Source organism: Arachis hypogaea, chromosome 10 (genome assembly GCF_003086295.3).
Source record: "Arachis hypogaea cultivar Tifrunner chromosome 10, arahy.Tifrunner.gnm2.J5K5, whole genome shotgun sequence".
Taxonomy (NCBI): Eukaryota; Viridiplantae; Streptophyta; class Magnoliopsida; order Fabales; family Fabaceae; genus Arachis; species Arachis hypogaea.
This window is the reverse complement of record NC_092045.1, coordinates 31547815-31619903: the sequence shown is the minus strand read 5'-3', so window position 1 is coordinate 31619903 and position 72089 is coordinate 31547815. Positions and strand designations below refer to the sequence as shown.

General features: G+C 33.4%; 1 long non-coding RNA gene across 1 annotated transcript; it reads right to left on the bottom strand.

Moving 5' to 3' along the window:
- Positions 1 to 55423: 55423 nt before the first annotated feature.
- Positions 55424 to 58228, bottom strand: LOC112715526 (uncharacterized). The gene is made up of 3 exons (XR_003159767.3): positions 57892 to 58228; positions 55700 to 57537; positions 55424 to 55613 (listed from the first exon to the last, which is right to left on the bottom strand). It is a non-coding gene; the product is annotated as an uncharacterized lncRNA (long non-coding RNA).
- Between the last annotated feature and the right edge of the window lie 13861 nt (positions 58229 to 72089).

Here is a 72089-nt window from a genome sequence, read left to right as displayed (position 1 = left end):
GCTTTCAAGAAACCACCATTTTACAACAAAACCTCATATTCGAAAAATCCAAAGGTTTTCAAAAATTCTGGTGAAATGCTTTTGCAAAGAAGAATAATTATAACAAAAATCAGTTTGTCAAAAGAAATGCACCTCTTCCAAAAATCAGAAAATTTCAATCATTTCATCATTTCCAACATGGTAGCTCATCTAAATTTCAGCGACACACATCAGAAAATCATTGTGTTAATTACAAGAAATTTGGTCACTCATATGCACAATGTTTCATTGAAAAAAGAGTTGTAGGAAACAAAGTTTACAATGTTGTTTGTGATTTCAATGCACTTGGGCAACCAAGATGGATTAACTTCAAAGTATCCAAATTAGTTTGGATACCTAAGACTACTTGAAACTCTTCATGCAGATTTGCCTAGCATCCAAGAACAAAAAGAACATGTGGTACATGGATAATGGATGTTCAAGGCACATGACTGGAAGGTCAACTTACTTCATCAAACTAAATGAGTATGATGGAGGTTTTGTGACCTTTGGAGATGATGGTAAAGGTAAAATTATTTCTGTTAGAAAAGTAGGTAATGAGCAATCTACTTTCATTGATGATGTACTTTTGGTATGTAGTTTGAAGCACAATCTTTTGAGTATTAGTCAGCTGTGTGATTTAGGATATTTAGTGACTTTCAAAAGACTTGAATGCTGTGTTGTTAATGAAAAGACAAATAAAGGGATGTTTGTTGCCAAGCATTTTAATAATATGTATGGGCTTACTCTTAATGAACTAAAGGATCAAAATGTAGCTTGTCTTCACTCTAAAGAATCTGAAATGTGGTTATGGCACAAGAGATTGGGCCATGCAAGTATGTTTCAAATAAACAAACTTGTAAAGAAAGAATTAGTAAGAGGTCTTCCTTTGATAAAGTTTGACAAAGACATCACTTATGATGCTTGCCAAATGGGAAAACAAACAAAAAGTTCTTTTAAACCAAAGGAAGACATCTCTACTAAAAGACCACTTGAGTTGCTACACATTGATTTATTTGGTCCAACAAGAACTCAAAGCCTAGGTGGTAAACACTATGGTTTAGTAATTGTGGATGACTATACTAGGTTTGGTTGGATTTTATTTCTTGCACACAAAAATGAAGCTTTTTTGGCCTTTGAACCTTTTTGCAAGAAAATTCAAAATGAAAAGGATTTAAAAATCTCTTCTATAAGAAGTGATCATGGAACTGAATTTGAAAACAATTTATTTGAATTCTTTTGTGAAGAATTTGGAATATCTCACAACTTCTCTTGTCCAAGGATACCACAACAAAATGGTGTTGTGGAAAAAAGAAATAGAAGCATACAAGAGATGACAAGAGCTATGCTTTGTGAGAGTAATGTTCCAAAATTCCTTTGGGCTGAAGTAGTTAACACGGCTTGCCACATTTTGAATAGAACAATTATAACGAAATTTTTGAAGAAAACCCCTTATGATCTTTGGAAAGGCTACCCACCAAACTTAGACTACTTATACATCTTTGGAAGCAAATGTTTTGTTTTAAACAACAAGGATAATTTGGGTAAATTTGATCCAAAGGCTTATGAGTATTTTTTTGTAGGATATTTCACAACTAGTAAAGCATATAGGGTTTATCATCAAGATGCTAGGATTATTGAGGAGTCTGGTGCACGAAATTGCAATCACACTTTTGCAATCCGCACAACTAACCAGCAAGTGCACTGGGTCATCCAAGTAATACCTTACGTGAGTAAGGGTCGATCCCACGGAGATTATTGGTTTGAAGCAAGCTATGTTTATTTTATTATTCTTAGTCAGGATTTCAATTAAAATTATCAGTTTAAATTATTAGAAAAATAAAAGAGCGTGAATTAATTACTTGTAATGCAGTAATGGAGAATATGTTGGAGTTTTTGAGATACTTTGTCTTCTGAATTCGTGTAATGTAATATTCAACTCAATTCCAAAGTGCAAAGTTCCTTCCATGGCAAGCTGTATGTAGGGTGTCACCATTGTCAGTGGCTACCTCCCATCCTCTCAGTGAAAACGGTCCAGATGCTCTGTCACAGCACGGCTAATCAGCTGTTGGTTCTCGATCATGTTGGAATAGGATCCATTGATCCTTTTGCGTTTGTCATCACGCCCAGCAATCGCGAGTTTGAAGCTCGTCACAGCCATTCAATCCTTGAATTCTACTCGGAATACCACAGACAAGGTTTAGACTTTCCGGATCCTCAAGAGTGGCTGCCATCAATTCTAGCTTATACCACGAAGATTCTGATTAAGGAATCTAAGAGAAGCTCATTCAATCTGATGTAGAACGGAGGTGGTTGTCAGGCACACGTTCATGGATTGAGGAAAGTGATGAGTGTCACGGATCATCACCTTCTTCATAATTAAGCGCGAATGAACATCTTAGATAGGAACACACACGTTTGAATGGAGAAATAGAAACAATTGCATTAATTCATCGAGACGCTGCAGAGCTCCTCACCCCCAACAATGGAGTTTAGAGACTCATGCCGTCAAAGTGTATAAAATTCAGATCTGAAAATGTCATGAGATACAAAATAAGTCTCTAAAAGTTGTTTAAATAGTAAACTAGTAACCTAGGTTTACAGAATATGAGTAAACTAAGATAATTGGTGCAGAAATTCACTTCTGGGGCCCACTTGGTGTGTGCTGGGGCTGAGACTTAAGCCTCTCACGTGCTTGGGCTATTTTTGGAGTTGAACGCCAGGTTGTAACGTGTTTTGGGCGTTGAACTCCAACTTGTAACCTGTTTCTGGCGCTGGACGCCAGACTGCAATATGGAACTGGCGTTGAACACCAGTTTACGTCGTCTATCTTTGCGAAAAGTATGGAGTATTATATATTGCTGGAAAGCCCTGGATGTCTACTTTCCAACCCAATTGAGAGCGCATCAATTAGACTCATGTAGCTCCAGAAAATCTATTCCGAGTGCAGGGAGGTCAGGATCCAACAGCATCAGCAGTCCTTTTTCAGCCTAAATCAGATTTTTGCTCAACTCCCTCAATTTCAATCAGAAAATACCTGAAATCACAGAAAAACACACAAACTCATAGTAAAGTCTAGAAATATGATTTTTGTCTAAAAACTAATGATATTCTACTAAAAACTAATTAAAACATACTAAAATCTACATGAAATTACCCCCAAAAAGCGTATAAAATATCCGCTCATCACAACACCAAACTTAAACTGTTACTTGTCCTCAAGCAACTAGATAAATAAAATAGGATGAAAAGAAATTAAGAAGCAATAATATCTCAGAGTTTTAAGTGAAGCTCAGATTCTTATTAGATGAGCGGGGCTGGTAGCTTTTTGGCTTCCGAATAGTTTTGGCATCTCACTTTATCCTTTGAAATTCAGAATGATTGGCATCCATAGGAACTTAGAATTCAGATGGTATTATTGATTCTCCTAGTGTAGCATGCTGATTTTTGAACACAGTTACTTTATGAGTCTTGGCCGTGGCCCTAAGCACTTTGTTTTCCAGTATTACCACCGGATACATAAATGCCACAGACACATAACTGGGTGAACCTTTTCAGATTGTGACTTAGCTTTGCTAAAGTCCCCAGTTAGAGGTGTCCAGAGCTCTTAAGCACACTCTTTTTGGATCACGACTTTAACCACTCAGTCTCAAGCTTTTCACTTGGACCTGCATGCCACAAGCACATGGTTAGGGACAGCTTGATTTAGCCGCTTAGGCCTAGATTTATTTCCTTGGGCCCTCCTATCCATTGATGCTCAAAGCCTTGGATCCTTTTTACCCCTGCTTTTTAGTTTTAAGGGCTATTGGCTTTTTCTTCTTGCTTTTTCTTTTTCTTTCTATTTTTTTTTTGCACAAGCTTTTGCTTTTTCACTGCTTTTTCTTACTTCAAGAATCAATTTTTTTGATTTTTCAGATCATCAATAACATTTCTCTTTTTCATCATTCTTTCAAGAGTCAACAATTTTAACATTCATAAACAACAAGATCAAAAATATGCACTGTTCAAGCATTCATTCAGAAGACAAAAAGTATTGCCACCACATATAAATAATTAGAATTTTTCTTATTAAGAACTCAGAAAAAATATTGCCTCTTTATTCTAAAAATCTACTATCTTATTCATGTTTGATGATGATGAGAAAAATAAATTATAACTTAATTGGAATTAAAATCAAAGTAGAGATACTAATTACTACTACTAATATATAACTTCTAAGGTAAATTCCTAATAAGAACAGTTATCACAGAGTTAAGGCAAAGATTAGAACTCAACGACCTTTATTTTGGGAAGTGGATGTTCCTCTAGTCTGTGGGGTTCTTGGTCCTTCAAGAGATAATTTCTAACGCTTTAGTTCCTTTAAGTCACATCCTTGCTCTTCCTGTTCCCTTAGGTGCCATGATCTTGATGAGTTTTAGCTCAGTGATCATGGCGAATCACACCAAACTTAGAGGTTTGCTTGTCCTCAAGCAAAAGAAAGGAAATGAGAGGAATAGTAGGAGAGGCAAATTCGAAATTCAAAAGATATGATGAGTTGAAAAAGATATGAGAAGAAATTAAAAAAATTTGAAAAGAGTTCAAAAAGATAGATGAGTTTTGAAAAACTTAAAAAAAAAGTTGGATTGGATTGGAAAACAATTTGTCTTTATGGATTAAGATGCATTTAATATTTTTGAAAAAGGATTTTAGAAATTAGGATAAAAATTTTTGGAATTGAAGGATGATATTTTGAAACATGTTTATGCAAGAAATCATGAATTGAAATATAAAAATTAGAAAATTTGTGAAGAAAAACGAATTTTACCTCCTCCCCACCATTCTGGCGTTAAACGCCCAAACGCTGCATGTTTTGGGCGTTTAACGCCCAATTGCTGCTTCTCCTGGGCGTTCAACGCCCAGCTGTTGCTTCTTTCTGGTGTTGAACGCCAGGAAATCCTTTGTCACTGGGCGTTTTTCTAAACGCCCAGAAGGTGCTCTTTTCTGGCGTTCAACGCCCAGAAGATGCTCCTTTCTGGCGTTTAACGCCCAGATGGCAACCCTTACTGGCGTTGAACGCCCAGTGGGTGCTTCTTTTGGGCATTCAACGCCCAAACTGTTTCTTACTGGCTTTTTCACGCCAGTGAGCTTCCAAATTCCCTTGTTACTTTGTGAATTCAAGCAATTGCTATTTTACCTTGAAGATACTTTGACATATATCTGTAAAAATCAATTAATTAACAAATAAACTTTGTAAATGGCTGGGTTGCCTCCCAACAAGCGCTTCTTTATTGTCTTTAGCTGGACTATTACTGAGTTTTAATCAAGTCTCAGTTTTGAGCATTCTTGCTCAAAATTTCTTTCAAGATAATGTTTGACTCTCTATCCATTAACAATGAATTTTTTGTTAGAGTCATTATCCTGAAGCTCTACGTATCCATATGGTGATACACTTGTAATCACATATGGACCTCTCCACCGGGATTTTAATTTCCCGGGGAATAATTTGAGCCTAGAATTGAATAGCAGAAATTTCTACCCTGGCTCAAAGACTCTGGATGACAATTTCTTATCATGCCATCTTTTTGCTTTCTCTTTGTATATTTTTGCATTCTCGAAAGCATTGAGTCTAAATTCCTCTAGCTCATTTAACTGGAGCAATCGTTTTTCTCCAGCTAACTTGGCATCAAGGTTCAGGAATCTGGTTGCCCAGTAGGCCTTATGTTCCAATTCCACTGGCAAGTGACATGCCTTTCCATATACAAGCTGGTATGGAGAGGTCCCTATAGGGGTCTTGAATGCTGTTCTATATGCCCACAGAGCATCATCCAAGATTCTTGCCCAATCCCTTCTACGGTTAATTACAGTCCATTCCAAGATTCTTTTGAGTTCTCTATTTGAGACTTCAGCTTGCCCATTAGTCTGTGGGTGATATGGAGTGGCCACCCTGTGGCTAACTCCATAACGAACCAAAGCAGAATAGAGCTGTTTATTGCATAAATGAGTGCCCCCATCACTGATTAGTACTCTAAGGGTGCCAAATCTGCTGAAGATGTGTTTCAAGAGGAATTTTAACACTGTCTTAGTGTCATTAGTGGGTGTAGCAATAGCTTCTACCCATTTGGATACATAATCCACCGCCACCAGAATATAAGTGTTTGAGTATGATGGTGGAAAAGGTCCCATGAAGTCAATACCCCATACATCAAACAACTCAATCTCCAAGATCCCTTGTTGAGGCATGGCATAACTGTGAGGCAGATTGCCAGATCTTTGGCAACTGTCGCAATTAAGCACAAACACTCGGGAATCTTTATAGAGAGTAGGCCAGTAGAAACCACATTGGAGGACTCTTGTGGCTGTTCGCTCATTTCCAAAATGTCCTCCATACTGTGATCCATGGCAGTGCCATAGGATCCTCTGCACTTCTTCTTTAGGCACACATCTACGGATTACTCCGTCTGCACATCTCTTGAAGAGATATGGTTTATCCCAAAGATAGTATTTTGCATCCGTGATCAACTTCTTTGATTGCTGCCTACTGTACTCTTTGGGTATGAACCTTACTGCCTTGTAGTTTGCAATGTCTGCAAACCATGGCACTTCCTGGATGGCAAAGAGTTGCTCATCCGGAAAGGTTTCAGAGATCTCAGTAAGAGGGAGGGACGCCCTTTCTACTGGTTCTATTCGGGACAGGTGATCTGCTACTTGGTTTTCTGTCCCTTTTCTGTCTCTTATTTCTATATCAAACTCTTGCAGAAGCAACACTCATCTGATAAGTCTGGGTTTTGAATCCTACTTTGTGAGTAGATATTTAAGAGCATCATGATCAGTGTACACAATCACTTTTGATCCTACTAAATAGGATCTAAACTTGTCAATAGCGTAAACCACTGCAAGCAGCTCTTTTTCTGTGGTTGTGTAATTCTTCTGTGCATCATTTAAAACATGACTGGCATAGTAAATGACGTGCAGAAGCTTGTCATGTCTCTGTCCCAACACTGCACCACTGGCATGGTCATTGGCATCACACATTAATTCAAATGGTAATGTCCAGTCTGGTGCAGAGATGACTGGTGCCGTGACCAGCTTAGCTTTCAGAGTCTCAAACGCCCGCAGACACTCCTTATCAAAGATAAATGGCGTGTCAGCAGCTAGCAGATTACTTAGAGGTTTGGCAATTTTTGAAAAATCCTTTATAAACCTCCTATAGAATCCTGCATGCCCCAGAAAGCTTCTGATTGCCTTAACATTGGCTGGTGGTGGTAATTTTTCAATTACCTCTACCTTAGCTTGATCCACCTCTATTCCTCTGTTCGAGATTTTGCGCCCAAGGACAATTCCTTCAATCACCATAAAGTGACATTTCTCCCAGTTTAAAACTAGGTTGGTCTCTTGGCATCTCTTTAGAACAAGTGCTAGATGGTCAAGACAGGAGCTGAATGAGTCTCCAAATAATGAAAAGTCATCCATGAAGACTTCCAGAAATTTTTCCACCATATCAGAGAAAATTGAGAGCATGCACCTTTGAAAGGTTGCAGGTGCATTGCACAACCCAAATGGAATCCTTCTGTATGCAAATACTCCGGATGGACATGTGAATGCCGTTTTCTTTTGATCTTTTGCATCTACTGCAATTTGATTATAACCTGAATATCCATCCAGGAAGCAGTAGTATTCATGACCTGCTAGTCTTTCTAGCATCTGGTCTATGAATGGTAAAGGAAAATGATCCTTTCTGGTAGCTGTATTGAGCCTTCTATAATCAATACACATACGCCACCCTGTAACTGTTCTTGTAGGAACTAGTTCATTTTTTTCATTATGAACCACTGTCATGCCACCTTTCTTAGGGACGACCTGGACAGGGCTTACCCAGGGGCTATCAGAAATAGGATAAATAATCCCAGCCTCTAGTAACTTAGTGACCTCTTTCTGCACCACCTCCTTCATGGCTGGATTCAGCCGCCTTTGTGGTTGAACCACTGGCTTGGTGTCACCCTCCAGTAAGATCTTGTGCATGCATCTGGCCGGGCTAATGCCCTTGAGATCACTGATGGACCATCCAAGAGCTGTCTTGTGTGTCCTTAGCACTTGAATTAGTGCTTCCTCTTCCTGTGGCTTTAAGGTAGAGCTTATGATTATAGGAAAGGTATCACATTCTCCCAGAAATGCATATTTCAGGGATGGTGGTAATGGTTTGAGCTCAAGTTTGGGAGGTTTCTCCTCTTCCTGAGGGATTTTCAGAGGTTCTACTATTCTCTCTGGTTCCTCCAGATCAGGCTGAACATCTTTAAAGATATCCTCTAGCTCTGATTCGAGACTCAGCCATATTGACCTCTTTTACCAGAGAGTCAATAATATCAATGCTCATGCAGTCATTTTGGGTGTCTAGATGCTGCATGGCTTTGACAACATTCAACTTGAACTCATCCTCATTGACTCTCAGGGTTACTTCCCCTTTTTGAACATCAATGAGGGTTCGGCCAGTTGCTAGGAAAGGTCTTCCCAGAATGAGAGTTGCACTCTTGTGCTCTTCCATTTCCAGCACCACAAAGTCAGTGGGAAAGGCAAATGGCCCAACCTTGACAATCATGTCTTCAATCACGCCTGATGGGTATTTAATGGAGCCATCAGCAAGTTGGAGACATATCCGAGTTGGTTTAACTTCATCAGTCAACCCAAGCTTTCTGATAGTAGCTGCAAGTATTAGATTAATACTTGCCCCAAGATCACATAGAGCTTGCTTGGTACAAGTACCTTCTAATGTGCATGGTATCATAAAGCTTCTCGGATCTTTAAGCTTCTCAGGTAAGCTTTTCAGAATGACTGCACTACATTCTTCAGTGAGGTAAACTTTCTCAGTTTCCCTCCAATCCTTCTTATGACTTAAGATCTCTTTCATGAACTTTGCATAAGAGGGTATTTGCTCAAGTGCCCCTGCAAACGGAATCTTTATTTCAAGAGTCCTGAGATAGTCTGCAAAGCGGGCAAATTGCTTATCCTGTTCCACTTGGCGGAGTTTTTGAGGATAAGGCATTTTGGCTTTGTATTCCTCAACCTTAGTTGCTGCAGGTTTATTACCCACAGAAGTGAGTTGGGAAGCATTTTTAGAAGGGTTGTTATCAGCACTTGTATGTGTCTGATCCCCCACTGGCATTTGAATGCCAGGGGTGGAAGCTGGAGTGGCATTAGATGCCAGCTCCTTGCCTATTTCTGGCGTCTGAACGCCAGAACTGTGCTCTCTTTGGGCGTTCAACGCCAAATCCTTGCTTGTTTCTGGCGTTGAACGCCAGGAATGAACATGGTTTGGGCGCTCAGCGCCAGTATTATTCCTCTCTGGGCTCTGATTGTCCTCAGAGGGATTTTGGGTAGCCATTTGTTCATCTCTTGGCTTCCTGCTGCCTTGAAGTGAGGTATTTAGTGTTTTCCCACTTCTTAATTGAACTGCTTGGCATTCTTCTGTTATTTATTTTGACAGTTGCTTTTCTGTTTGCTTCAACTGTACTTCCATATTCATATTAGCCATTCTTGTTTCTTGTAATATCTCCTTGAACTCGGCTAGCTATTTTGTTAGAAAGTCTAATTGCTGATTGAATTCATTAGCCTGATCTACAGGACTGAGTTCAGCAGTTACTGTTTTAGCTTCTTCTTTCATGGAAGATTCACTGCTTAGGTATAGATGCTGATTTCTGGCCACTGTATCAATAAGCTCTTGAGCTTCTTCAATTGTTTTTCTCATATGTATAGATCCACCAGCTGAGTGATCTAGAGAGATCTGAACTTTTTTTGTAAGCCCATCGTAGAAGATGTCTAATTGCACCCACTCTGAAAACATTTCAGAGGGGCATTTTCTCAGCATCTCTCTATATCTCTCCCAAGCATCATAAAGATATTCATTGTCTCCTTGTTTGAAGCCTTGGATGCTCAGCCTTAGTTGTGTCATCCATTTTGGAGGAAAATAGTGATTCAGGAATTTTTCTGACAGCTGTTTCCATGTTCTTATGCTGTTCTTAGGTTGGTTATTTAACCACCTCTTAGCTTGATCTTGTACAGCAAATGGAAACAGTAATAATCTGTAGACATCCTGATCTACTTCTTTATCATGTACTGTGTCAGCAATTTGTAAAAATTATGCCAGAAACTCTATAGGTTCTTCATGTGGAAGACCAGAATACTGGCAGCTTTGCTGCACCATGATAATGAGCTGAGGATTCAACTCAAAGCTATTAACTCCAATGGAAGGTATACAGATACTACTCCCATATGAAGCAGTAGTGGGGTTAGCATATGACCCCAGAGTCCTCCTGGACTGTTCATTTCCACTTAGTTCCATGATGGAGCAGGGGAGATGGTATGGATGTTGATATTGTTTATTTTATTTAATTTATTATATAAAGAAAATTGATTTTCGAAATAATAAAATAAAATAAAATAAAAACCGAAATAAAAATAAAATAAATAAAGAAAGAAAATTAACAATTAAAATTAATAAATATTTGAAAAAAAGTTATGACGATTTTCGAAAAAGTAAGGAGGGAGAAAGTGGTTAGGATATTTTTGAAAAAGATATAAATTTTTTTTAAAAGGGATAAGATTTGAAAAAACTTGAAATTGAAATCTGAATTTTTTTTATAAAAAAAAATTTCGAAAATATAATTTAAAATTAGTTAGAAAAGATATATTTTTTTTTGAATTTTGAATTTTATGATGAAAGAGAAAAACACATAAAAGACACATGACTTAAAATTTTTAGATCTAATGCTCCTTATTTTCGAAAATTTTGGAGGAAAAACACCAAGGAACACCAAACTTAAAAATTTTAAGATCAAAACACAAGAAAGACTCAAGAACACCTTGAAGATTCACAAGAACACCAAGAACAAAAGAAAGAACACCAACTTAAAATTTTTAGAAAACCAGGATAAATTTTCGAAAATTAAAGAAAGATTAACAAGAAAATACCAAACTTAAAGTTTGACACAAGATTAAATCAAAGAAAAATTATTTTTGAAAAAGTTTTAAAAAGAAGATACCCAATTGCCAAGAACATAGACCAACGCTCTAGCCAACTGAGTTATAAATTTAATGTGTTTTTAAAGATGTATTATATTTATGGATAAAAATAAAAATTTTTTTGAAAACTAATATTTTGAAAAAGTACAAGGAAAACACGAAAACACACAGAACAAGAAAAACTAAAGATCAAACAAGAAAAATAAACAAGAACAACTTGAAGATCAAGGAAGAACAAAGAACACTAATACGAAAATTTTAAAGGAAAATATAAAATATGCAATTAACACCAAACTTATAACAAGACACTAGACTCAAAGAAAAATTAAAAATTAATAAAAAAATAATATTTTTGAAAAGAAAATAAAAGACTCTGACCCAATTGCCAAAATCTTCATAATCTAAGAAACAAAATAAACCTTTAGTTGTTCAAACTCGAACAATACCCGGCAACGGCACCAAAAATTTGGTGCACGAAATTGCAATCACAGTTTTGCAATCCGCACAACTAACCAGCAAGTGCACTGGGTCGTCCAAGTAATACCTTACGTGAGTAAGGGTCGATCCCACGGAGATTATTGGCTTGAAGCAAGCTACGTTTATTTGATTATTCTTAGTCAGGATTTCAATTAAAATTATCAGTTCGAATTATTAGAAAAATAAAAGAGCATGAATTAATTACTTGTAATGTAGTAGTGGAGAATATGTTGGAGTTTTGGAGATGCTTTGTCTTCTGAATTCCTGTAATGTAATATTCAACTCAATTCCAAAGTGCAAAGTTCCTTCCATGGCAAGCTGTATGTAGGGTGTCACCATTGTCAGTGGCTACCTCCCATCCTCTCAGTGAAAACGGTCCAGATGCTCTGTCACAGCACGGCTAATCAGCTGTTGGTTCTCGATCATGTTGGAATAGGATCCATTGATCCTTTTGCGTTTGTCATCACGCCCAGCAATCGCGAGTTTGAAGCTCGTCACAGCCATTCAATCCTTGAATTCTACTCGGAATACCACAGACAAGGTTTAGACTTTCCGGATCCTCAAGAGTGGCTGCCATCAATTCTAGCTTATACCACGAAGATTCTGATTAAGGAATCTAAGAGAAGCTCATTCAATCTGATGTAGAACGGAGGTGGTTGTCAGGCACACGTTCATGGATTGAGGAAAGTGATGAGTGTCACGGATCATCACCTTCTTCATAATTAAGCGCGAATGAACATCTTAGATAGGAACACACACGTTTGAATGGAGAAATAGAAACAATTGCATTAATTCATCGAGACGCTGCAGAGCTCCTCACCCCCAACAATGGAGTTTAGAGACTCATGCCGTCAAAGTGTATAAAATTCAGATCTGAAAATGTCATGAGATACAAAATAAGTCTCTAAAAGTTGTTTAAATAGTAAACTAGTAACCTAGGTTTACAGAATATGAGTAAACTAAGATAATTGGTGCAGAAATTCACTTCTGGGGCCCACTTGGTGTGTGCTGGGGCTGAGACTTAAGCCTCTCACGTGCTTGGGCTATTTTTGGAGTTGAACGCCAGGTTGTAACGTGTTTTGGGCGTTGAACTCCAACTTGTAACCTGTTTCTGGCGCTGGACGCCAGACTGCAATATGGAACTGGCGTTGAACACCAGTTTACGTCGTCTATCTTTATGCAAAGTATGAACTATTATATATTGCTGGAAAGCCCTGGATGTCTACTTTCCAACCCAATTGAGAGCGCGTCAATTGGACTCTTGTAGCTCCAGAAAATCTATTCCGAGTGAAGGGAGGTCAGGATCCAACAGCATCAGCAGTCCTTTTTCAGCCTAAATCAGATTTTTGCTCAGCTCCCTCAATTTCAGTCAAAAAATACCTGAAATCACAGAAAAACACACAAACTCATAGTAAAGTCCAGAAATATGATTTTTTCCTAAAAACTAATGATATTCTACTAAAAACTAATTAAAACATACTAAAATCTACATGAAATTACCCCCAAAAAGCGTATAAAATATCCGCTCATCAGAGTCCATACATGTTACATTTTGTGATACTAAATTGGTGCAAAGGATTTTGGATTATTATGATGCAGGAAATCAAGCTCAAAAGGAAGTTGAAACTATGCAAAATCAAGAAAATGGAAGTTCTGTTCAAGCTGAACCAAAAACTGCTGTTGCTGAAAATTTAAGAGTCAATTCCATTTTGTCTCACAAATCTGAAGGAAATCCTGAAACCAACAGTACCCAGAATCCCTTGGTAACTGAATCTACCTCCATGTCCACCAGACCTCGTGAATAGAGATTCTTGAAGAATTATCCAGAGGAATTTGTCATTGGGGACGTCTCTTAAGGGGTTAGAACTCGGTCATCCACTAGAAAAGCAAATGAAGGATCAAACATTGCTCTTCTCTCACAAATAGAGCCTCAAAATGTCAAGGAAGCCCTTAGTGACCCTTCTTGGGTTAAAGAAATGGAGGATGCGCTTCTTGAGTTTGAGAAGAACCAAGTATGGACTTCGGTTCCAAGGCCAAGTAGAAAGAAAGTGAACGGTACCAAGTGGATATTTCAGAACAAGTTAGGAGAAGATGGCAGCATTGCAAGAAACAAGGCAAGGCTTGTGGCACAAGGATATGACCAAAAAGAAGGAATAGAGTTTGATGAATCCTTTGTCCTTGTTGCCCGAATGGAAGCCATAAGACTTCTCTTAGCCTATGTTGCATTTTGTGGTTTTAAATTATATCAAATAGATGTGAAATGTGCATTTTTGAATGGTGTGATAGATAGAGAAGTGTATGTGGAGTATCCACCTGATTTTGAAAATAAAGAGCATTCAAATCTTGTTTTCAAATTATCTAAAGCTCTCTATGGCTTAAGACAAGCTCCTAGAGCTTGGTATGAGAGACTTAGCTCTTTTCTTTTGAAAAATGGTTTTCAAAGAGGCACCACAAACACAACTCTATTTATCAAGAATTCTAATGATTCTTTTATTCTAGTCCAAATATATATTGATGACATTATTATTGGATCAGCAAATGAATCCCTTTGTTCTGAATTTGGAAAACTCATGACAAGTGAATTTGACATGAGTACGATGGGTGAACTTAATTTTTTCCTTGGGCTGCAAATTAAACAAACTAAAAATGGTATTTTCATTCATCAAGAGAAGTATGCCAATGAATTAGTTAAGAAATTTGGTATGAAAAATGCCAAACCCATGGGAACTCCCATGCACCCTAATTCTAAATTAGATAAGGGAGAAACTGAGAAAGATGTAGATGAGACTAGGTATAGAGGAATGATTGGTTCTCTTATGTACTTAACTTTCTCTAGACCCGACATTGTGCAAAGTGTTGGATTGTGTTCAAGGTTCCAATCCAAACCTAAAGAGTCACATCTTTCAGCAATTAAAAGAATCATTAGATATGTTCATGGCACATCCAATTTTTGTCTTTGGTATCCTAAAATTGATGGTTTTTCTGCAGTTGGTTATTGTGATGCAGATTTTGCTGGTGATAGAGTTTATAGAAGGAGCACTTAAGGCCTATGTTGTTTCCTTGGAAAGTCCTTAAATGTTTGGTCAAGTAAGAAGCAACCAGCAGTGGCCTTATCCACTACAGAGGCTGAGTATATAGCTGCTTCTTCTTGTTGTTCTCAGCTTTTATGGTTAAAAATACAGCTTTTTATTACAAATTAAATGCTGAAAATATTCCCTTGATGTGTGACAATATGAGTGCCATCAATATTTCTAAAATTCCAGTTTTGCACTCTAGGACTAATCATATTGAAGTGAAATTTCACTCAATAAGAGAACATGTCCAAAAAGGGGATATTAGTATTCAATTTGTTAAATCAGAAGAGCAATTAGCAGATATTTTCACAAAACCATTAGCTAAGGATAGATTCTGCATGCTTAGGACTTGTATAGGAATTTTGAGTTATGATTCTTTATTTGAAAAATGCTGATGTATTTGCTAGAGCTTTTTGTCTCATAAACAGGTATGAGACAATTCTGGGCAGGTGATAAATGTTTTCTTCAAATCAGCATATTCTGGGCTTGTTTCAAGTGAAAGTTACTCTGGGCTAACCTCAAAATCAGATCTAGAGTGGTCCAATGTGTTTCCTTAAATCCAACCATCTCAGGGCCCATATATGAATGTTACAATTTTTGTTTGGTTGATATGTTTGTTGGGCTGTGTGCTTAATTTTTTTTTGAAAGAATTTTCATTTAATGTTCTTGATCCAAAAAAAAGGGGATTTTCAGTTTGATTTAATTTTTTAAAAGTTTTTCAAAATTTAAAACTAATTTCCTATTTTAATTTTTAAATCAAATAAAATCTTTCTCTTATGAGGTCAGGTCTTTTCATGTCATTTCAAAAGGTGATGCAGTTGCATGGCTTTGGAAATCTACTTTTGGGTACGGTTACCAACACTCTCTCTCCTCCCTCCATAATTTCTCCTCAAACCCTTTGGTTTCTTCCCACTCACTCTACTGCTTCTCTTCCCTCAAAAGCCTAAATCTAACCAAATGGGAAAGAAAGTTATTGCTAAAAGAGCACCGCGTGAAAAGATCCATAAGCTTCCAGGATATCCTAGACCATCAACTCGCTCTCAAGACCCTACTTTCACTTCCTCACCTTCTCCTCCTACCTCTCCTCCTCGCACTGCTCCCATAGCGCGGACCAAGACCACGCCACGATTCCCAGCCCCTGCCAAGCCGATGCCACTACCTAAGGCAACGCCATCCAAACCAAGCTCCTCGATACTTAGTTCATCCAAGGGTAAGCGTCCTGCTGTTGAAGAACCTACTCCTGAGACAACAAAACCTAAGCCAAGGTCTGTTCCTATGCGTTCACAAAGAGGTAACCCTCATCTCCCTCTCAAATCTGTTAGAGAATTAGACATTAATCCTTTTGCTCACAAATCACACTTCATGACATCTCACTCAGACTATAACCCCCATCATTTCAAATCTGCCGTGAACCACAATTTTTATGAGGGAGTTATTCAGTATCGTACTCTGTGTCCCTCTTTTCTTGTGGATTTACCTACTTTGAAAAAGAAAGGTTTTTCTTTTGTTGAAAATTTGAAATTTTTTGACTAGAATCACCTTTTCAAAATAAAAAAACCTGTGTATCCTCTGTTAGTCAAAAAATTTTAGGCAAACATGACTTACCATGAAGGAAGTGTGCACTCTTATGTTAAGGGCAAAGACATTATTTTAAATAATAAAACTATCAGTGATTCTTTGAAGTATACTGATGTTGGACCGTGTGCTTATACGTCTGTAAAGTAGGATGAAGGAGTTGGTATCTCTTATCATGATGCTTTGGCTCACATTTGTGAACATGTTTCCTTAATTGATGGCATCACACCCACTCACAAAGCCCTAGGATATGAACGTGCTCAGTTACACCGAATTGTCAACCACATCTTACTTCCTCAAAGTGGTTCATATCAAAGGATTTCTTACACAGACACACTTGTTTTGTATGCCCTAATCACTAAAACAGAAATCTCTTTTGCCTATTTGATGGCTAGATACATGTTTGATCCTGTGAGAAGTGAGAAAGATAAAGCACTACCTTATGGCATATTTTTAACTTGCATATTTGAGCATTTTGGTGTTGACCTGTCAAATGAGGACTATGAAAATAGACATTCATACATAAAAGGGGGTGGTTCAGTGAAACAGTAAAAAGTACCAACTCGATCTGAGAGAGTGGTTCTAGATGATGATGATGATGAAGAGTTCATTCTGGATGACTCTCCTCCTCTTTCCACCGAGGGTACTTCCATCTCTACTGGGAAACAATCCGCTCTGCTGAATGTTGTCAAGGATGTCGTCCAGGAGTTTGTCTCCCAATCCAATCATATGATTGCCATGAGCAAGGAACAAAGGAAGCTAGCTAGCAAGCATGAGAATTTTCTCCGAAAATCAAGGGATATAGTGGCTGTATTTATGAAGTTCATTGATAATCTGAACCAGGATGAAGATCAGGCCACTGAGGATGAAGAAGAAGCTGTTTCGGAGGGAAATGGTTCTGATGCCTGAGTTTTGTCTCATGAAAACTACTGCTGCTGCTCTCATTTTGTCTCATGAATTCTGTTTAGTTTACTACTATTGAACTGTTTTATCTTGGATGACTGTAATAACTCTAAATACTGCTGCCCTTTTGTTAATTTAGTTAGAACTTTGGACTGTGACCTAACCTTTTCTTGCAGGGTTTGTATTCATGTTTTTGTTGATCGTGCTTATTATCCGCCCTTGATGACAAAAGGGGGAGTAATAGCACTAGGGTAATAGGATGATAAATGTGTCCTAGGAATTTTTTGTCATTTGCTACAGCTACTAGTATTTTTTGGGATTGTTGTCTGATTGCTGCATTAAAATTTGATTTCACATGCTGAATCCTTTTACTACTGATATTAGCTTGATGTTGGGATGATTATGTGGTGTTGCTTATTTGATACCCTTTAGATAAGATAAATGTATATAGCCCTTTATTATGCTCTCTTTTAAGTACAATGTAAAACAGGAACAAAGAAGAAAGTATAAATCCAGGGGGAGCTAATCTTGAAAAGGAAAGGGGGAGCAACACAAAAGCAAATGACAAAAATCAAAGGGAGTTTCTAAACCTTACTTAAACTCATTCCTTTTGCTTATTGCTTAAATCATGTTTGTCATCAAGGGGGAGATTGTTGAGTTAAGAAATTAACTAAATTAATTAGTGATGAAAAATATTATTTTTGGGCAAAATAAATAATTAGTGTTGATTAATTATATTTGCATATTACTAATTATTTATTGTTACAGGCCAAATCCAATTCCATAGCCCAAATGGAATGAAAAGCAAATAGAAAAGAATGGTGGGCTGAAAACAAAATAGAAATCCAAGGAAAAGAAAAGAAAGAAGTCAGATGGGATGCTCAAATGAATACCCGAACCAAACCCAGCTTAATTTCAATTCCCTCCATCTTGCTCCAACCAAAGCAACGTTCCCTCTCTTTTGTCATAGTCAAATCAGAGCTTCAGAAAAGTAAGAAAGAGAAAGAGAGAGAGCTTCCTCCCTAAGCAAATACCAAAGAAGCAAGAAAGAGAAATTAAGCTTGAAAGGCAGATGTCATTTCAACAAGTTTAAACCAAATCTAGCTTAAGAAAAGGTTAAAGGTAACCCATTTCCTCTTGCATGCATCAAAGTTTCTTCTCTTCCGCCCAACTCTCTGCTCGGTCCGAAATGGGATACAAAGGAAAGTTGATCTCTGTTTTTCACTGCTACAAATCCACGGTCACAAGAGATTCTTAGGGACCAAGTTGCATCTCTATGGTTCAGATTTGGTTGACCATTGGAAGACAATTTCGGTTACTCCTTCATGGCTTTCGGTCAAGTTGGAGAAGTCAGAAGCCAAGGTCCTACTCTGATGTTTAAGGAGAAAAAGTGAATTTGTAGGTTGGTGAAGCTCAAGGCTCAAGGTGTTGACCTTGGAAGAAGAACCCAATAACATGCAAGGAGTTAAAAGAAGACTTCCTGCTCATTTAGAAGCAAGGAGAGATAACTAGAGTTTTGAGGTTTGGTTCTGAGAAGTGTTCTTTGAAAAAGTTCAACTAACTGGACAGTGTAACCTAATCAAAAGGTGCATTCCGCCAGTATGAAGAATTGAATCAGAGGCTTGCTAATCTGGTTTTTCGCATAGCACAAAGGCTGTTGATGAAGTCAATCTCCTTCATGTTTTACTGATTGTAATGTGATTTTCTATGTTTATCTTTCTGTAATTTCTTGTGAGAAAAGGCATTGTGAGAAAGCTCAAGTAAAAGCCATGAGTGGAAAAAGGCTAAGTGATACACTTGAGTGAAAAGCCTAGAGTTATTTTCTTATTTCTTTAGGTTGGTTAAGTGTCTTGTATCTTGTACCTGTTAGGTATTCCTTTCTTAGTTGGGTTAGCACTAAGAGTGAATAATTAGGTGTTAGCATAGCCAATATCAAGTTAGGTTAGAACTTGAGTGTGAAATTGGTATATGTAATACTTTTAACTATAGTGAAAATTCCTCCATTGTTGTGGAGGAGACTGGACGTAGGTTGCATAGCACAAGGCAACCGAACTAGGATATATGCTGGTGTTAGCTTTTCTCTTCTCTGCTGTGTTCTGTTTTCTGATATTCATGAGACAAAAATAAATTGTCTCCAAGTTCTATTGAGGATTTCATGCCAACTACAATTTATAGGTGTTGTATTTGGCACATTTAAAAAAAATGTACAAAAATTAAATGGTTACAAGAGTTATGTTAAAATTCAGTAAGAGATGAATCATATTGTTTGAAATTCTCTTTTAAAATAATCATTTAAACCCAGTTGATATGATTTTGTTATCAAGTATGATGTGGATAAAAATAAGTGACTCTTAGATAATATTTTTGTGCTATGTCACTATAATTTTGTATTTTGAACACGTTATTTCTGTACTATGCTTAGATATTTTTGTGTTGATTTAATTGCTTTTTTTTTTATAGAACTTTATGAAGATTGTGATCTATAGATTCTAATATATTTTAATTGTCACTTTTGGGTTGGAATGAAAAGTATACAAAGAATTGAGAATATGCATTTTTTTAATAAGTTTATTACATGGAGGAGTTTATTGATTTAGTTTGTGAAACAATATGATAATTATCTTCACAGTAAAAAATATGGCTAACCCAATTCTTTTCAGTCAGGTTTTCAACATCTAAAATGTGGACTAATGATATTTTGGAGCTGTTATTGAGCATAAAAAGTTCTTATGAATAAACGAAATAAATACTCTTTTAAATTTTATTCTGTTATCTTTAATATCAACAGTAGTTTAAAAAATCATATCTCTCAAATTCAATAGACACATATTTTGAAATGGCCTTATTAATTATATTCCTAATCTTTTTACTGAGTTTAGATTCTTTTATTTTTGTAGGTAAAATATCACCTACAAAATAAATAATTTAAAAAAATTTATACAAAAAAATACTTTTTAGCTTTTTTCTCTTTCTCATATTTTTTTTGTATAGTTATTTTTTTTAAGTGATTTTCTCATCCCTGCAAACATTCAAATTATGAAATCATAAAAATATTTGTTGATAAGAACGAAATAACAACGATAACAACACACAAACAACGGAGCAAAGCAAATAATTAATGAACTTTAGCACACAAATAATGAATTTTAGCACACAAATAATGAACCACAACAATAAACAATGAATCTCAGGGCAGAAATAATCAGCAAAAAAAAAAAAGAAATTTAACAGACAAACAATGAAGTTCAACATACAAATATTGAATTATAGCACATAAACGATAAAAATTAATACAAACAATAAACCATAGCACACAAACAAAAAATTTAGGACAAAAATAATCAACCCAAACAAAAAATGAAGTTAAGCACACAAAAAGTAAATCACAGCACACAAATAATGAACATTTTAGCACAGAAACATTAGGTCACATGCACTCAAATTTAGTATTCTCAAAAAACCTACACGTAAATGGTTCTACTTCATGATTATTTCATTTATATTTTTCATAAGTAATTTTTCTTGAAAAAAATAAAACGTGATAAAAGAAACAAGAATCAAGTACCTTGAATGAGTGATGAGTATCTTATTATACAAGAAAAAAAAAAGTAAACATAAAAAAGTGGCAATGTCAGTGATTGCATCCATATATACTTATTAATGATAGTTTTTCTATGCTCGTTAGGGATTAAATATTTGATAGTGATAAAATGAGGTAGAATCGAAATCATTATTTTCAATAATCTTCAATTTCTTTACTTCTTAGGTTTTGTTGGAGCTTTTGTACTATAATTTAAAAGTTTTTTTTTATTGTAAACCGTTTTGGATTTTGAAATATTTATAAATCGAAAGATAGATGAAATGATTTTGCAATTTGGAATGAGAGTAGAAGAAAGTGTTTTGGTTTGGAGAAAAAGAAAATTGTAATGCACACTTTTTGAATTATAGATTAGTGGAGCACGTATGCACGCGTTTAATTTTATTCCAAAATTGTTTTTAGTTGTAGTTTGGCCAACTTAATTAAAATTAATTATAAAAGAACTTATACATATAACATTATTGTTCTAATAATATTATTTGAATTCTATATAATAATAATAATAATAATAATAATAATAATAATAATAATAATAATAATGCAAGTCGGACGGGAAGTGGTGTTTCCAGTGGCGGACGGGTGAGTAACGCGTAAGAACCTGCTCTTGGGAGGGGAACAACAGCTGAAAACGGCTGCTAATACCCCGTAGGCTGAGGAGCAAAAGGAGGAATCTGCCCGAGGAGGGGCTCGCGTCTGATTAACTAGTTGGTGAGGCAATAGCTTACCAAGGCGATGATCAGTAGCTGGTCCGAGAGGATGATCAGCCACACTGGGACTGAGACACGGCCCAGACTCCTACGGGAGGCAGCAGTGGGGATATTATTATTATTATTATTATTATTATTATTATTATTATTATTATTATTATTATTATTATTATTATCTTAAACATGTAGCTTGAATCAGTGACGAAATTTGAAAAAATTTTTTTGAAGAAGCTAAAAATCTTAATAAAAAATTATATAATAGTATTTATATTAAAATAAAATTTATAAATATAATTATTTTATTTTTAAATTTATTATTAATAGATAGGATTATATTTGGTTAAGATTAACAAAAAAGTAATTTTGATTTTGATTTAAAAAAATTTGTTTAAGTTAATAAACCAATTTGATTTTAAATAAAAAATCAGTTTTTACATGAAAAATAATTAGTTTTACACATAAAAATCTATTTTTATTTAGAAAACTAATTTTTTATCTAAAAACTGGTTTTTTTAAAAAAATTATTTTTTTATTTAAATTATATAAAATCGATTATAATTTATAAATTATTTTTTAATATTTTAAAAAATTAATTTTATTTTTGATAATATTTATCTCTCAAAAGTCTCAAGATTAATTATTTTTATTATTATTGTTATTATAAATTAAATAATATAATACAACAAAACAAAGTCTTAAATTTCTAATAAAATAAAAATATTAAAATTTATTAATTTAAACAATGTTATACTATAATGGTATTAAATTTATAAAGTTGATTTAAAAATAAAATAATAACCTTTTTATTAATAACTGATATTATTACTAGTTATATTATAATTTTTATTATTCTAAAAATAAAATAATGCTTGAAACTATATGAGAAGCTAAATATAATTTAGTGTTAATTTTATAATAATATTTAATTTATAACGTTAATTTAAAGATATGCCACTTGTTGTTGATTTAAAGATATGCTATTTGTTATGTCAAATAGGATAGAAAAAAAAGTTTAAAAGACTGGTGAAGATGCACATAAAATTCAAATATATAAGTTAAAAGTATATCAATTTAATCAAACAAACTAATTTTATTTTTTTTAAAGTAAAATTACTAATACTTTTACAAAAATTTTGGAACCATGCTCTTTTACCCACACAAAATTCCGCCACTGACTTGAATTACTTGGTGTTTTTTTTTTAAATATCGTATGTGCCATCTTTTATATATATATATATATATATTGCTATTAATATTAAATTAATTAGTAAAAATATAAACAATTAGAAAAAAAATATTTTTTATACTATAGAAAAACATACACTTAATAATATATAAAAAATATGCATATATAATTTATTTCTTTTTCCCGCATCTCCGTTAGTCCATTGCTTTTGTCGGATGCTTACAGTCAAAGAATCTACACTTACAACACGATGCTATATTTTATATATAACTAATACCAATTTACTGAAATAGCCCTGTACTATTTCATGTTTCCTAATATATCCCTCTTGGACTAATCAATCTCTTATTAGCAGGTATTTATAAACTGTATTCGTGTTTCAACTTAAAGGACTAAGAACATGAATTATCAAGGAAAAAAAAAAGGACTAAAAACATGTTTACCACAGAAAAGATAAAATAAAAGGAGGACCTACCGAAAATAAGAACCAAGTTGAAAGGATATAATAACGCCATCTCATAATAACTTAGGAGCTTATATAATAATCCAGATGACATGGAATTGCTATGTATATATTATTAATTGTTACGTTGATAAAAAATATTATTATACTCGTTACTTGAGTAATTATTTAAATTTTTGATAAAATAATAGTGTAAACTTTTTTACATTATTAATACATTAAAAGTAAATTCATATATTAATACGGAAAAGTTATTTTAGTGTACCTAGGTAAATTTAAAAAAAGATTACATCAAGAAGTAAAAGAAAAGGCTAAGGTGTTACATTGAGAATGGAACATTTTAATACTTACATTTATAATTATAAATTTAATTTTAATATACTGTCAATATAAAATAGATTTATATATGTATTTAATATTTAATTATGTAATATTACATTAATAAAAATAATTAATTTTTTATTTATTTTTTAATAATTATTTAAAATAACGAATGTGATTACATAATTATATAAAATATTTTATATTGTCAGAACATTAAAATTAAATTTTTATAATTATAAGTGAAATAATAGTATTTTGTCTGTTAGTTAATATAATTATCTTTTAATGATAATACCGATAGGGAAGTCATAACACAAAGTGTAACACAGTACAATAGATATAATTAGTAGGTATGATTAAGTGGATGAGAGAAAAAATAAAAATATGTTTGAATGGTTCTAAAACTTTAGATGTTATAATTTTTATTTCTTAATTTGTTTGTAACTGATTTTTTAAAATAAATCTATTTTTTAATTATCTATGTTACATTTATATATGAAAAAAATATTAGATTCTCCCATCACAATATACTTAATTAGCTTTTGGCGAACTATGATTCTCCCCAAATTTTATACTACCGGTACAAACTAGCAAGTTGATCATTAGTTAATTGTGAGGTTAATTAAATTAATACGAGAATATGTGTGGTCATGGTCAACATAAGCAAGGACATGATGAGAGGGGATTAAAATAATATAAGAAAGAACATTGATTTTCAGCCGAAAGAGTCTAAAATAGGTGACCATCCAGTTCAGATGTGAACAAATTCTGCTTTCTTAATTAATTATTAGTTTATGTCAACCTATGACACTAATCAAGGAACTCATCGCATATCTCAAAATTTCGAGAAATATTTAAGGGCATTATAGTAATTTCACTCTTGCTTTGGTTATTATTATGCTAATGTTGTTCCCTAAAGCAGTCAAAGAGAATCCTTCTTCCAAATGGAAGGAATGATATCATACACTTGAAAATAGCAAGTCATGAACACCAAAAAAAGAAAAAAAAATTAAGAAAAACAAAAGGAATAGGTCATCCGTCATGAATCGCAAGGATCTTTCAATATTTTCAACTCAGAACAAAATATTTGATTACGTCAATTAATCAAGTGGGAAAAACAAAATAAAATAAGAGATAGGAACGAATTAAATTAAAAGTAGGAAGATCGACGAGTGGTAATGTGGTATGCGTTCATTCTTTTGAAAAAAATAAATAAAATAAAATTTAGAGTGCGAGTTTTGCAAATGAATATATATATATGTGTATATATATATGGTGCCTTCTGTGGTGGCCAAGTTTTGTGGTGGCTAAGGTGACCACAATCAATTATTTGTAGCCATTTGGCATTTGAAAAAGTGTTGCTTAAAGGGAAAATGTTACCCTTGATCGTTATCTTGGCTCTGATACCAATTTTTTCCTTACCATTTAAAAAATCTGTTTTAATTTTTGCAAATAAAAATTCTATTTTGCTCATATTAGAAAATTTAATTTTTAAAATATCTTTCTTGGGTTGGATTTGCATTATTAAATTCTTCTATTTCTTTTAACAACTTTTTTATTTCTTTTGTTATACATTCTATACAATTTTTACAGAATTGTTCTACTTCTTCTCTATTTCTTGTGTAAATATTACTATTCTGTAATCTTACTTCATAATATCTTTTTTGACTTTTCTGAAGATCTAAATCATTTTTTAAATCTTGTAATGTTTGATTTGCTAAACCGGGCATTTTATATGTTTTTTTTTTTTTTAGATTATGGGATTTTGTAAAGGTGATAAAGGTACTTGTAATTCTTGTTCAGATTCAATTCGTATTTGTTCTAGGGGTTCAACCTGTAGAGGTTGTATAACTTGAATATTTTGAACATGTATTCTTGATTCAAAAGCTTGTAATGCAATCATATTTTGTATGTGAAGATAATGCAATCTACGAGCACGATAAATCTGTTTATTTTTGATATTTTCTTTTAGATTTTTGATTGATTTTTTAGTTTTAAAACGTTGTATTAATTTTCTTGTTTTAATTATCTTTTTATTTACCCTTTTGATTTCTGCTTCTAAATCTGAAGATTCAGTTGTCAAATTTTTTATTTTCATGGCTATAGCCATTATTCTTGTTTTCATATTTCTTTTAATTGTTTTTAAAGAGATAAGACTTTTTTGAAAATCTTTCATATTAAAATTTCTGCATCTTCTGCCATAGCTTCATTGTTATTTTCTAAAGATTCTATTATTCTTTCCAGATTTTCGACTTCTTTTTTCAGATTATTATAAAGTAATACTAGAACTTCGAAAGCTCTTTGATTTATTTCAGAAAACCTTAAATATGTTAAATGATTTTCTCTTTCAAAGAGTTCTTGTTTCTTATTTTGATAAGACACATATATTTCTTCTTTATTTATTGTCATAGCTTGTTTTTTAAAGTTTCATTTAAAGTTTCAATCTTTTTTGTTAATTCTCTTACTTCAGAATCTTTGTCATCATTTTTTAAATGGGATAGACTTAAAGGACTATTGATTTTAGATTCTCTTATTCTAAAACTAGAGGAACACGATTTTCTTGATGGTTCTCTTAATAATAAAACTAGTTTTTCAATAGGCTTGCGTTTTGGTGTTTCAGTTTTAACAACCTTTTGGAATAAATCATCAATATAAATTCCTTCTTTGTTTTTAAATTCTATACTATGATGACTATTGGTTAATGCATAGTTTATTGCATATGTAATTGAAAAAGGTTCGTCGTTTTGTTCCATTAAACTTTGTCTATGAAACTTATAGGCTAAGCTTATGGATCTATCAAAATTCTTTGTTGATAAGGGGATAGCATATCCAATATGGGTATTAAATTTAACATTTACATTTGCCAAATTTCCATGAATAATTCCAATTATTTGATCTGTGGGATCAATAATTCTTTTATCACAAATTGCTAAACTTATTGGTGAATTAATTCCTTTCATATATGTTGATTTTACTAAAACTTGGATAGTACTAATATGAATCCATCCAATTTTAGATCTTTTTTGTTGATCTTTAATTTTCTTTATTTGTTCGTTTATTTGTTCTTCATCTATTAGAGCTATTTCAAGTTCTCCATTAGCAGATTCTATTTTTACAGGTGCTTCAAACTGCATTTTTCCATAATATATTATGTTTTTTCTATTAAAAATTTCTTTTAAAAAGCTCTGTTTAAAATTCTCATTTGCTTTGAGATCTAGTTCTGATTTTAAAATAGCTTGTTTTTCATTATCAAGTAAAGCAGTTATTTTGTAATAATCAGATTCTTCAGTTATTTCCAAATCTTCTAAATAATTCATAAAAAAAAAGAAAATTAAGATAAGAATGTACCTTTCTCGAGATGAACTTTTATTTAATGCTATTTTACAATAGGTATTTCTCCAGAGGGGAGTTTTTACAAATTAACTCCAGAGGGGAGTTTTTTTTTTTTAAATGATTTTTCTAGTTGATCAGACTCCAGAATCGCCTCAGCTACTTCCTCTTTGCCCTCCTGGCCTGTGAGTACTCTAAGCTTCCTGCTTTCTGATTTCTGATGCCTCTTTCAAATGACTTAGCAATCTATTTATAATGGTTGGGTTTGATGGACAAATCCCATCCTTACCCTTCTTGTGACGTCATTGCATGCATCACTGAGCACTTAGTTTGCACCAACTACATTATTGGTGCTTCTGTGACGTAAGCTCTTACGTCATTCAACAATAATGTTAATGGATGACTCAGATGTCTCATCCTTTTCTTTTCCCACGTGGGTGGGGTCTTCAGCATTGTTGCTTTCTTCAGACATTTCTGAGGTGCATAGCTGGCACCTATGGTCCTCTTTGTCTTTCAGTAAATGGCATAGATTCCTTCTTATCCCGTCAGGAAGTTTTTCCAGTAATCCAGAGAAGTTGTAAAATGCTGATTCAAAATCCACTAGGAGTCTCATTTCTCTTGATTCAATTTGGTTTCTTTTACTAGAAACAATTAGAGTGTTTCTGCTTTTGTAGTTTATTCTTGTTCTGGATTCTTTGTTTATTTTTTGGGCTCTTTCGAAGACTCTTGCCAATGTGCTAGCCAATCTACCTTCGTCATTGTAAATTGATAGATCTTGAACTTGTTCAATTGGTTGAAAGTCTCCTGGGAAGACTGACATGAAAACTATTTGAAAAGCTGGGATCAAACATTCTCCTTCTTCATTGAAGATTGGCTGACTACTTGTGAATTTTAGGGATATATCCCTTGGTTCTCTTGTATCAATCATATTTTTAAACTTTTTCACTGCATCTATAAAACCTGCAGGAAATTCTTTAATGATATTTAAATTGTCAAAAATTAGGATCGTATCAATTAATCCGTATTGGAAAAACTGATATGTATCAGACGGTGAAGCCTCTGGGAAGATTACCAGCTTTGTTAGCTGTTCTTTGTTAATGGGATAATATCCCAATGTTGCTCTTTTGTCTAGAGTCCAGTTTAGGACCAGATTTAAGGTTTCTCTACAGTTTGATCTGCAGACCCTTTTCTTGTCATTTATTTCAGCTCTTGTAGGAATATTTTTCATTAGTCCAGTCCTTTGGGCTTGGGCTGTTCTTTGGATTTGGACTGGAGCTTTTTCTGCTCTTTTTAAAATCTGCTCTGGATGGAGCACTTCATATTCTCTGAGGGATTCTTTTGCTTCTTCTATTGTTAAGAATCCTCCCTTGTGAATAGTTCTGGGTTGATGAGTAAATGGGGCTGCTTTGGCCCAATCGTCATAGACTCCTTTCATTGGGCCATTGTAGATGACATAATATTTTTTGTCCTGAGTTGATTTTTTAACTATTTCTGCCAGAGTTTTATTTTCAGGGATTTTTTCAGAAAAAATTAGTTTTGATTGTGGCTGGTCCACCACGCTTAGCTGGCTGAACTCTGATGGTGTTGTCAGCATTGGTATTGAAGTGGGTAATGTTGCTTGTTGGGTTACTTTCATTGCTTCCATGGCCTTCTTGATGGATTGAATTTGAGCTCTTAGCTGCTGACAGTGATTGCACTTTTCAAGCTCTTGTTCAAGCTTCTGGATTTCTTGATTCATTGTGTTGACAATGAACTCCATTCTCTTGTCAATGTATCTGCAATAATATTTTTATTTCCTTTAATGTACTCGATTTTTATCGGATATTGTAATAAAAACATTTGCCATCTTACCAGACGACCCTGATTATAATCAGATTGTAAATTATATCTAATAAAACCTGTTAAATAACTTGAGTCTGTACGTAAAGTAAATTCCTTTGGAAGTAAATCAATCCTCCATTTCTTAATAGTTTTTATTGCTGCTAGAGTTTCTTTTTCATGGGTAGTATACCTCTGTTCTGTTGGTGTAAATGTTCCAGAAATATATCTGCATAGTAGTTCCTTTGAGGAATGTTTAGAATCTAGTGATTCTTTTTCTTTGTTCAAGCTTTTTTCAGCTTTTTTAGCTTTTAGACAGCCTGACCAGGTCTTGTCTGAAGCATCTGTTTCTACTATTAAATAGTCATCTTCTTCTGGAATATAAAGTTCTGGAAGATTTTTACAAAGTTCTTTAATTTTTTGAATCTGCAGGCTATCCTTTTCTTCCCATTTCCAAATCTTTTTTATACTTATTTTTGAAAATAAGTTTTTAGTATAATCTGTTATATTCTTTAAAAATCCTTGATCAGATATATAATTTATGCATCCTAAAAATCTTTGTAATTGCTTTCTGTCTTCCATTTTATCAGGAAATAAATCTACTTTTTCTAATACATTTGGTTGAAGTTTTAACTTCCCTTCAGTAGATAGAATTAATCCAAGAAATTCTATTTCTTGTTTTGCTAGCTTAGCTTTCTTTTTACTAAGGACTAAACCTTTTTCCTTACATCTTTCTAAGACAATTAGTAATTTTTGAAGATGATCCTCTTTATCTTGTTTTGTAAAAATTAGTATATCATCAATGTAAACTAGAACAAATTCATTTAATTCTTTTAGATTTTCTTCCATAAATCTTTGATAAATACTTGGAGCTTGTTTTAGTCCAAATGGTAAGACATTCCATTCGTAGAGTAATACTCCTGTTGAATCCTTTGTTGGACAAGTAAAGGCAGTTAATTTCTTTGTTTCTTCGTCTAAACGAAGTTGCCAATATCCTGATTTTGCATCGAGTGATGAAAACCAAGTTGCTCCTTTGACTTTTTCTAGAATGGAATCCTTTCTTGGGAGCTTATGAGCATCACCTATAGTTGCTTCATTCATTTTTTTGTAATTAATAACCATTCTTCGTTTTCCTCTTTTAATTTCGTTATTGATTTCAACATAGAAGGCTGGGGCCGCATGAGGGCTTTTACTTAGTCTTATAATTCCTTTATCCAAAAGATCCTTACATTCAGATGAAAATTCTTCTTTATCCCTGGCTGAATAGGGAATTCTATTTGGAACATTTATTTCCCTTGTAGGAACTTTTAGTTTAATACTTATTAATTCTTTGTTTGTATTTTTAATATCTAAAGGATTTTCAGCACAAACTTCATTTAAAAGTTCTTCTATTTTAATCTCAAGATCATTTTTTGGAGTTTTTATCTGGAAATATAAGTTCAAATAACATTCTTCTAGAATTGAAAATATTTTGAATTTTAAAATTTCGTTTATAGTAGTAGTTGGGATTCTTATTAATTTTGCCTTTTGATTTAAGGAGGAATCATATGGGGCTTTTAGAACTATATATGTTAATTCTTGGATAAAAGGGTGATATAGTTTTAGGAAATTATTTCCTATAATTAAATCTATTCCAGATTCTAATTTATATATAGATGGAACAATGAATCTGTAATTTTGAATGAAGACTTCAATCATTTCTGCTTTAAAATTAATTTTGTGTATAGATTTATCGGCTATTCTAATTCTTAGCGGATTTTCTAATTTTTTCCAGTTAAGTCTTATATTTGAACTTGCAAAACATTTTGTTGCCCCTGTGTCTATGAAGGCATTAATAAATTTTTCTGTAATTTTTACAGTAATAAACGTAGCGCTATTACTCAGTTCCTGAGTTTGTCTCTGAGTCTGTTTCTGAGACATATTCGAAAATATATTTTAGTTCATTATCAGATTCTTCTAGAGGTTCCATAAAACAAGTTTTTGCGACTTCCAGTTGTTTAGTTAGGTCTTTTTTGTCCTTCTTTTTTGGACATTCATTTGCATAATGTCCTTCTTCTTGACAATACCAACATTTACAGTTTTCTTTTTTATTTGGGCAATAGTTCTTTTGTTTTTTATTGATACTTCTTTCCCTAAAATATCTCTTTTTTCTCCAATTTGGATAATATTTTCTTTTTCTAAAGTGATATTTTCTTTTTCTTTGGATATTTTTATAAGGATGGTATTTCCGAATATTTTTATTAGAACCATAATTTTGAGGAATTTCTTCGTTATCTTGACAACAAATTCTAATTATATTATTAAATCTTTTTTGAGTAGCTTCTTGCATACAGCGTTCTTTTATTTCCTCTCTTATAGCAAATGTTGCTCCACCAAAATTATTTTCAATTGTTTTATTATTTATTTCTCTAATAAACCTTCCCATAATAATTTCATTAGCAGGGTATGGAAGTTTTGTGATATACATGCTAAGATAATGATTTTTATCTTCTTCTTTTAATTTATAATAATATATTCTATATTCACAGATATAGGATTCTATATAGCAAAGATTGAATATCTGAATATTGGCCAAATGATTTTTTGCCTCTAAATACTCTTTTTCAGAAATTTCTTTTCTATGATTTATGACATTTTTTCCAAAAAATTCTTTGTATAGAACTCTCATTATGTGTGCTATTCTATCATAAGCTGTTGTTTTTCTGCTAATTCTTCTATTATTTTATTATCTATTGATAACATATAATTTCTTATGGTTCCTTTAGTGTGGAAACCTATGAAGTTCCAGATATCCATTTCAGATAATTCATTTAATTTTGGGTTTGTATAAGCTTCTAATAAAAAAGAGTTCATCCAATCTTCGAAAATTTCTTTTTCGTTCTTTTTGCAATCTAGATCAAGCATTTTTTCTCCTTCTAGTTCTTGAATTTTAGGAACGTATTTAGATGGTATTTTAGTATATTTCGAATTTTTGCTTATAAAACCTTTTTTTAAGGCATAATTTTCAAAACCTGTTTCCCATTTAAATTGGGTTTGATTATTATTACTAGATGTTCCAGCTTCATCTTTTACTTGTACTGGATGTACTGGTTCTTCATCACTTGAATAGTCTAAGACATATTCTTCTCTTTCAGAAATTTCTGGTTCTTCTTTAATTTGAAAACCTTGCTCCATAGAATTATCTTCTTGAGCCATTTTTAATTGTTTAAAAAGCATTGTAACTTCTTCTAATTTTTCGTCAATATTCATAATTTTAGAGGTGGTCTAACCCTTAGATTTGTTGTATCAATTTTATTTTGGACTTCTTCTTTCTTAGGCATTTCTTTTTGGAAGTGTTTATCAAGTATCTGTTCAAATTTATTTATTATATTAGGCTCTTCTTTTTCTTTATTTTTCTGAAATTTTATAGAAACTAATATTTCTTCAAGCATATCTATTATAGAATTTAATTGTGGGTTAAAAGTATGATGAAGATGGGGATAATTATCTCCATGATAACATTTTTTAGATACTCCGTGTGAAATATAAGTTTTTTCAGGTTTTTGAATTCTTTCAATAAAACTTAAAGTAAAATTAAGATTTTGAGAAAAATCGTTTTGTATTGATTTTAAAAATTCAGTGTCATTACAATTGATATTGGTTAAAAACATTAATTTTTGATCTATTAATTTTGATAGATTAATTATTTCTTCTTTTAAATCTTCTAATTTACTTTTTTCCATTATGTGACGCTTTTCTTTTGCGAAAGGATACGCTTTTAAGTGTAACCTTAGCCACCTTTAGCCATTATAGCCATAGCCACCATAGAATAGGCCTATATATATATATATATATATATATATAATATATATATATTATATATATATATATATATATATATATATATATATATATATATATATATATATATATATATATATATATATATATATATATATTGTTAGGAGCCAATTATGATATATAATGTTTGTGACTTAACAAATTGAAATAAAAAGAATACTATGTGTATAAGAGAAAAATAAAATTTCTTCTTTTTTTTTTCAAGTGGAAATAAAAAAGAAAGAAATAGTAGAAAAAAAAAGAGAAGCAGAAAATGTAAGAATTGATGTATTTTTATTTATAAATTTCTATACTTTTAATATTTTGGTATTTATTGTCAAAGAAGATAAAAAAAATAAAACAGAAAATACATAATTTTTATGTTTTCGTCCAGAAAATTTGTGTTTTCTTTAAAAACTTTATGTATTTGTTTTCAAATGTCTGCTATAAAAAATTTTGTTCCCAAAATTAAAAAAAACATAGAAATTTAATTATGATGTCAAACATAAAAATGATGAAGGTGCACTACTCCGCTCATGCACATTATTAATGGTTTTTTCGACGGTGCTTAATGAGCTGGGGTTTACTAACAATTTAGTCATCGGTAATAAAAATAACCGTCACTAATAAAAGTATGCACATTATTCTTTTTCGCACATTTTATTTATCAACAGCCAAGCTTTTGCCGTAGGTAGTCGTCAATACTAATTGACAACAGCTGCACGCCAATTAGCGCGTCGTATATTATTATCAATATTTGTTTGTACTGATGGCATAATAGTAAATTAATATAATTTTTCAAAAATATAAAATTACATAATAAAAGTTATTGTTATTGACGATCAAGCTGTCGATAAATTAATTTAATATTTTTTAATTTTTATAATTTAAAAATTGTAGTTGTTAATTTTACCAACGGTCGTAGCCGAGCGTAGCTGTTAGTAAAAATGACATTTTAAAATTTCACTACAACAATATAGATTATATTTTAGGGTTATAATGTGTAAAAAAAGAATTAAAATTTGTCAAAAAATAAATTTTGACAGTATTTTAACTATGAAAATATGTTAATAAAAGTTTTGTCAAAAATAGTATTTTTAACATATATGTAATTGTGAAAAATGTTTAAATCTTATTTTGATAAATATTGGCTGTCAAAAATAATTTGTTAGAAAATTTTGAGAATATATTTTCTGTGATACTTATTAACCGTCAAAAATACTATTTATTTTGAAACTTATTGAACAATATTCTCAACAAAAATTTTTAACAAAGAATGAGATGAGATCTTGAAACTGAAAAATAAATTGAGATCTTGAAGATAAAGAATGAGTAGTATGATCCCAAACTGAGAGCAGTGTGATGTCAAAATTGACAGAGCCTAGAGAAGAAGAAATATAGTGGAGTAAATTGAAAACAAATGAGTGTCAAAATTGAGGAGTAATTTTCTACGGTCAAATTATTCATGAAGAAAACATAGAGAATTTGACATTTGTGATATTTATCAAAAATATATATTAATTTTGACATTTAATTATGGTGTTAATAAACAAAGTGTTAAAATAGCTCTTTTTTCTTGTAGTGTTTTTAATTTAGCGTGTTTACTAAATTTGTCCATGACCAAGCCATCGGTAAAATTTAGTTAAATGAAACACAGCGTGTTAAGACATCGATAATATAATTTGCCGACGTCGTGGATGTCAGTAAAACTAATAACCAGATTAGAGTGTGTCCCTCCTTCTTTCTCCCTCCATTATGATCTTTCCTCCTCTCTCTGAACCTTGTAGGGCCCTTTGCTTGCCAGTCGGAGCTCTATTCGTCGTTTCGGGACCATCATTGTGTTCACAGTGAAAAAGGCTTCAATTTAATCAGTTTATTTTTTTTTTTTGCTTTTTGCAATTTTTTACATATTTTTAACCTCTCTATTTTTTGAGTTTTCGATTAATTTGGAACAATATTGATCGAAATACAAATTCTTGTTTTTGTTAATGTTGTTGCTGTTGTTGCTGCTACTGTTAATAGTTGGAGTTAGCAAATTTTATTGTCTTGAGGTATGTTATCAAAATTTATTACCTCGATGTTATGAATATGTAATTCAAATTGTAACTAAAACAATTTTGTTGCCAGTTATGCATGTTTAGGATAGAGACTTGAACCTTAGGATTGATTTCAGTGTTAGAGAGGTGAAATGATTTTGTGCGGGAGTATAAGGTAATTAGAATGGTTAGGATTAATAAATTAAATCTTTTTTGCATGTTGATTGTGGTTGGTGATTGAAAATTTTAGAATGTCCTAATTGTGGAGGGACCTATCATTTTTTTTAAAAAAAAATTAAAACACTTAATTAATAAAACTTAAATACGAACTCTTTTATGGACAATATAGGAGGAATTAAAAGCTAATGGTCTAAATTTATTTACTTTTACTTGCTTTAGATGACATGGCAGGTAACAGGGGTAGGAAATGAGCTGATGGCGGACGGGGTGGTCAGGGGGCGACACAGGAAGAATACTAGCATCCCACTTGACTTGGGTGCGTCGTCATCATGCATACAGCATACGACCACTGCGATTACTACTGATCCTATGATTGATGCGCATGCACAACTATCACAGGGGTTAAAAACTATTAGGATGATACCAACTCTGAGTCTATACTTAGAGGCAGGTGGCACAACCAGACATCTCAATAGCCACAGCTTCAATCACAGACCCATACACTACCCTAGGCGTAGGCATCCCCTAATTTGTAGTCACAGCCGACAGTTGACAACTGGAGTCTCAAGAGGTGCCCCATCTACACAGTTTTTTAAACAGAGGCTAAAGTAGGATGAAGGTGACTTGTATGTTTTACATTTTCAGGTTTAATTAATTTTATAATATAACATGCATATATAGTAAAAATTGTTTGCTTAATAATAGTTGAGACCTTCCGAGAATGGAGACAGAGAGGATTACTTAGGTTTTTAAGAATCACTATAGGTAGTTCATATCCAAGTTTAGTATAGCTCTAGCAGATAGCGTCCGTGAACTTTGGTGGTGACTTTTTAAGGTAATTAATTAAGTATTTTTTTAAAACTTCAAATTATAAATTTGTATTAATTTGAGTCACTTGTGTTTGATATTGCAGGACCACTTTGAGTTTGTTTGTGAGAAGGAGCAGAAGATGTACAATGTTTGGCGGATGAGAGCCGCCAAGAGCCTCTGAGAAATGCTAGCAGACCTCTGCAAGAAGGATGCTCTTGTAGACAGAATCCTGGACAATATCCTCTCCCAGATGAAGAAGTACTAGAACATAAAGAATTATCGGGTGATCCGGGAGAAGGACGGAACCAGTCAAACATCTGAGACTGGTGGATGCATGCACACCTACCGCAGAGTCCACCTCTTATAGGGAGACAGAAAAGAAGATGGTTCGTATCGTTTAAAGTTTTAATTGTTTACTTAATTTGTTTACTTTACTATTGACAACGTTGAAACTAATATAATGACCTCTTGAAATTTTAAACCCTATGGATAAGAGATCGAGTTGGGTTAGAAACTACATTGGAGCGAGGTCTTTTAGAGGATGCACACAAAGAAGAAAGACCATACGAAGTGGTTTGCAAATGGTCTACGAAAGCTTCTGTAAGTTCAGCAAAACCAAATATATCTCAATAACTTATATTCGTTTGTTTATTTAACTCTATTTTCATCATTTTTTTTTAATTTCAGATTGAGTTTGATATTCAACTAGCCAAGGCCCAAGAGGAGCATGTGACTCAAATTGCACATGGAGCCCTAAGCTGCCAACCACAAGTTAGGAAGGGTCTATGGCATAGGACGTCAATCCACTACAACTACTCTGCTATTCTCTAATGTTGAATCTACTACCAGTGGAGGTATGGATATCAAGGAACAAGTTACCCTGCTCAACTGAGAGTTGCAATAGGATATGAAGCAAGGGCTGCAATAATATCGGATGAGATACACGAAGCTAGAGGCACACTACTAGCAAGAGCAAGACGAGTGGAGGCATGCTCATTAGATATACGAAGGACAAATTAGGAGCCTCCAAGAGACCGCCATCCACCAACATTTCGATCTAGATTAGTGGAAGAATGTGATCACAAAGATGTACTCTTTCATGTGGAAAAATTTGGGGTGTGGCTCATCTGGCGGTGTGCCAGCTATGTCGCCTCTTCTGCCACATAGATGTCTTCTAACCGCCGATGCCACCAGGACATCTAGCCCCTTCCCAGCACCCTAGGACCACAGGATGGAACCAATGACGACAACATCGTCTTCATCTTAGATGATTACATGTAATGTATTTGCATTTTCAATTTTGATGATATTTTATAATTTTCTTGTTTCGATATATCTTAGTTTTGAATAATATTATGAATTTACTATTTATTCAGTTTCAATTTGAATAAAAACTCTTTCATATTATTTATTGGCTATATTGAAATTTAATTGTATAACAGGTATTCTAATAATGTATGTATATATATTATTTATAACAATACAAAAAATTAAAAGAAAAATCATTTTCAACTTTTAGTTGTCGGTAATATTGAATTAATATTTTATTATTTTTTTAACAGTGGTCGTCAGTAAATTAAAAATAAATATTTTCCGTGCTTTATTTTACTGGTGGCTGTTGATGAGCGGATAATTTATACGCTTTTTGGCATTGTTTTTAGGTAGTTTTTAGTATGTTTTAGTTACTTTTTAGTATATTTTTATTAGTTTTTATGCAAAAATTACATTTCTAGACTTTACTATGAGTTTTTGTGATTAAGAACTCTGGCCACCTTTAACTGGGGACTCTAGCAAAGCTGAGTCACAATCTGAAAAGGTTCACCCAGTTATGTGTCTGTGGCATTTATGTATCCGGTGGTAATACTGGAAAATAAAATGCTTAGGGTCACGGCCAAGACTCATAAGTAGCTGTGTTCAAGAATCAACATACTAAACTAGGAGAATCAATAACACTATCTAAATTCTGAGTTTCTATGGATGCCAATCATTCTGAACTTCAAAGGATAAAGTGAGATGCCAAAATTGTTCAGAAGAAAAAAAGCTACTAGTCCCACTCATCTAATTAGAACTAAGCTTCATTGATATTTTGAAATTTATTGTATATTCTCTTCTTTTTATCATATTTTGTTTTTGGTTGCTTGGGGACAAGCAACAATTTAAGTTTGGTGTTGTGATGAGCGGATAATTTATACGCTTTTTGGCATTGTTTTTAGGTAGTTTTTAGTATGTTTTAGTTACTTTTTAGTATATTTTTATTAGTTTTTATGCAAAAATCATATTTCTGGATTTTACTATGAGTTTGTGTGTTTTTCTGTAATTTCCGGTATTTTCTGGCTGAAATTGAGGGGCCTGAGCAAAAGTCTGATTCAGAGATTGAGAAAGAACTGCAGATGCTGTTGGATTCTGGACATACTGCACTCAAAATATATTTTCTGGAGTTACAGAAGTCCAATTGGACCGCTTTAAATTTCATTGGAAAGTAGACATCTTGGGCTTTCCAGCAATGTATTATAGTCTATACTTTGCTCGAGATTTGATGGCTCAAAATGGCGCTCACCAGAGACCATTTTATGGCGTAAAACGCCGGAACTGGCACAATAACTGGAGTTAAACGCCCAAACTGGCATCCAAGCTACCGTTTAACTCCAAGAATGGCTTATGCACGTGAAAGCTTCAAAGCTCATCCCAAGCACACACCAAGTGGGTCCCAGAAGTGGATTTCTGCACTATCTGCACTTAGTTACTTACTTTCTGTAATCCCTAGTAACTAGTTTAGTATAAATAGCACTTTTAACTATTGTATTTCATTTTTTGGATCATCTTTTGATCTATTGATCACTTGGATGGAGGCTGGCCATTCGGCCATGCCTAGACCTTTTTCTCTTATGTATTTTCCAACGGTGGAGTTTCTACACCTTATAGATTAATGTGCGGAGCTCTGCTGTTTTTCATGAATTAATGCAAGTACTATTGTTTCACTTTCAATTCACGCTTACTTCTTCTCCAAGATATACTCTCGTACTTAATTCAGTTAAGTCAGAATGAAGGGGTGACACGTGACAATCACCCATTATCTTCGTTACTCGCTTAGCCAAGATCCGCGTGCCTGACAACCACAAGCGGTCTACATGATGTTCAATGTAGTCATTGGACGACAGCCGGAGTATAATCTCTTGGGTCTCTGATCCACGGATTTGACTCGCCTCTCCTGACAACAGAGCATTCGAATCCGTGAGATTAGAACCTTCGTGGTATAGGTTAGAACCAATTGGCAGCATTCCTGAGATCCGAAAAGTCTAAACATTATCTGTAGTATTCCGAGTAGGATCTGGGATGGGATGACTGTGATGAGCTTCAAACTCGCGAGTGTTGGGCGCAGTGACAGTGTGCAAAAGGATAGAGAGATCCTATTCCGACACAAGTGAGAACCGACAAATGATTAGCCGTGCAGAAACGTACCTGGACCGTTTTCACTGAGAGGACGGATGGTAGCCATTGACAACGGTGATCCACCAACATACAGCTTGCCATGGAAGGGAGCACGCATGATTGGATGAAAACAATGGGAAAGCAGAGGTTCAGAAGCAACAAAGCATCTCCAAACCCTTATATGAAATTTCCACCAATGAATTACATAAGTATCTTTATTTTATTTTATGTTTTATTTATCTTTTAATTATCAAAACCTCATAACCATTTGAATCCGCCTGACTAAGATTTACAGGATGACCATAGCTTGCTTCAAACCCACAATCTCTGTGGGATCGACCCTTACTCGCGTAAGGTTTTATTACTTGGACGACGCAGTGCACTTGCTGGTTAGTTGTGCGGAGTTGCAAAAGTGTGATTACAATTTCGTACACCAGCTATCGACTACCAGTAATATTGATCGAGATATTTATTGGCAGGGTCGCCAACAGTCTTTTATCGACAGCTATGCCATCGGTAAATTTAATTACCAAAGTCGTCAATAAAGTCGTCAGTAAAATACACAATTTCTATAGTGGTGAGCACAAAATAATTACATAGATAAAATATAAGAAAATATAAACTTTTAATGATAACATACAAAAATTTGTACTGCACAAATACATAAATTTTTTTTGCTGTTGTTGTTTTCTTCTTTCTTCTTTGTTTTGGCTTTCTTTTTTTGTTTTTGTTCATTTTTTTTGAGAGAAAAAAATAAAAGAAATTAAGAAAAATATAACAAATACAAAGAAGAAAGATGTGGAAAAAGAGAAGAACATGTACATATAACATGGCTTAGTTGGATTTATTAGTTACTAAAAATACTTGGTCACCAAACAATTATGTATTAGAATTTTTTCATTCATATAAAATATATATAAAAATATAAAATATGAATTGAAAATATATGAAATAACACCATGTGAATATATGTTAGGAGTGTAACTATTTATATGTTTTTTTTTCTATGGTTTAATATCAGAGTTTTCGTAATTAAAAAACCTAGATTTCGATTATTGTTATTCTAAAAGAAAAAAAATTTAGCATTTAGGGGTAAGTATGGCTTTGGTTCCAAAAGTTTAGCGCTAGAATCGATTCTGTCCCTCATCTATTTTTTGATTTAAAATAGTCCTTAATGTTGCATTTCTATTTAATATCGTCCTTTCTAATAATTTTTTTAATGACGAATCTACTCTTTGCAACGTTAGTGTTTCGCACGAAACACTTGATGGCCTCAAATTGGATGAAAACCCTTAACGTTTATTACAACACCCTTTATTCACAACGCTTCGTAAACCAAACCAATTACATTGTGCCCTAACCCAGAATCGGAAAGGACCGAAGGTGTTGATGGACTGAAACTGAAGAGAGGAGGCGAGATCGAGCAACTGGAAGGAAGGGACGTGAAGAGTCGCTCAAGCATTACTGATAGGGTTTGCGTAGGTATGATTTTCCACCCTCTTTTCACTATGGTAGCTCTCCTTGCAGTGGTTAGTTTTGGGTTAGATGGTTTAGGTTTTGGTGGTCTGTTTATGGTTGAAATGAGGTCATTTGTGTGGAGACTAGGGATTAGCATCGCTGTGAAATAGGAAGGTCTGTATGTTTCATCTTTTAATTAATTTTTTTTGTTGTTGTATTCTGTTTCAGGGTGTTGTAGAAGACAATGGGTTATTTTAAAGTGAAGGTCTACCATGGAGGATGGTTTACTTATAAGAACGGTCCATTACAGTATGTGGGAGGAGAAACAACTGTGATAGAAGAGATTGATGGCGATCGGTGGTCTGTATTTGAAGCCTATGCTGAGTTAAGGCAATTTGGTTATGTGGAGGAGAATATTCCATCGTTGTGGTTCAAGGATCCAGCAGATGAAGACATGGAGAAAAATCTGAAATTGTTTAAAAGTGATGCGGATTCCATTGCCATCTGTAGAATAGCAGAGTTGAGAAACCATGTAGAGTTGTATATTGTCCACAAGGTTTAGGAGGAAGAGGTGTTTCCTGATGCTAGCTAAATTGATGTTGGGGATAAAGATGAGATGGGTGACATTAGTGAGGGGCAAAAGCTGGTTCTATATGGTGGAGTAGATGAGGGGCGAAACCAATCTGAACCAGTTGCTGCTGACTCTGGGGCAGAGGAGGACAATGAAACAGTGACAGGACACATTCAACAAAACACATTTCAACAACATTGCTGCTGACTCAGGGAAGTCACCTAATAATTTACCAACAAAACACATTTCAACAGAACACATTTAACAAAACTATTCCTAACACAATTTACCAACAATAACAACAGCATCATACCCAAACACCCTTTTCATACCAAGTTCAATGGAATTACACACTTAGCCCTAGACATAAAAAAATTCTGCAACAGCAAATATAGGAACCCAGCCCACCCAAAAACCTCTAATACAGCAACGACCATTAACTTCCACTCTACCGCTTTCATTCTTGATTTCAGGGAGGCAACCTTCCTCCTCATTCTTGCAATTTCTGGGTTTTCCACCTCTGTCCCAACGAAAGAAGTTGCAGCCTTCATGCACCTACACAGAATCACCGTCTTCACTCTCCAATCCCCAACCCAAATAGCTCAATTCATAAGAAAAGAGAAAAAAAACAAACCTCATAGTAAACACAGCCCTAGAATCTGCGACCATAGTTCTCCTTCGTCCCCGAGGTTTGCAGCACCGACCTCTCACCATGAGAACAAAGCAGCAACCTACCATGCGAGGAAGATTTGCTTCGAGATGAGATTGAGCTTTCGACAGCCATGGCGTTCTCCCTCCACGAGGTGCGCGACGGTGGTATCTGCAGCAGTGGAAGATTCAAACCCCTTTTTTTCATTTATATATATATATATATATATATATATATATATATATATATATATATATTTATAATGTTTTTGCATTTTTTATATTAAACTGTTGTTGTAACTACCCCTAACAATGAAAAGGGCATTTATGTCCGAAAAAGATGGAAAGGACGATATTAAATAGAAATACAACATTAAGGACCATTTTAAATAAAAAAAATAGATGAGAGACGGAATCAATTCTGGCACTAAACTTTTGGGACCAAAATCATACTTACCCCTAAAATAATCTAAAAAAAAAAAACTATACACATTTGGATTCTAACCCTCCAAAAAGACTTTTATATGAGAAAATAAATTAGAGATATAATAATTTATATATATTTTTTATTAATCAAAATTTTAAAACAAATGATTTAATTTCATAATAATTAGTAGTTAGTTTTTGATGTTTACATAAAATTATATTTTATTAAAATAATTGCCTCTTGTAAAAGATATCCGAGGCTAATATAAAAAAATATCAAAAGTGGGATGGCATTGAATAGAATTTTGATTATTGTTGTTATTATTGTGGTGGGTAAAGGGAGTAGCTTGACCATATGGTTGGTTTGTGGAGGCTTAGCTAGTTGCCAACCAATCCTCTAAAGTTGATAGCCAAAGCATCCATAAACTAAACTAATTTCAATTTCGGAGATACTCTAAAACGGGGGGAATCCAGAATCCAAGAAACAAATGGTATCTTCAACAGCTATCCACAGTTTCATACCTATTCTTTTAGAGTGATTAATTAATTATAATGTGAGTATATCTCAAGGAAAACTTTGTTTTTTCTTTTCCTATTTTAAAAGTTACAATCATTTTAACAATTTAATTGTCAACATTTTAAAATTAAAACTACAAACTGTTTACACATACACAAATTATTAGCCGAAAATGAATTTGTCTTTCTCCAAGAATAAAATTTTTTATTATGTTTGATTGATAGGTAAAATCCTCAAAAATAAGAATCGTGTGGGTGATTTATATGAATATAGGTGGAAAAAAAAAAAGAAACCATTGGGGCGAATAATTTTTTTTTCTAGTATTTTCTTTTTTAAATAATAAATACAATTCACCGGCGAATTGGCTTTTTAGTTTTTAATCTTTTAAAATAATACAATTCTTCTTACATGATTTAACTATATCTATGTAAATAACTTGTGTAATTTATCTTACACATGATCATATTAAAATTAATTATTTTATCCATCTCTCAAAGGTGTATAAATATGATCCTTTCTTGTTTTTGTTTTTGAAAGCTCTTTTGATTGCTTTTGAATTCAAATTTTAGGCATAGAAAAAACTTACATTAAAATATGCAATTACGATATTCTTTTTACTAAATTAATCAAATTTATTGTAATAAGATTCAATTACCTACCCATAATAGAAATAAATAAATAAATAAAACCCTAATTTTGAAGTTTGAACAAAGTTAAGAGAATCCCAAGTTGGTTGGATCCATGAGGATGAGAGAACATAAGATACCTTAATTATATATGAGAGAATTTAGACAAAGACAGAGGAAAATTCCTCTCATCAAAACAAACCACCAAAAAAGAAAAGAAAATTGGAGCATCTTTCACGTGATGACAAGCTCATATTCATGGGTTCATCGCATCTGTGTCAGTTTCTTCATGAAGGCATCTATTTGTCCCCAATCCATGTGATAATAATAACAAACAAGGGCCTCTGTTTTATTTATTTATTTTTGAAAGAATCTTTTAGAATAATGAGTACCTCTTTCTCTCTCTCCGAGTTTTTTCACCACTTTAGAGTTTGGCGTCCTTGTCTTCTTTTATTATTGATTGTTTTGCTTGTGACATTATTATTGTTGCTCTTGCTTGGCCCTTGCAATAAAATCCACTTATTCTCCTTTCTCACACACTAAATACATCATGCTTCATCATTATCTCCTCTCTTTCTCTCTCTAACACTTTTTATTCATTTTTATTTTAACAAATTTAAAGTACATAGAACGGTTAGTTCTTCCTAATCAAGTAAGCAATTTGAGTTAGTTGAAAAGCTAGTTCATTTATTTGCTTAAGTAAATTTTAAAATTTTGAATTCTGTCTTTTGAATTATTCAATAACTCATTACTTATGTGATAAAGTCTTAAATGGAATTTTGATTTGTGATAGAGTAGTTCTTGTCCTATCGAATTAAGAAATATCGTACGAAACAAAAAAAATTCTTTTTAATCAAATGTCTGCAAAATTTGAATTTTATTTTATATATACAATCATCTATTTGTCAAATTAAATCTTGTTCTATTGAGTTGAAGAATACAATAAAATAAAAAATCTTTTTGCTTATTGAAAGAAAATTCTTACATGTTAATCACCTTACCTCCAATATTTTCAACGGCTGATCACCTTTTCCTTATTATGAAAAGCCTACAACTTTACAACTTAAATTAAACAATATAGTAGAGTAAAGAGTAGTGCAATTTCAAAACAAATAAGATAATAGATTTGGTCACTTTTACAACAAGATTATACTGTAAGTACAATACAAGAAGTGATATCAAGGAATTAAAGCATATTATAAATTATGTTTACTAAACTATTTTTATTAATAATATAGAGAAGGGAACCGATAAAACGATTATTGCTAGTATATCCCGTATGAAATAATAATAATAATAATAATAATAATAATAATAATAATAATAATAATAATAATTGTTCTTGCTTATAAAATAGAGATATCAAAGGAGCTTATGTACTTTGAGGTTGAGCGTCCAATCCTTTGAATTTCGAGCTTTTCTTTTTGGTGTTGCGTGAACAGTGGGGACAAATGAGGGGGGAGTATACCTACAAAGGCACTCCGAAGTTTAAGTCAGTATATTGTGCTATATCTTTTTTACCGAAGAAAATACTTTACCTGGTTTTATATGGTAGACTGTTTGGCCGTTACGTTCTTAGTATTAAGGTCCATTACAAAAAGGTGGGTAACGTGCTTTGATTGTGTACCGTTTTATTATCGGTTATGAGGGGAGCGTTTATCTAACCGAGTTATGGCTCATGAATGGAGGAGCTATAACGGTCCATGCCGAGTTATAGCTCGTTTATGACGACCATATCACAGTCCCCAAACTTGGCCTGTGGAGAGTTTTTAGTGAAGCAGGTTGAGTTTCTTGAGGAGTTATAACTCGGTTGGATAGGTTATTGAGTGAGCCCCCAGTTCAACGTATTTCATTAAAAAAAATGGAGTTAAAACGGTCATAACATGAATATCATTCATCAACTCTATGCCTATAAAAGACACTAGTTTCTATATCTTAAGAGAAAAAACAACATAACACATGATCATTTCTATTTCATGTTTTACATTCTATATTCATAGAATTATTCTTATACCTCTTAAACACTTACTGACTTGAGCGTCAGAATGTCTTTTGCAGGTACCCACCCCCTTATTCTCTCCTTACCAACGTATAACCCATCCCAACAAGAAGCTTAAAGACATTCATCGACGGACGAGCTATACACCGGCCAAACTCAGCAAGAACAATTGGCGCCGTCTGTGGGGACGAGTAAAATAATTTCCACTTCCCTTAGGTTCATAAAATTTGATTTACATTCAAATTTTTGAACCAATCTTAACAATCTTTTTTAAGATTTTATTTAATACCTCTTATCAAAATATAATCTATCGTAACTTTTCATAAAGTATGTACTTTATACATTCAAATTGCTTTATTTTTACGTATCATAATATTTCACATCTCATAATCGATCAATGAACCAATCCGAGAACAAACTCAGCTTTCAATCAATCCGAAAACAAACTCGATTTTCAATCAATTTGAACACAAACTCATTTATCAATTTTGCTTACTTTTTCAAAGTTCTCTATTTACACAAGTAAAATTATATATTTTATTCAACATACTTTTGCATTTATATTTTGTGTAACTAATATTTACTGATTTATTAGTTATATTCAAATCTCAATATATGTTCTATACAATAATTGCATATAAACAACCATGTCAATTGCATTTTTATTTCATTATGTATTATATTTTTATTGTTTAATGATTTTATTTATACAATTAAATAACAGTAATGATGAGTTCAAATCTTAATGGATTTCATCAAATATTAATTGTATATTATTGTTACACTATTTATTTTATGTTATTAAATTTTATTTTACTATTTGTTTAATGCAGAAAGTTATTAAACAAAAAATAGTTACAAACATGCAAATTTGTTACTTTTGCACAAGGAATATACCTCATAGCTAAACAAAATTTATTATATTATTATATGACTGTTATCTTATTGCTTTATTATCAAATTAAAGCATGTCCTACAAAACAAAATTCAGATATTCACATTTGACATATATGATATTCATATATGTCTTCTTCTTCTCTACAATTATCAACTTCAAGGTATATATTTTTTTTATTTTGAAGTATTTTACTTTTACAATATATATTACTCAATATATGTTGCGACTTTATACCTATTCATTTTCTCAATTTATCTTATTCATGTCAGACCTTCACTGTAAATTGTAAATATTCAATAACTAATTGCTTTGAGAGAGAAATTTATCAATAAGTTGTTGTGGGTCGGAAAATTTCCCAAGACAATTAACCATTATATCATCGGATCATACAATCGATTCCGTCAATGGATATCTATCTCTGAACTTTTCAATTCACATACAATCAAATGCTAAAATTGTTCTTAAGCGGAAAAGTATCCACCACACAACTATCTTGATTGAATGACTCTTATCATTCAATTATTTTTTGAATAAGTGCCGACATAATAACTCGACTAAGCTTGGGGCTCACCATATCATTATTCACTTATCTTTTAACCGAGTTATAAATCATTTTATTTTCTAAGCTTAGCCTGGATCATATGATCGACAGACAAAACTTGGAGGCTATGATCTGTCACCTTATAACTCGGTCTTTATTGTGCATTATGAGTTATAACTCGGCGTTAACTATCATTCATTATTTACTTGTAACCGACACCTTCATTACCGACTTAATGACCATCATTTTCATCTTAATGACCAAACGGTCATAACATAAATATCATTCATCAACTTTATGCCTATAAAAGGCACTAGTTTCTATATCTTAAGAGAAAAAACAACATAACACATGATAATTTCTATTTCATGTTTTACATTCTATATTCATAGAATTATTCTTATACCTCTTAAACACTTACTGATTTGAGCGTCGGAGTGTCTTTTGCAGGTACCCACCCCCTTGTTCTCTTCTTACCGACGTATAACTCATCCCAACGAGAAGTTTAAAGATATTCATCGACGGACGAACTATACACTGACCAAACTCAGCAAGAACAACAATAATAATAATAATAATAATAATAATAATAATAATAATAATAATAATAATAATAATAATAATAATAATAATAATAATAATAATAATGCGGGGAAACGCCTGCAGCATAATGATAAGTATATTGGTATATTAATTGGCACAAGGGAGAATGACTATGTGCACTCAGATCAAAAGGGTGTCCCTTACTCCCTTTCCATGAGTGATAGGAAGAAGAGTATTCATCACTCTCCATGTATGGATCTCTTTTATTTGCTTCACAACAAATTCATTCTAACCATTATAATTAATTTGGCCAATTCTGTGGTGTCTGTAATTTTGGTGTCGAAATTGTCGAAATTATTTTTTATAGTAAATTTTAAATATTAAAAAATTATTTATTTTATATTTTTAATTTAAATATTAAATTTTATCTTATTTTACTAAGTTAGACAAATATATATAGACATCATAGCATGCACCAATTAATTTATAGATCCAAAGCATTAAACTAAAATCAATTGCATGCTGCAGGCGTTTCCCGCATTATTATTATTATTATTATTATTATTATTATTATTATTATTATTATTATTATTATTAAATGGTATCAAAAGTATACATTACTAAAAAAATAAGAATCACAAATAAATCTATAAAAAATGATAAAATTAAACAAATATTAAAAATATTCTAAAAAAGATTAGCAATCGGATTTAAAGAAAATCTAGTGATTTGAGAAGACGAGAGTAGAAAAAAAAATAGAAAGTGAGACACGATTCCAATATGATTCTTGAATAATGATGAACTTCGAGTTCAACAGTTTCATTTATTACACTATATACACATATGAATACTTTAAGAAAAAAATATAAGTAGATAATAAAAATATTAAACAATGTAAATAATAAATATATCGGATGTTTATTTTATTAAGTGTACGGATAGTTATTTTAATATTAAGATTTAGATGATTAATTTAGAGGTGTAGTATACTTTTATTTAATTGATAGTTGTTCATGTTATTTAAGATGGTCATTGTTTATCTAACACTTTCTATACTCTAAATATCGTCTAATTATCATTGCTGACTGCACAGCCTCTAACTAACTCACCAACTAATTCCCTAACTAATCAACTAATTGTTGTTAATTTACATGGCAAGCTATCGACCCTTTGCTAAGCTACAGCTACTATGCTATTAATAATACTTCAACACCCTCCTCAAGTTAAGCTTGGTTACTGCAACGAAACAATATTTTCACAACTCTTTTCTTTAATGTCTAATGATCATTTTAACCATCGCTAAAATTTTACGCAACAATTAAAAAAGTGTCACTGATTTGAGTGGCGTAGTGATAATTTTGGACTACCGTTGTTTTGTTAAGTTGTTTGTGACTTTAGAAGTAAAAGATTGTTACTAATTTGTAATATTTGTTTCAGCGTTTTATGCTATATATAATGATGGTATGAAACTGTCACTAAATTTCTAAATTTTGTGATAGTTTTTTTCTTATATTTCGTGACTGTTTAAAAGTGTGACAATATATTCAGTGACGGTATGAAACCGTCACTAAATTACTTATTCTTGTGACAATTTTTTTCCTATATTTAGTGACTTTTTATACCATCACAATATATTTAATAGCAGTTTAAAACTGTCACTAAATTTTTAATTCGTGCGACATCTTTTTCCTTTATTTAGTGGCGATTCTAAATCATCACAATATCTTTAGAGTTAGATTTTAATATTTTTAAATACTTAGTTCTCGGTTAAACTACCACTATCTTTCTAAAACACTTTATTATACCCTTAATGCTCAATATCAAAAACATAGTAAAAAATCTAAGAACCATATTAATTCACTATCAAATAATCTCGTAGAAGCTAGCCTTTATTTTACATTAATCAAATAACAAAATTCAAATAATTTTAGTCCATCCAAATATATGTAAGAACTAATTTATCACCTAATCACATAATATAACACCTGAATTTAAAGATTAATCAATTAAGATATAAATCTAAACCCTCAAATAATTGCCTAACAGCATAGACTTTTGTGACAATGATTGAATTTCAGCAGGATTGTGGCTCGACTTATTCCACTCTTCCAATTTAAATCATGTACAAGAATACCTTAAGCTGAGATATGCTTTTGCAGCTCAATCAATTCATGCTTTACTTCTACAACCTCCTCACATATCCTACAAAATCAATAATAAAGGGAAAATGTCTTATACCCCAGAAAGTATGTTCGTACTCAATTAAAGCACTCTATATATATATATAAACTGGCAATCCTTATGATGAAGTTCGAGTTCAACAGTTTCACTTATTACATTATATATACACATGTCTACTCTAAATATCATCTAACTAATTATTGCTGACTGTGCGGCCTCTAATTAACTCACCAGCTAATTCACTAACTAATATAAACTAATTGTTGTTAATTTACATGCCAAGCTATCGACCCTTTGCTGCTACGTTATGCTACAGCTACTACTACTATGTTGCTAATAATACTTCAACAGGATTTTAATAAGATTTTTTTATAAGTATGACCAGAAAAATGAGATTTTTTTTTTAAATTTAGTGATTTTACCATAAAGACATAAATGATTTTTTTAATATATTCTTTTATGTGAATGATTGAATTTTTTTTAAAATGTCTAGTGATTGAATTTCACTTTTTTTTTATGTAAATTCTAAATAGTTATTAAAATGTTCTTACAAAAGTTTGAATCAAATACACAAAATATTTATCAAATACAAAATTAATTTTTTTTGAATATTTTGTTTAAGATTTATCTATGATTTATTTTTTTTAAGGTTTTTTTATCAATGACATAAGCTTTCAGTACTATTCTAGTCATTAATTAAAAATGCAATGAAATAAAATCTACATCTGTACAAGAAACTTAATCAGTGGAATGGAAAAGAAGAGTGGAGATTGGGGGGAACATAATGACAAGAGCTAAAAACTAAAAACAGATTCAATAATAAGGTATAGAAGTTATGGAAAAAACTATCAAAAAAGTCACTCCATTTAGAGGTGATAAGAGGACAAAACTTGTCAGATAAACTTGTGTTATTCACTAAAAGAAATTGGTCGGATAATAAATTTGAGACTGCTATAATAAAAATACCCACCTAATTCACACCACTTAATTAATAGATTTTGGTGGAGGTGAGGCGAGCTTGTTTGGCGGGCCTATCATTCTATATTTTTTAATTTTGACAAAAAATTACTTAGGCTCATATTAATTTTATTTTGGACAATATTAGTTTTATTATTTTGTTTCAAAAAACTTAATTAATGATTATGTTTATTAGATATTTAGAATTATAAAGATTTTAGTATTTATGAATTTAAAAATTATAATTTTTTATAATTATGTTTAATTATAATTTCAAAGAACTTAATTTGATAATTATATTTATTTTGGATAATATTTTTTTATTGAAATGTTTGTGAAATTATATATTTTTTAATAATTAACAGTTTAATAATTCTTTAAAAAAAAAGAATTGGCAAATTTAGTCCACCAAGCTACCGTTAAACGAAAAAGAATAGAAATTTAAAATCCTCTCATTAATTAGAGTCAGACAGACTTTTAATAGGATGGGATTAGATAGCCTATCCATCCCTAATTCCATCCCACAGTTTTAATATAGAACTATTAAAATAGAAGAACACATATAAAAAAATAATATAACATTTGAAAATTATGCAAAATTTTGCAAGTAAATAGAATTACTTTTAAATAGTAATTAAATTAAGTGAATCATTAAAAACAGGAAACTAGATACTCACAATTTTATATGTTTTAAAATTTGATAGACAAATTGAAACAGAGAATTTTTTTATTTTAAAAATATTTAGATAATTCAATAATACTATATGTACATTAAATATTCTTGATATTTATATAAAAATATATTTATTATTAATTAATTTTTTATTTATAATATTTTTAATTAATAAAACAAAAAATACATATTAATTATTAGAAAATATTGATATTTAACTACAAAATATTATATATACATTAAAATTAGTGATTATATATTTATATATAAATATTTGTATAATTTAATATAATTTAATTTATTTTAATATATATTTTAGATTAATAATTAATTTTAATGTATCTATAATATAGTTGATTAAAATACTATCTACATATTGTGGGTAATTAAGTAAAAATAGAGAGAAGAAAAAGAGAAAGAAAGGAACGAAGGATGAGAGAGAGAGAGAAGTATATATAATAAGGTGACGGTGGCAAATGATGAGAGAGGTAAGTCAGAAGAGAAAAGGGGAATCGGTTCGCCGCATATCAAACGGCGGTGAGCAAAAAGGGACCACCACCTTCCATTTTAAATTAAATAAGATTCTCATTCTTAATCTTAATAGCTCAATCATGCCTCCTCCAACACCTAATTTTGTCCTTTTCTTTTTCTCTTAACCTCATCCTAATTCCATCGCCCACTTCCTCCCCTTAGCTTCTTTCATACTTTATTCTAGGATTTTTTTTATGTATTCTTCTATAATAAACTTATTTTACAGTTTACACATTTTTAACTGCATATACAATTAGATTTATTATGCAATAATATATAAAAAAATAATTTATTCGCTAATTTTCAAAGAATATCAAAGTAGTTATCTTATTAATTTTTTTTCCAATAAACAATTTTAAAAATATTAATTTTCAGACATCACACATGCATACGCTAGAAAAAAGAATTTAAAATGACATTTATATTAGAGCAATTCTTTAAAATCGTCGTAATATTCAGATATTATGACTTTTTTATTATCTCCATAATTGACTTGTATTTAGTGGCGATTCTGATGATTATGACAGTTTTGAACAAAAAAAGAAAGTATATTACCAGATTTTATCAAATTTTTTTGTAATGACAAAACCAAGATTAAGAAGATTTTGAATCTTCTAAAATATAAAACTTGATAATGTAGAAAGAAAATGAGGCTTATTACTTGTGAATTATATTATTATTCGTTAGTACTATTATGTATTTTTTTAAGTGTAAACCAAATAACTGATGTTGCAATAATACAATGTAAACTTTGTCAAAAACAATCTACTAAAGTAAAATAAAATACTTAAACAAGCATTACTTTTGTTTGATTGACTTGTAGAGAAGTATTTGATAGTCTCCTTATAGGGGAAGGGAGTGAGTATGCGTGTTAAATTGGAGATGACCTTATGAAACATTATTATTATTATGGTAACCCTTTTTCTTCAACATACGGCAGAAAATGCAACCCACATGTTGAATCCTAAGTTGATAAAATCATGAACGGTCTTAATTATCAAATGGGGTGGCATTACATGCATTTTCTGCCAACCACATTCACATGAGCTCTAAATTAAGCTCAATGTTTGACAATTATACACATCTTCAAAGCATAGAAGCATTCCACGACCCAAGAAAAAAGGGCAAGAAAGTATGGTGCTATGAGTACTTTTTATATGGACCTTCAATTAACCCCCTAAAGCCGTAGTTTTGATATCTTTGATATTTATAGGTGGTGCTAGTTATAAATATTTGCACCTAAATACAGTGCTGGACGATATTAATTCAAAGTTCAATACATTGCATATGCAAAAATACAAATATTTTATAACAAGTTCATATATGATATATCTATTCGTTCAAAATAATTTTGCACATACATTCAGTTCAACTGTATTGTTTCACAAAGAATTAGAAAAAAAAAATGACACTAGTATAAGTTTAAATAAACATCACATTATTAATTTTTTTTCACCGAAATAACATTATATAAAAGTCACTGTTGGGTAAGAAAATTATACATTCTAAATCATAAAATTTCACATCAATACATAATCATTTGATATATATTTTTTATAAATCAAAATTGTCAAAAAAATAGTACTAGATGAATAAGTTATTGATCAATCAAGCTTCTAACCAAGTGTCCCTAAAGAATGAAAAAGTCAAAGTTCTTCTTTTTCCTATTTTACAATAGGTTTAATTTTATATTAGTCTTTATAATTTTATTAAATTTGTAATTAAGTTTTGATATATTTTTTTAATTGGGGCTCTTCATTATTTTTAATTTTATAATGAGGTCTTTTTTAGTGCAAAAAAATATAGTTAACTAAAATATTTTTTTGCAAATTAAAGATATCCACAATTAAAAATCTAATTAGATATTTAACCACATATTTTTAGAAGAAATATTTCCTTAATTTTAATGTTTTCAAAATGAAGAAGATCTAATTATAAAATTAAAAACAATATAAAGATTCAATTAAAAAATATATATAAAAATCTAATTACAAATTTAGTAATACTATAAAGACCAATAGAGTAATTTTAAATATTTAGTAAAGTATTGTTTTTGTCCCTAACGTTTGGGGTAGATTTCAAAGTTGTCCATAACGTTTAAATCGTCCTATTTAAGTTCCAAACGTTTTAAAATCATCTCAATCTTGTCTTGCCGTTAGTGATCTGTTAACGGAAGGTAGAACAAAATTGAAGCAATTTTGAAACGTTAAGAACTTAAATAGGACGAAAATATTGGGAACAAAATCGATACATTACTCTTAAAAGAATTACAAAATCAAGTAAAATGATAATGAATTTTAACGGAATGAATTGCATTACTAGTTTAATATTTTTACTCATACTTGTAGAACGACTAATATATAAACTTTCGAAAAGAAAAAGAAAGAGTATAATAAAATATAAATTATATCTTTTTATCTCTAATATACCAAACTTTTTTAATGTGTAATTTAATTTAATTTAATTTTTAACTTTTTAATAAATTTTAATTTTTTTTCAATAATTTCAATTTTTTTCTAACAAATAATTACTTAATTTTTTTAATTTTTCTTTTAATGAAAGATAAATTCACTCAGACAAAAATAATGTGAGTAAAAGTAAAATTAAAAAAATAATTGAATAATTATCTATCGTAAAAAAATTGATATTATTGGAGAATAAAATTAAAAATAAAGTTTAATTAAATTAAACATTAAAGAATTTCGATACATTAGAGACAAAACGTACAATTTATATTCTATATGTATCATACCTATTTTTTTTCTTTTTCACAAGTTTATATACTAGTCATTTTACAAACATTGAGTAAAAATTTTTAAGAGTAAAATTATAAAAAATAAATTTATTTAGAATGACAGTATTGTGATTAAGTATAATTTACTTAGATGTGATTGAAAAATAATTAAATAACTATATACCATAAAAAATTAATATTATTAAAGGATAAAATCAAAATTTATTTCTATGTATTATTTTTTCTCTAACATTTTCGTTCAATTTAAATCTTTAACATTTTAAAATTATCTCAATTTTGTCTTGTCATCAATTCTGTTAACAAATCCCTAACGACAGGACAATATTGAGCCAATTTTAAAACGTTAAGGACGTAAATAGAATAATTTAAACGTTAGAGACAACTTTAAAACTTACACCAAACATTAAAAACAAAAACTATATACATTATTCTTCTTACTTGCTACAAATTTTTTTCTCAACATATCTCTTCTTTTGTTATTTATCCAGAAACTTTGTATTTTATTTAGAAATTTCTGTATTTTTTTTAAATTTCTTTGGTACAAGAAATTTCTATATTTGTTTTTATAAAATTTCGATATTTCTGCTATTAAAAAAAAACTTTTTAGAAACTTAATTAAGACTTAGTTATAAAACACTTGTTTATCCAGTATCTTTCTTGACAAAAACAAAAAAATTTAACAAGTGCATAAATATGAATTGTTAAATAATAATCTTATGGTTCAATTTTTACAAAATGAATTTATAAAAAAAAAAATCTTTATACGACTGTATGAATAGCATAATTAACCTCAAACATTATTTATAAAAAGAAAAAACCTCCAGCATAAATCCAATAAAGTATATTAACACAAGTAAATTAACCTTTTCTCAATCGTAGTGATCCATAGTTCCATACAACTAAAACTTCTGATGCAGAATATATAAATTTCAGCAACAAACGTAAAAAGAAAGGTCGATGCAAAATAGAAACACAAGGATCAGAAAGTATTCAAGGAATTACGATAATGCGAATATATACCCCTAACTTGAAAAAGCCACTATGCCAGACACCCCCAAATACGTCGCATTACAAATATTCCATGACCATGATTTATGATCGAAGAGCCCCCCCATGTGAAATACAATAACAGACAATAAAAGTAAAGAGATTCTGATCAAAAGACAATAAAATGTTTGCAAATATTGGACTGAAAAAGGCAGAAACCGAATAAATTCTTGCTACAAACTGTGGCACAAGGCACAATTAGCTCAACAGTCTAACCCTAAAAGATAAAAAAGAAAGAACAAAGCTATAGAACATAGTAGTGTGTATAGTGTAAGTGAGAACATACAAGTGACTTGGCAAGTGACTACTGATGGAGTGTACTTGTGTAATTGTTTGTTTACACTGATATTAATTTCATGAGAAATAATAGAAGAAATTCAGGGAGAAACTGAAATCAACAACCTGATCATGACATCAAGCATACCCTATGTGCTAAAGGAAGGGATTCGATTGCATATGGTACCATGAAGCCTTTCAATTAACACAGCAATGCCAATATTACACTGCCAAGTAATAGCTAAACATTCAGAGGAAATTAACAAAACCAAGCATTATCTTTACATTCAGAGGAAATTAACAAAAATCTTACTCATCAAAAGATAATTTTGTCCAGCAAGCTCTTAAGGCAATGATCATTGTTGAGTTATTACCCTCATCCATCAGAGTCTGACTTACTGTTGAAATTTATGTTAAGAGTATCCATTGAATCCTTCCTTAAAGCATTATCTCCTGCACTAAAGAAAATCTTTTAAATTCTCTAACATGTATAATTTATATAAGGTTCAACCAATTTCCAGACCTGTTTACTTCTGATGTACATGGCTTTTAACCTTTTGACAATGATGTCAACACCTATGTTACTTCCCTTTATATTGATCAAAACGTTCCCCCGCTGAACTTCTATGGCCACCATACATGTACCACTATGCAAGAACACTAGGCGATATCAACCTATGGACTACTAGTTTAGAAACTGTAGGTTGACTCCTTGACTAACTGATCTGGATAGAACCAAAATAAGAGGTTGCAACAGTACAAAATATCTCTGGTATTTCCTGACTGTCATCACTTAACTTGCAAGAAGGATGCAGTCACTGGTAAAACTAGCCATATATATTATTCTTCTAGGCATCATGGTTGTAAGTTTTATCATTGAAATCAAAATGGATTATACGTTCCTTCATTTCATCATCAGAATCAATCTGCAAACCACCTAAAAGCAACCTACTTAACATTTCTCTCTTCTCTTTGATTAGCATCAGGTTTACTGAATTTTTTTAACAATTTTCCTGCTCAAGTTCAAGATATATTCAAGCTTTGCCATTAATGGTGTTTCAATTTCATACTTTTTCTGGCACATGAAATTATATGTCTCAGTTGCTTTTATGTAATCTCTACAAGACATGTACTTAAGATGATGTTGAATCACAGAGATGGCAATAGTATCATGTTTTATTCGGTTAAAGACATCCTTAGCCTTGACAAAATTACCAACTTTTACCAAATACACTATATCGCAGAATTAGGACAACATTTCTCCAGACATCAATACAATTGCAGCTCCCATTTATCATGTAAATTCAACCAAAGTACATATGATGGTGCCAATGTCTTCAAACCACTCTTTACAAAATCTGTCATCATGTCTACCAACAAGTTCTATTTCTCAATATTTGCACCAGTATCTCAGTTATTTTAGTATGTGCTTCATCATGTCTTGCTATCAGTTGTCCCTGCATCTCCCTCATTAAATCCAAAGACTTACATAACATACCAACCTTTGAGTAGACTTCCATCTTATACACGGTGGCCTGTGATGTTTGGGGGGGGGGGGGGGGGGGGGTTGCTTTTGGACCGGAGAAATTTGAGCCAAGCTTTTTCTTCTTTGACCGCATCCCCCTCCCTCATAGAAGCCCTCAATATGGATAAAAGCATGTCCCTGCCTTCCTCAATTCTAGCACATTGCATCGGTTTCTTCAATCAATATCCTTTATTTATCTACGATATCCTGATAACTATGTAGCCAAATTAGGCCTTCATTGCTATCTTTAAGTAGTAATATACACCAAGTCCAGTTGCAACTAAATTACAATAGATAAATTCAGCTTGTTTTAGGTAATGCTTTGAAAAGTTCCCTGGTTTGCTTACAAGGACACGAAGAGGGAATTATGCAAGCCAAGGCAAGGTTGGTAACCTCAATCATATGACTGTAAATGATGAATGCTTCATCCAGAATATCTTGAACAGGCACACTGGATATGCAGAAATCAATACACAAAATATTGACTCACTAGGGACACAGCCATGTCAATTATATCATAAAAAATCCCACGCCACTTTGAAAACTTTTTTGTTCATTAATCATTACCCATGCAATCTGCTAGAGATGAAACCGAACCAGGGTTGTTGCATCATCCACTTGTATGCCTTAGGAGAAGATACACATATTTGAATAAATAACATAGCAATATAACAAAACAACACAGCATTAGAACAAAGACAGAATACTGAATGCAATGACAAACTACACGCCATAAGGAATTAAAAACATGAAAAAAATCCCGTCATATCGTCATTGATGCTTCCAAGTACTAAACTTGATCAAATTCTACTTGCTAGACACATGAACTGACCAACTAATATTTTACCATAAAATTCCACTAATCTCAGCAATCAATCATGCCAATTTGTTTTCAACAGAAAATATATAAATCTAATTGTTACTCATTCTGAGATGACTAGTTTATGATAAATGTTATCAATGCAATTAGAATGGCTTACCCTAAACCCGGTATCATAATGGCACATGCAATTCACTACAACATAAGCGACGTCTTCGTTCTTCATCCACTGCTCCCTATACTCCTTCACCTAGTTCGTGGAAGAAGAAGAAGATGATGATGATGAAGGTTCCAGAAACAGATCCTCCTCGAACGGCAACGTTTCAGGTCACGTGAGGGTGGATAGGGAAAGAAGAAGGAGGGTGGGAGATGCACGCATTAAGATGATAAACAATGTTAAAATTAGGGATTAGGGTTTGAGGAGAAAAACAGAAACTCAGAAAGGTCGACATTTTTGAAAAATGAAGCATTGCGCTATGCTGTGCGTTGCGACACTTGGCGGGAAACAAGAATATTTGGGTCATGGTCTCATGTAGGGGTGCATATGGGCCGGGTGAAGCCGGGTTTGATGTGATCCAGACCCGGCCCGAAATATGCACCGGGTCTATTTATTAGACTCGAATCCGACCCTAAACCCGATGAAACCAATACACTTTCTGGCCACAATTATATCGGGTGAAAACCGGGTGAAAATCGGGCCGTTAACATTACATTACGTTGATACCTTCTTGTAAACTAGTATGTAAAAATATCCAAATTTCCAAGGCTCCAACCATTAGTTAACATGGTAAAATTCACTTAGAAAAATATAACAAGAACCAACCATTCTTCAAAATTAAAGCATAACCACAATCAATATTAAAGCATAACCACAATCAATACTAATATTGTCTAATAATACCAAATATTTAAATCAATACAAATAACACAATCTTATGTATTAGTCTAAAATCTTATGCATTCTAAACATAAAACATTAACTTATAGTCTTATAATGACTAATAACACAAAATATTAAGGTTTACAATACTTAAATTCCACGTAAGAATAGTCATGATCCATCACTAATAACACAAAATATTAATTGTGTATGATGACCGGGCCACCGGGGCCGACTTCGGATGACCCGAGCTATGGCCCGGACCCGACCCGAAATAATGACCGGGTCTATTTTTGAGACTCGTACCCGACCCTAAACCCGATGAAATCACTCCAAATTAGTTCCTAAAGTGTTCGGGATCGGACCGGGCTTTCGGGCCGGGCCGGGTCTGTGCACCCCTAGTCTCATGGACTAAATTGGTTAAAGACTTCTTATATAAAAAATGTGCTAAGGCCTGAGGGTGTGCTTTCTGTTGAACCAAAAATCTTTTATTGATATAAAAAAATTTTAATCATTAAGCTAAAATCTTAAATTAGATATTTTATATATTTGTTTATATAAAAGTCAAATTTATTTGATAACATATAAATATCAAATTATAATTTCAAAATCTCATCAAATTGTTGAATATTGTAATTTTTTTATAACCTGTAAGTAAAATTGGTTAAATACTCGCAAGTTGAGGATAAGTAGAAGACACGTTATAAACCTACGAATATGATAAGTTGAGTTTTGGTAAAAAAAAAAAAGGGTTTAATTATTCTGTTGATCTTTATAGTTTTGTGAAATTTTTAATTAGATCTTTGTACTTTTTTTCTTTTAATTGAGTTCTTACACCAAATTTCTTTTAATTGGATTCTTACACTTTTTTTTCCTTTTATTTGGGTCCTTGCACCAATTTTTTTTAGTTAGGTTCCTATAAAATTAAGTCAATTACTACTAAAAGAGACCTAATTGAAAAAAATATTTAGTGCAGGAACTTAATAAAAAGAAAAAAAAAGTATAGGAACCTAATTGAAAATCAGGCCTACTACACATACAAGCCGTTTTGGCTTACAAGCTATACAAGTTGGCGCAGACAAAAAAAAAAAAAACCACGCGCACTACACTCTTTAGAATGGAGCGTAAACGCACGCGCCTTACACAACGGTTGCATTTTTCCAAAACACGCTCATTATGGCAGACTCTTCCTCTTCTTCCTCAATCAAAACGCAAACCGTCAAGTTTGAAGCCACATTCAAAACAAATTACGATTCGGGTTTTTTATTTAAATAAATTATTTGCTCTCCTATTTTACGTGAATCCCCTAAATGGTTTTCTTGAACGTGAATCCCCTAAACCATATAATATATAAATCGTCCTAGGCTGGTGTGTGTTATTTAATATGTAAAACATTGTACCCTGGAACGATTTATGCATGAATTGCATAGGTGAATAAAGCATAAATCGTCCCACCCTAGTGTGTTTTTCAAGTCACACATAAATCGTCCTAGCCTAGTATGAGTTATGTATTTTCAGCTAAAACACGTTACCCTGCCACGATTTATGTGCATCTTTGTAAACCTCAACCCCCTAGCACGATTTACGTGCAAATCCCTAACCCCCACCAACCTAGCACGATTTATGTGCAAATCTTTATCCCTCAATATCGTAGAATGAATTATGTGTTATATAACGAAACGGCAAATGTGTTTAATAACAACATAACAATATCGAAACCACAACAGTACTAAATAACAACATAACATAACAACATAACAATATCGAAACCACAACAGTACTCAATAACAACATAACATCAACCACAGTGAGAAGCCCTACATGAACACCATAACAACAACATAGCAATACCCCACTAGCTAACACATATGTGACCCGGTGCCACACTTGGCTGGCTTGATGATGCGCTTCCTCCTCTGAGTGACCGGTACATATGATTCAGGTGGATGAACCTCCATACCAGAAGCACGCTCGGTCTCGTCAGGTAACTGTGTGTGTGTCTGTCCCTGCACGGCAGATGCCGGAGTACCACCCATGGCAAACGGACCTCCCTGATAAGTAGTCGGTGATTCATTCAGATCGACGTTAAGATCCACTGCCCCTCCCTCAAACTGAGGCCTATAATCACCATCTGTGCTGGCAAACTCCACTATCTCAGCAAAAAAATCACTCCCCGCACCAAATACCTGCTCCATCTGGTTCAGACTGCAGAAGTCAGTGAACAAGGTCGTGGTCTCAACCCCCCTCCGAACCCCCACCTCCGAACCCACTAGGCAGCGAACCACAACCCCATCCAGACCCACGTGCACCACCCCCCCGACTAGACCCTCAAGCTGCCCAACTCTCCCAGCCAGATCCAGCTACACCCCCTCCCCGGCCAGACCCTCCAGCACCACCCCCCAACCAGATCCCGAACCACCACCCCGACCAGAGCCTCCAGACTGACTGCCCCAGCCAGAGGGACCTGCACCACCCCCTCCACCAGACCATCCAGCACCACCACCCCAACCCCAGCCGGATCCCCCACCGCCGTGTCCTCAGCCAGCCTGATGACTCTAGCTCCCCCCATGGTCTTCATCACCACCCTGTGTCTCATCCAACTCCAAGGCATCGTCGCCCCTCTGGCGCAGTGGCTGGCTATATCGCGTTCCGACCCGCTCACGCGTAGCCCTCCTACGGTTGTCTGGGAAGTTTGGTCCCTGCTGTCTAGCGGGCACAGCGATATTACCTCGAACTGGAGCATCTGCAGGGACCCCGGCCTGGCGAGGGTCAACTAAATCCCGGTCATGCGACAGAAATCTACGGGCTACCCTGTACCACCAATCAAGATACTCAACCTGTCCAATCTGTGTCGGGTAGCAATGACCCGAGGACCCTTCTCATCTGATGACGGCATGTATCTACCCCACTTGCAATATTCAACAGCACCATTAGACATAGGGTAAAAGAGATTCAGTCATTAATAATATACGTTATGTTTGGAGCTAAATTATATCACACTAAATAATAAGCATTATACTCACCTGGATGCAAGCGGCCAGAGAATAACATCAAACCCTCTCGGCTGAATGTGGGGAACCTCCAGAATATCCAGGACTGCAGCAATGATAGTGGCCCAGCTAAGTTTTTCACATTCCGATTGGCAACTCTGCAGAGACACCTATATAACCAAGATAACGTCGCCGAACCCCAGCTATACTTTCCGAGTTCGTCGAGATCCGCAACATACGGGAGCCAGCGTAAGTGCACTCTGGCCCCAGACTTGTCGCCAAAAAGCATCGTCGACAACAACATCATGATGTACCCACGAGCATAGACCTGTACCGTGGGCTCTGTAGCATCATTCGGCATGTCTCTGAACCTGTTTTGGAACCACCCATATGACACGGTGAACTCATCAATACAGTTCTCAGGAGGAAGTTCACCGAACAACTCTTCAAACCACTGCCACGCAGGCTTACCACCTTCCATCAACTGCTCAAAGTCACTGAGACAACCACTAACTGGAAATCCATCAACAGGAAGGCCGAACTGATATGCCACATCCTGTAAAGTGACAGTGCACTCCCCAAATGGCATATGAAAAGTATGTGTTTCAGGACGCCATCGCTCAACAAAGGCACTAATCAGTGGCTCATCCAGCTTAAACCAATAATCATTTAGCCTAGCAACATGCAGCAATCCGGCGCTATCTAAGTAAGGCATAATACGGTCATGCAATATCATCTTTTGTTGCCTGCGGATAGTCCGTACACACCGGGTTGGCTGATAACAGAATAACAAGCACAGTTACAACTCAACATCTCACAACAGCCAAAAATATATTTTCCGATATCAACCTCACTCCTAAACCAAACATGGCCCTAACCTATCCTAAACATGTTAACCTTAAAATGAATCACATTCTTATAACTAAACACATCAACGACATTGACTATATCAGTTGTAAACCAAACTAATTACTAACCTCTTCGTCGATATAACCTGCCACGTGCGCGATGCCGTTCAATCGGTACATGTCGTTCCTCGCCATATTGCACCGCCACACAAAGCCACCAAATCAGCCTCCTACCGCCGCCAACACAACCTTCGGAAGCCGCCCTCAGCCGCCGTCGACGCCGTCCACCGGAGGCCACCTCCTCCGACGCCTTAGCAATCCTCCAAAACCGCCGCCCACTACCCTTCCTTGAATTTTTTCACGTTGCTCTCCTCCCCTCCACTCCCCTCCTCGCCGCTAATGGAGTCTCTCACAAATGAGACTTTACTCGTGGGAGGTAAGTAGGGTTTGGGTCTTAACGCATAAATCGTTGAAGGCTGCTGAGGGGTATTTATGCACGTAAATCGTGCTAGGTTGGTGGGGGTTAGGTTTGCACATAAATCGTGCTAGGTTGGTGGGGGTTAGGGATTTGCACGTAAATCGTGCTAGGGGGTTGAGGTTTACAAAGATGCACATAAATCGTGGCAGGGTAACGTGTTTTAGCTGAAAATACATAACTCATACTAGGCTAGGACGATTTATGTGTGACTTGCAAAACACACTAGGGTGGGACGATTTATGCTTTATTCACCTATGCAATTCATGCATAAATCGTTCCAGGGTACAATTTTTTACACATTAAATAACACACACCAGCCTAGGACGATTTATATATTATATGGTTTAGGGGATTCACGTTCAAGAAAACCATTTAGGGGATTCACGTAAAATAAGAGAGCAAATAATTTATTTAAATAAAAAACCCTTACGATTCTGAAGAAACGTTCCAACTCCTCGCGAAGTGTAGAAGAAATCAAGAACAAAAGATACAAATCTCCATAAAAAATTACCAGAAAAAACGAAGAAACATTATTCAAGGTACTGTTTTACTATTCTTCAAGGTTTTTCACATTTCTATTTCTGATTTTGAAATCGAAGCACTATATCATCAGTATTTCTCGTTTTGTTTCTTCTAGGTTCTTCTAGGTTTTACTGTTCTTCTTGTTTTAGATCTTATATTACTGTTCTGATGAAACTGTTCTTCGTTTACGTTATCTTACATACTTCTAGTGAATGCTTTAACGTGTGTATTGATCTGTTTAGTACATATTTTGTGCATGTTTCCATATTTTTTAAGTAGGTTTGTGCATGTTTACATGAAAGACTTTTCCTCTTCTAACTGATTTTGGGTGTATATGGCGAATTTTTGGGTGTATATGGCCGATTGTCGGGTGTATATCTCGGACTTGGCATGCGACTGTTGCTTTTAGTGGCATTTTGAACTTAAATATGTTTCTGAACTCATATAATGTCCTATAATCCAAAAAACGTAGAGGTGTATGAGACTGATATATATATTAGGAGTTTTGAAGTCTAACTAGTACTATTCTAATTGTGCCTGACCTTGTAGTGTCATTTTATGAATGTTTGGGTGAATTGAATATGATTTTGAACTGATTTAATTTCGTTTAATTGAAAAAACAAAATGTTTATGGGAATGAGTTTAGGAGTATATGGCTGATATTTGGGTGTATCTGACTGATCTTTGGGTGTATATCTCTGATTTTTGGGTGTATTTTTTATCTATTAACAACATCTCTTTTTCATTGTAGTAAAATGGCAAGCAAAAACAAAGGTGAAAAAAAATAATGTAAGCACAAATATATGTCTTAGAACAAGTCAATTTTTCCTAATACAAATATATCTTATTCTAATGACTCTAATTTTGCTTTGTTTACAGCAAACCAAAAACTTGAAGTGTGCAACCTATTTGTTAAGTGAAAAATTTGGACATATGAGCGAGGAAAAGAAAGCAATTATTTAGGATTTAGGTTTTGGTGGATTGATGCACATCCCGCCAATGAGGGTGCATCACAAACTATTAAAGGAGTTGGCTAACTCCTTTAAATTGGGGAAAAATACACTCAAAACTAGCTACGGTTCATTTAAAGTTAAACTCAGCACAATAGGGGTTGCGATTGGCCTCAACGCATCAGGTAACTCATTACAGAAAATCTCTATTCTTCCATTATTCATAATATATTATTCTGCTATCATATAATCAAGAAACAAACATAGGTGTATATGAGTGATGTTGGGATGTATATGACTGATGTTGGGGTGTATATGAGTGATGTTTGAGTGTATTTCAAGTGATTTTTAGTTTAAGTTGTTTTCTTTTTTGTAGGAGATCTATTTCCTGAGAAAGTTAGTTATAAGGAACTTTCTGAAGATAACAAACAGATTTTTAGAAGATTCCAGGGGAAGACTCTAAAAAATCTGACGGATGAGATGATGAGTATTATTGTTGGAAATGAACAAGATCGCCTCATGTTCAAGAGGATTTCCATCGTCTATATACAGATGACGTTCCTGTTGCCAACCACAATAAACAAAATCTCTCCTGTGCACTTAGCTCCAATTTTCAAGATAGACAAAATAAAGGAGGGCAACTGGGGAGCCCATGTTCTGAATTTCATCATCAAGGGCATAACTAATTACAATCTGAAAAAGAAAAAGTCAATCGACGGCTGCTTGTTTGTCCTGATGATAGTCTATTTCCATCTGTCAAAAAACAAAGACAAGAAAAGAGAAGAAAGACCTGCACAACCCTGGATTGCCAACTGGAATAGAGAGCAATTGGTTGAAAGGATGAGAGCAGAAATGGATGGACATATGGTAAGTAAATGGAATACATTGGGTGTATTTTATTTATGTGGATGCTGTTAACTAACATTTCTACTGTTTCAGGGAATGGTAAAGATGGCAGAAACAAAAGAGAAATTGAAAGAAATGAAGGAAAAAGAAAAGAAAGAAAAAACAAAAAAACAAAAAAAGAAGGTAAGTTCATCATCATCTGAGAGTGATACATCTGAAACTGAAGTCTATTCTTCCTCTGAGTTTGAGACTGAAAAAGACTCAGAGGAACCAAAAAGGAAACAACCCACCCAAACAGCCAAAAAGTAAGTAATATACTTGGGTGTATTTTGTCACTTTTAGGGTGTTTTTTACTAATGATTGTTTGCCTTGCAGAATGGGATCCAAAAAAAGGAAGCAGATTCAGGGATTCCAATTCAGAAACTGAATCGAATGATGAGTAAAATTTTGAAATTATCATTTCTTTCTTTTCCGTTTATTTTCAAAATTTGATGAATTAATACACTGTTTCTTGTAACACCCTAATTAGCCTAAGCTTTACCTCACGTCGTAACGCAAAGGTTAATCAGAGATTACGACAGTTCTAAGCTCATACATATAATATATAGAAATAATTAATATAATCTAGATGCCCGATGAAGGATATAGCTAAAAAATAGGATAAAAAAATACAAAACGTACTAACGAAGCTACTAAATTAAAGCACAAGATATGGATATAATATAACAAAAGATAAGTATATAGCAGTATAAGGATCTAACCACGGCTTGCGAAGTTTAAGCTGGCTAGCCACAAATACAAACAAAACAGAATCTAAAGTTTAAAAAAATAGCTTATACAAGTTTTTCTCTCTCCATACAAGCCTCTAGGCAGAATCAAAATACAAAAGATGATAGAACTAAACAAAATAGACAAAAGACTCCAAAATATGATCAGGATCCTCCGTTTCTACCACCATCAAAGCAACTCACTGAGGTGGGTTGCGATCTGCATCTAAAAAACAACAACAGAATATGGCATAAGAACCGAAGGTTCTTAGTATGGTAACAGTGTCCAGTGATGTAAGATATAAGACCCTGGAACGCTAAAGGCAATCCTAGACTTCATATCCATCATAAGATTTATCTTAAAGCATACTAAAACATTAAAACATAAATTAAAACCATAATATAATAATAGGGTAATCTAACTTAGGGGATTTCTAACTAAACTAGATGCCGCTGTCCCACAGTCTTCGCCAACCTACCCTCCGTGCGATCCCGTCGCCACCGCCTACCTAACCTCCTCAGCACCAGACAAACACAGATAATGCAAACAAGGAAAACACAGGTAATACTCAAATATATAACAAGTAATTCAAGAAGCAAGTAGGCATATTATACATTTAGGCAAACTCAAGTAATCAAAGCAAACAAGCACATAAGAGATGCATATGATGAATGTCTATCCTATTGGCTCATGATATCACTTGTTGGTTCGTGAATGCCAACCCGACATATCCTTCCGGATGTAGCCTTTTCTGCCATGCCAGAGATATAGTGCCCTGCACACTCATGCAGCAGTGAATCTGCTACGCTAGAGATATAGTACCCTGCACACTCATGTAGTAGGGAGTCTACTACGCCAGGGATATAGGCCCCGCACACTTCATGCAGTAGAGAAGAAATTAACCACAATAATTCATGTAGCAGAAAAATTTGCCACGCCGAAGATATAGGCTCCACACACTCTCAACAATAACTAGTCATGCAGCAGAAAAATCTACCATGCCGAAGATATAGGCTCCGCACACTGTCAACAATAACTAGTCATGCAGCAGAAAAATCTGCTACGCCGGGGATATAGGCCCCGTACACTCTCAACAATGACTGGTCATGCAGCAGAAAAATCTGCTACGCCGGGGATATAGGCCCCGCACATTTTCAACAATCCAATAACTTTTTCGTCCTCAAATCATCACTAGACATCACCATTTTCCATCTCAAATCACTTTCAATTATCAATTATCAACATTCCCAGGATATAGTGCCTGGCACACTTTTCTCTCATATCCATCAAGCTCATAATAACCATCATCAGTTCTTAATTCAATTCTGAACTCATTAGTCCGTCAATTTCTTAATTCATACATCATTCTTCCTTCTCGCTCCACCAAACCATCCTCAGTAAATCAGAATTCTAAGCCTCCGTCCTCTAACTTTTCAAAGAATTATCAAATAAAATCCTCCTATGACCTTTTTCATATCCGATACCGGAAAATAAGCCCAAGAGTCTTAAAATGGTGTCACAGAAGCTTACAAGCTTGTTGGGAAGGTAAAATAGTTGAAAACAAGGTTTGAGTTTGATAAACAGGGTGTGTGAGTACACATAGGGATGTGCGTGTGCACGCCCAGGAGAAGTTTCAAAAAGTGTGCGTACGCACGGGTACAAAATTTCACAATTCTGTTCGCTCGCACAAGCTGTGCTAGCACCCTCAATAGACTGTCCTTCCCAACGTGTGCGTGCACACAGGGCTGTGCGTACACACAGGTTGTAAATCCTCATTGGGTATGTGCGCGCACAAGCTGTGCTAGCGCTGTAAACAGGAAGCCTTCCCTTGCGTGTGCGTACACACAGGTCTGTGCGTGCGCACAGATTTAAAATTTCACAGGGTTGTGCATGTGCACAAGGCTGTGCGTGCGCACATACCAAAAATCACAAAATTCTGCAACTCTGCAGAATTTCATATTTTGACACCAAACTTTGAATGATCATAACTCCCTCTACAAAAATTCAAATTTTACAAACTTTATATATATTTGAAGAGTTTTCAATGTACTTTAATTATAAACAAATTTCAATAAATTTTGAAAACTGAGGCATGAGTTATGATCAGACAAAGTTCACCAAAATTTCCTTTTTCCCAAGTTCCACAAGTACTCAATTTTGCAAGTCCCCAAACCACATCCAACCAAAAAGATACCAAACTTCCATTTACAACACTATCTACCCTCTTGGTTCACAATTCACCATTCACACAACTTTTCCATCACATTTCACTATCCTCAATCATCAACATCAAATACATATAACATTAAAATTAATCCTCCACCAACACATTCACCAATCACCAATCATCAATCTATCACTATCATTTCTCATCATCAACCTCATTCATGCTTTGTATCAATATTCAATAATATACATTCATTCAAAGTCATCAACATCATATCTCAATGATAAATCCCAATTTTGTGGTTTATTTTGTGTAGTATTTAGGGGGTTTTATCGATATTTTCCACACTTATTCATATAAAATGCATGGTTTTGTGTTTCCTTCCTTATTTTGCCTCATGGTTGAAAATATGCTTATTTGACCCTAAAAATGCTATATTTTGATTTTCTTCTATTGCCATTCGATGCCGTGATACGTTTGTTGAGTGATTTCAGAGTTTATAGGGTGGAAATGGCCTAGAAAATGGAAAGGGAGCATGCATAAGAGGAAGGAGAGATGGAAAATGGAGCTTCGGAGAATTAGCTACGACATGCACGCGTGGCTGACGCGCACGCGTGGATGCAAGCAGCTGGAACCCGTGCGCAAGAGCTGGCGCATTTGCGTGGATTAGCAAAAATCCCGTCGACACGTACGTGTGCTTGACGCGTATGCGTGGATCGCAAAAAAAAAGCAAACGATGCGCATGCGTGACGCTTAGCATCTAATAATGGCATTCAAGTTCGTTCTCTCCCTGGTAATGGCACCAAAAACTTGGAGCATGATACCATGGTCCAAACATAACTTCACAACTTCGCACAACTAACCAGTAAGTGCACTGGGTCGTCCAAGTAATAAACCTTACGTGAGTAAGGGTCGATCCCACGGAGATTGTTGGTATGAAGCAAGCTATGGTCATCTTGTAAATCTCAGTTAGGCGGATAATAATGGGTTATGGAGTTTTCGAATAATAATAATAAATAAACAGAAAATAAAGATAGAAATACTTATGTAAATCATTGGTGGGAATTTCAGATAGGCGTATGAAGATGCTGTGCTCCTTTTGAATCTCTGCTTTCCTACTACCTTCATCCAATCCTTTTTACTCTTTTCCATGGCAAGCTGTATGTAGGGCATCACCGTTGTCAATGGCTACATCCCATCCTCTCAGTGAAAATGGTCCAAATGCTATGTCACAACACGGCTAATCATCTGTCAGTTCTCCATCATGTTGGAATAGAATCTATTGATTCTTTTGCGTTTGTCATCACGCCCAACAATCGCGAGTTTGAAGCTTGTCACAGTCATTCAATCCCTGAATCCTACTCGGAATACCACAGACAAGGTTTAGACTTTCTAGATTCTCATGAATGCCGCCATCAATTCTAGCTTATACCACGAAGATTCTGATTAAGGAATCCAAGAGATATGCACTTGGTCTAAGGTAGAACGGAGGTAGTTGTCAGTCACGTGTTCATAGGTGAGAATGATGATGAGTGTCACGGATCATCATATTCGTCATGGTGAAGTGCAACGAATATCTTAGAACAGGAATAAACTGAATTGAATAGAAAATAGTAGTAATTGCATTAAAACTCGAGGTATAGCAGAGCTCCACACCCTTAATCTATGGTGTGTAGAAACTCCACCATTGAAAATACATAAGTGATGAAGGTCCAGGCATGGCCGAATGGCCAGCCCCCATGAACGTGATCAATAGTCTCCTAAGATGAATAATGGAATAAAACTGAGACCAAAGATGTGGTCAAAAGACCGAATGGTCAAAGACACCCAGTACAATAGTAAAAGATTCTATTTATACTAGACTAGCTACTAGGGTTTACAGAAGTAAGTAATTGATGCAGAAATCCACTTCCGGGGCCCACTTGGTATGTGCTTGGGCTGAGCTTGAGCTTTACACGTGCAGAGGCTTCTTTTGGAGTTGAACTCCAAGTTGTAACGTGTTTTTGGCGTTCAACTCTGGTTCGTGACGTGTTCCTGGCGTTTGACTCCAGAATGCAACATGGAACTGGCGTTGAGAGCCAGTTTACATCATCTAATCACGAATAAAGTATGGATTATTATATATTGCTGGAAAGCTCTAGATGTCTACTTTCTAAAACCGTTGAGAGCGCGCCATTTGGAGTTATGTAGCTCCAGAAAATCCATTTCGAGTGCAGGGAGGTCAGAATCCAACAGCATCAGCAGTCCTTTTTCAGCCTTTTATCAGAGTTTTGCTCAGGTCCCTCAATTCCAGCCAGAAAATATCTGAAATCACAGAAAAATACACAAACTTATAGTAAAGTCCAGAAATGTGAATTTAGCATAAAAACTAATGAAAACATCCCTAAAAGTAGCTAGATCCTACTAAAAACTACCTAAAAATAATGCCAAAAGCGTATAAATTATCCGCTCATCACAACAACAAACTTAAATTGTTGCTTGTTTCCAAGCAACTGAAAATCAAATAGGATAAAAGGAAGAGAATATACTATAAATCTCAAAATATCAGTGAATATTAGTTTTAATTAGATGAGCGGGACTTGTAGCTTTTTGCTTCTGAATAGTTTTGGCATCTCACTTTATCCTTTGAAGTTTAGAATGATTGGCATCTATAGGAACTTAGAATTTCAGATAGTGTTATTGATTCTCCTAGTTAAGTATGTTGATTCTTGAACACAACTACTTTTATGAGTCTTGGCCGTAGCCCTAAGCACTTTATTTTCCAGTATTACCACCAGATACATAAATGCCACAGACACATAATTGGGTGAACCTTTTTAGATTGTGACTTAGCTTTGCTAAAGTCCCCAATTAGAGGTTTCCAAAGCTCTTAAGCACACTCTTTTTGCTTTGGATCACGACTTTAACCACTCAGTCTCAAGATTTTCACTTGGACCTGCATGCCATAAGCACATGGTTAGGGACAGCTTGATTTAGCCGCTTAGGCCTGGATTTTATTTCCCTGAGCCCTCCTATCCTGCTCAAAGCCTTGGATCCCTTTTCACCCTTGCCTTTTGGTTTTAAGGGCTATTGGCTTTTTCTGCTTGCTTTTTCTTTTTTTTTTCTCTTTTTTTTGCCATTTTTTTTCAATAGCCAACAATTTTAACATTCATAAACAACAAGATAAAAAATATACACTGTTCAAGCATTCGTTCAGAAAACAAAAAGTATTGTCACCACATCAATATAATTAAACTAATTTTCAAGGATAAATTCAAAACTTATGTACTTCTTGTTCTTTTGATTTAGAAACATTTTTCATTTAAGAAAGGTGAAGGATTCATGGAATTATTTATAGCCTTAAGACATAGTTACTACATACTAATGATCATGAAGTAGAGACACAAAACATAAACAAACATATAGCATAAAAACCGAAAAAAAAAGAAATAAGAACAAGAAATGAGTCCACCTTAGTGATGGTGGTGCTTTCTTCTTGAAGAACCAATGATGTCCTTGAGCTCTTCTATATCTCTTCCTTGCCTTTGTTGCTCCCCCCTCATTGCTCTTTGATCTTCTCTAATTTCATGGAGAATGATGGAGTGCTCTTGATGTTCCACCCTTAATTGATCCACATTGTAACTCAAGTCTTCTAGGAAAGTGTTGAGTTGTTCCCAATAATTATTGGTAGGAAAGTGCATCCCTTGAGGCATCTCCGGGATTTCTTGGTGATGAGCTTCCTCATGCATCTCTTGGGATCCATGAGTGGGCTCTCTTGTTTGCTCCATCCTCTTCTTAGTAATGGGCTTATCCTCCTCAATGGGGATGTCTCCTTCTATGATAACTCCAGATGAGTAACATAGATGGCAAATAAGATGAGGAAAAGCTAGCCTTGCCATGGTGGAGGACTTTTTGGCTATTTTGTAGAAT